At 46.0% G+C, this 60,948-nt stretch overlaps 3 protein-coding genes across 4 annotated transcripts in view; 2 read left to right on the forward strand and 1 right to left on the reverse strand.

Moving 5' to 3' along the window:
• Positions 1-6,186, forward strand: part of ncaph2 (non-SMC condensin II complex, subunit H2) — an 11,172-nt gene extending 4,986 nt beyond the window's left edge. Inside the window, exons 10-21 of the mRNA XM_083902234.1 lie at positions 49-173; positions 260-337; positions 743-806; positions 1,030-1,131; positions 1,239-1,283; positions 2,090-2,160; positions 3,326-3,443; positions 3,567-3,659; positions 3,792-3,838; positions 4,782-4,883; positions 4,967-5,116; positions 5,867-6,186. Of these exons, the coding sequence (XP_083758360.1) occupies positions 49-173; positions 260-337; positions 743-806; positions 1,030-1,131; positions 1,239-1,283; positions 2,090-2,160; positions 3,326-3,443; positions 3,567-3,659; positions 3,792-3,838; positions 4,782-4,883; positions 4,967-5,116; positions 5,867-6,010 (1,139 nt within the window). The 3' untranslated portion in view covers positions 6,011-6,186. The remainder of the gene's footprint in view (positions 1-48; positions 174-259; positions 338-742; positions 807-1,029; positions 1,132-1,238; positions 1,284-2,089; positions 2,161-3,325; positions 3,444-3,566; positions 3,660-3,791; positions 3,839-4,781; positions 4,884-4,966; positions 5,117-5,866) is intronic.
• Positions 6,187-7,619: 1,433 nt separating this feature from the next.
• On the reverse strand, positions 7,620-9,374 carry sco2 (synthesis of cytochrome C oxidase 2). The gene is made up of 2 exons (XM_083902138.1): positions 9,189-9,374; positions 7,620-8,938 (listed from the first exon to the last, which is right to left on the reverse strand). Exon 2 carries the CDS (start codon positions 8,921-8,923, stop codon positions 8,123-8,125), a length of 801 nt encoding a protein of 266 aa, XP_083758264.1. The 5' UTR covers positions 8,924-8,938; positions 9,189-9,374; the 3' UTR covers positions 7,620-8,122.
• Positions 9,375-23,421: 14,047 nt separating this feature from the next.
• On the forward strand, positions 23,422-55,847 carry LOC310938083 (filamin-C-like). Of its 2 annotated transcripts, XM_083902503.1 has the most exons (49): positions 23,422-24,245; positions 31,468-31,716; positions 31,815-31,912; positions 32,004-32,154; positions 32,391-32,509; positions 32,584-32,661; positions 32,736-32,898; positions 32,996-33,196; positions 34,473-34,595; positions 35,027-35,164; positions 35,252-35,378; positions 35,460-35,596; positions 36,669-36,862; positions 36,951-37,064; positions 37,150-37,293; positions 38,293-38,416; positions 38,506-38,666; positions 38,752-38,842; positions 39,374-39,546; positions 39,626-39,743; positions 39,823-40,085; positions 40,171-40,768; positions 40,905-41,078; positions 42,157-42,319; positions 42,402-42,562; positions 42,645-42,812; positions 42,902-43,025; positions 43,115-43,271; positions 44,313-44,502; positions 44,575-44,598; positions 44,685-44,932; positions 45,999-46,091; positions 46,449-46,548; positions 47,306-47,446; positions 47,555-47,683; positions 48,267-48,440; positions 48,527-48,688; positions 48,772-48,975; positions 49,058-49,210; positions 49,298-49,420; positions 49,504-49,782; positions 51,134-51,403; positions 51,490-51,627; positions 52,140-52,255; positions 52,942-53,074; positions 53,230-53,406; positions 53,487-53,705; positions 54,404-54,610; positions 54,710-55,847. In XM_083902503.1, exons 1-49 carry the CDS (start codon positions 23,867-23,869, stop codon positions 54,895-54,897), a joined length of 8,358 nt encoding a protein of 2,785 aa, XP_083758629.1. In that variant the 5' UTR covers positions 23,422-23,866; the 3' UTR covers positions 54,898-55,847. The 2 variants fall into 2 exon arrangements, with proteins under 2 accessions (XP_083758629.1, XP_083758628.1); XM_083902502.1 differs by lacking the exon at positions 45,999-46,091 and having other exon boundaries at positions 23,423-24,245.
• Positions 55,848-60,948: the final 5,101 nt, after the last annotated feature.

The raw sequence follows: 60,948 nt of genomic DNA on the forward strand, positions 1-60,948 counted from the left end.
ACTTCTTCCTCCTTTTCTCGTCCTATTTATTTTTTATTTTTTTTTAAGTCTTGGCTCCGCCCCCAGGAGACGACGCCGGAGACGGCGGACACAACAACGACGACGACTTTGTCCCCTTAAACGACGTCATGGACGTGGAGCAGGAAGCCGAGGAACACGTGGAGCGACACCAGGTCTCTCCTCATAATCCAGATTTTCAATAATCTGATCGATTAGAACGTTTGTTTGATTGATAGGTGAAATGTTATTTTTGTCTCAGGTTCAAAGTGACGGACGAATGATCCGAGAAAGACGACAAGTACAGACGGACAAACGGACAGAAGAGACGCCGCCTGCCGTACGTCACATCAAACCCGATCAATAACACTTTATCAATACTGATCAGAACTGTTTTTTTTTACATTTTTAACTGTCAAAATGTTGCAATAATAGGATTTAATTTTATTTCTTTATTTCGTTATTTTATTTTGAAAATATTGTGACTTCATTTAATTCCTGCTGTCAATGTTTCTAATATTATATTTTTATAATTTAAAATGTTGAACTCTTTTTTTTAACTATAAGAAATACCAATTTAATACTAAGAGTATTCTCTGTACCTTTATTTTGAAATTTTATTTTGAAAGTTTTTTCCCTGAAAACAAAATTATATTTTTTATTATTATTTATTACGTTGATTGTGTTAATATATATTAATACACCTTATATTTACGTATCCATGTTTTTTTTCTCTGTGTTTCAGGTGAACGTTTGGGCGTTTCACGACCCGTACGTTTACTTCGGGGAGGAGAAACCGTTAAAAACAGGTCCGCCTGAAAATGACCGATTCTTTTATTGATCAATATGAACTTATTCAGTCGTTTGGTTCATAAAATGTCGAGAAAAATATTGAAAATCTTTCCAAAAACCAAAATGATTCCGTTTTAATCCATGTTTTTTTTAGTCATATGTAGCAAAGAAACTAGCATAAAATTCTGAAATCGTGTTTTCATCGTCGCTGCCGACACTGAGTTTTTGTTTCTTCTTCAGGAAAATCTTACAAAGTTCCCGACGGCCTGGACGACAAAGGGAAGAGGAAAAGGAAACGAGGGTCCACGCTGCAGGACTTCAGGACCTGGTTCACAGGAACATGTAAGAACAGAAGTGGTTCTGGATCTGGATCTGGATCTGGATCTGGATCTGATTGCGTCTGAACCACGTTTACATTTTATCGATGTCTGTGTTTTTCTGTTTTCCAGTTGATCCTCCAGAACACAAACTGAGACATGGACCCGCGTTCACAGGTTCGTTAGCGGTCCAACTGTTAGCGTACATTTACACGCAAAAGACGGAGACGGGGCGGAGCTTTTCGTCCGTATGCGACTCTCACGTATACGACCAATAAGCAACTTTTGGAAAACGATAAGCCCCGCCTCTTGCTCTTCTCTGTATTCGCCATCTCCGTCATTTTGTGTTTGGAGTTCGTACACAGTATGCTAGCTATGTGCGCGTACTCCGCCTCTTCTACAGTGCCACACACAGGCCTGGCATATGCACTGCAGCGAGGAAAAGGGAAAACTGTGCTTAAGCTAACCTTTAGCTGCCATTTGTTTTACCTTCTGCTAAATTTTAGCTAACATTTTGACTATTTGGCTAAGATTTAGCTAACTTTAGTAGCCAGTAGTAGTTTAATTTAACCTTTAGCTTTTTAGTCTGTGAGTTTAAGCTAAGCTTTAGCCGTCTTCTGTTTGAATTCCAGCTAAGGTTTTGCTAACTTAAAGTTAGCTTTTGACCTTTTTAAGCTATTTTTTCAGCTAAGTTTACGTTAACCTTTAGCTGCCATTCATTCGTCCACAAATAATTTGCTTAAACAGTTGCTTCACTGAGGAATTTTGTTGAAATACACATTTTTACCGATTGCTTCTAATACTTTGATTTCTTTTTTATTAAAATGTACATGTTTATATGAAGAAAATGTCGCCAGAATTAGAATTTCAAATGTTCAACTGAATCAAAAGTGTAATTTCAATGATTCTGAATATGTTTTGTGTGTTTATATATGAATATATTGTTATTATTTATGTGTAAATGAAGTTTCCTGGTGTTTCAGACCTGAACTACATATTTCTGAACACGATGAAAGAGAAGCTGAAGAGTCAGAGGAGGATCTTCAGGAGAGCAGTAAGAGTTCCTTCTTTTCCTCTTTAAGGTTCATTCATAGAATAATTATAAAAAGAAGAAGAAAAGCGTCTTTACTTTCTTTACTCTGAACCTTTATTAACCTTAAAAACACACTCAGAGGCTGTTGAATGCACTGATTCCTGGAAGTCAGCTGACGTGTTTCCTTCTCGCTCAACGACCGAATGTGCGTCAGCAGAAAGTGACCGAGGTCACATGACGCGTCAGACTCTGTAATTATTTTCACATGCTCACAGTTAACAACAACAACAAGCAACACTTTTATTTTGAAATTTCTCAATAAAAGTCGGAAAAACTTTTTCAAAATAAAGTAACGTAAGGATTCCTACATTTAATCAACGATTAAAAGACGTGAATGTCATGCTCCGCCCCCTAACGTTGACGCATTAGTGAGACTGTTTTATTTCTGTGGACGCTGGAACGCAGTGTCCTCAACCCACCAGCAGGGGGCAAGCTGTTCTGTTTAATCCAATGAAATCTTCCACATTATCACATTGTGATGTCATTGGGGGTGTGGTTTATGGCGTGTGATGTCACTGGGGGTGTGGTTAATGGTTTGCGATGTCATTAGAGGTGTGGTTAATGGCGTGCGATGTCTTTGGGGGTGTGGTTGATGTCACTGTGGGTGTGGTTAATGGCATGTGATGTCACTGTGGGTGTGGTTAATGTTGTGATGTCATCGGGGGTGATTAATGGCGTGTGATGTCATTGGGGGTGTGGTTAATGGCTTGTTATGTCACTGGAGGTGTGGTTAATGTTGTGTGATGTCACTGGGGGTGTGGTTAATGTTGTGTGATGTCACTGGGGGTGTGGTTAATGGCGTGCTATGTCACTGGGGGTGTGGTTAATGGCGTGCAATGTCGTTGGGGGTGTGGTTAATGGCGTGCAATGTCGTTGGGGGTGTGGTTAATGGCGTGCAATGTCGTTGGGGGTGTGGTTAATGGCGTGCAATGTCGTTGGGGGTGTGGTTAATGGCGTGCAATGTCGTTGGGGGTGAGGTTAATGGCGTATAATGTCGTTGGGGGTGTGGTTAATGGCGTGTGTTGTCATTGGGGGTGTGGTTAATGGCGTGTGATGTCATTGGGGGTGTGGTTAATGGCGTGTGATGTCACTGGGGGTGTGGTTAATGGCGTGTGATGTCACTCAGGGCGTCATGGTCTCCGATGAGGAGCTAAAGAAGACTTTGCTGCAGCCCGAGGAGGAGGGGCCACATCGGCAGGGGGAGGAGCCTGTGGATGAATTCAGACACGCCGACGTTTTGTTGGGTAAAAAACAAAAAAAACAAACACTATATTTCCCACAGACTGAAGTGACACTGAACGTCTCGCTGCTGCGACACCTGAACAGGTGATTTGGAGTTTGAATGTTTTCAAAACTTTATTTAAAAGGCGGAGGCGACGACGACAACTCGGACTGCGAACAGGACGCGTTTCCTGACGACTTCCCGGCGGAGTTTGGAGGAGGAGACCACATCTCGCCAGGTAAACTCACCTGAAAGTGACACCACAGGTGTTTTATATACAATTACTGAGCCGAGCTTTAGCGTTCACTGACACGCTGTTAAATCAAGACATTTTGTTTGAATTAAAGTGTGTGTGTGTGTGTGTGTGTAGGAGCTCACGACGACCTGAGTTATGAAGACCTGGTGCGGCTACGTATCGTAAGTCCATGAATCTTTATAATAAAGTTTCTCTGCACTGAATGTGAAATAAACATCTTCATTTTCTGTTATTTCTACATCAAATGTGTTTTTAATAAACTGTTTTTTACTGACGTCACAGACTCGGAGACAAAAATCTTGGGAAATATCTAATTTTGGTTTAATTTTCAACTAACTTTAAGCTATTTTTTAAGTTTTTTATTAAGTTTAAGCTTACCTTTAGCTTTTTGAATTCCAGCTAAGATTTAGTTAGCTTTAATTCAGCTTCTTATCTTTGTAAACTATCATTTAGATATGTTTAAGTTAACCTTTAGCTGCCATCTGTTTAACTTTCAGCTAGATTTTAGCTCACTTTTGCCCCTTTTTAATCTGTAAGAGCTAAAGCTAAGCTTTAGTGGTCTTCTGTTTGCATTCCAGCTGCGGTTTAACTAACTTAAAGTTAGCTTTTAAGCTATTTTTAAGCTAAGTTTAAGTGTCAACTAGATTTTGGCTCATTTTTAACTTCTTGAAGTTATTCTTCAGCTATGTTTAAGCTAACATTTAGCTGCCATTTGTTTTACTTTCAGCTATTTTTGATTTAGATTTGAGCTAACTTTCGACCCTTTGTAATCTGTAAGAGCTAAAGCTAAGTTAATTAACTTTCAACTAGATTTTGGCTAATTCTTGACCTTTTTAAGATATTGTACAGATAACTTTAAGCTAACCTTTAGATGTCTTTTGTTTTGGCTAATGTTCAGCCAACCTTTAGCTGTCTTTATGCTAACTTGTTGTCTGTTTCCGTTCTAGAGAACTAGAAAAACCTTAATTTTGTCCCAAACAAAACCTGGGGACAGATGGTTTGCCATGATGTGTTTAAATGTATTTGAAAATGTAAAGTTTGTGAGGTTATTTATGAGTTATCGATGACCTGTGTGCGAATAATTATTGTTTATTCGTCGTTCAGGAGGAGCTGGTGGTGAACTGTCAGGGTTACACCCGGGAGACGGACCTGTCCCGCCGAGTCAGAGAATGGGAGGACGTGATCCGTCCTGAGCTGGCTATGCAGGTCCAACACTGTCCACGTACTGTCCTCACACAGCGCCTCCTGCTGTCAGACCCTGACATACGTCCTCTCTCTGTGTGTTTTAGGAGGAACGTCCAATTTTTGACATCCATGATTACGGAGACAGGATCGTGGCGGCGCTGGGCGGCGTGGGAAGTCGCCGAGACTTCTCGTCCATCGTTCACGGGCTGGACAACTTCGAGGCCTGTAAATACATGCTGGCTTCACTGCAGCTGGTGAGTCTCACACACACACACACACACACACACACACACACACACACACGACATTTATGCGGAGCATATAGCGTTCGCACCGTTCCGTCCGGACTAAAATGAATACCTTCCTGTGCGCGTACGTCCTTCACATTTTGCAGGATTGTTTAGTGGGTGAATATCTCCAGGCGTTTTTTTCGTTTCGTCCAAAAACCTTTTTTTTTTTGAATTTTTCCTGAATTTTTACGCATCTTTTTTGCTTGCAAATGTGAGAAATGTGTAAAACGGCACTTTACGAGCTTGTCAACACGATAACTTGACAAATATTCGACATATTGATGTCAAACTGGCACTGTCCATGCCTCTTACAAGTATCTTGGACAAGTTCGAAGATGGGTGACCTTGACCTACTTTTCAAGGTCACAGCTGCACTTGTAACTTGAAAAATAGCCAAAAACCGGCACTTTTCAACCTTGTCAACGCCGTAACTTGACAAATATTTATTGTATTGCTGCCAAACTGGCACTGTCCATGCCTCTTACAAGTATCTTGAACAAGTTCGAAGATCGGTGACCTCGACCTATTTCCAAGGTCACCGCTGCACACCACATGTCCAAAGTGGCCTTCATTGCCTATGCAAATTTTGCTTTAAAATTGGCATAAAAATGTGGGCGCATGGACTCAGCGCGGAGCATTAGTAGTAGTCGTGGACTATCACCACTCTATTTTTTCTTGTCCTCTCTCACCAACGTCTTTCCCGCGTCGTCTCAGGCCAACGACTACACGGTGGACGTGGACAGCGCCGAGGGTCTGGAGGACAGCGTGGACTCCATGGGACTGACGCTGCTCAGTCTGCACAGAGCGGCCGACAGATTCAACCAGGACGAGTTTGGCGTGACGACGACGACGGCGTGAGTGATGAGGGTCGTGGGGGGGGGCACGCGGTCCCCTCTTCATCACCGACACGTGGACACAAAACGACGCCTTCGACCATGTTTGTCCCCGTGTGATATGTTGACGTTTGTTTTAAATTTATAGAGACGCAAAGCGTTCGACCTCTGACCTCCCTCTTAATTCTCACTTTTACCTACAGCAGCTACTGTCGTCCGTTTCCGAAATTTCCCAGCCGTGTTTTATTTCACCCAACGTGGCGGACGTAAGTTGTGTTGGTCCAAAAAATGTCTGAAAATGTTGATCCGTGTTTCCCAAACTTTTCCCAAAGAATTCAAGCTAACATTTAGCTAGCTTTAACTCAGCTTTTGAACTTTTTAAACTATCGAATAAGTTTAAGTTGTTTTACCATTAGCTGTCATTTGTTTAACTTTCAGCTAGATTTAAGCTAAGCTTTAGCCGTCTTCTGTTTGAATTCCAGTTATGGTTTAGCGATCTTTAAGTTAGCTTTTAACCTTTTTAAGCTATTTTCCCCCCCAGTTCATTGTAACAGAAACGGATGACAAAAAGTTAGCATAAAGACAGCTAAAAGTTGTCTGCACATTAGCCAAAACACTGAAGTTTATCAGAAGACATCTAAATGTTAGCTTAAACTCATCTGTACACTAGCTTAAAGAGGTTTGTAAAAATTAGCTTAAATATAGTTGAAAGTTAAATAGATGGCAACTAAACTTAGCTTGAAAATAGCTTAAAAACATCAAAAGCTAACTTTAAGTTAGCTCAACCTTAGCTGGAATTCAAAAAGAAGATGGCTAAAGTTAAGCTAAAACACAGATTAAAAAGGGTCAAAAGTGAGCTCAAATCTAGCTGTAAGTTAATCAGAAGACATCTAAAGGTTAGCTTAAATTTATCTGCACAATAGCTTAAAAATGTCAAACGCTAACTTTAAAGTTAGCTAAACCTTAGCTGGAATTCAAACAGGAGACGGCTAAATCTTAGCTTAATCTTACAGATAAAAAAAATTTAAAAAATGAGCCAAAATCTAGTTGAACGTTAAATAGCTTAGCTTTAGCTCTTACAGATTAAAAAGGGTCCACAAACCAACTATAATAAATAAAGAAATATTCACGTTTAAGAAGCTAGAAAGTCAGAGAAACTTAATCTGTTCAACTTAATCCCTTAATCTCATGAATAATCATGTTCAGTGTAAATGTACCTTTGATTTCAGAGTCTTTATCAGTCTGTATCGATGATCGTCGCTTAAGTGGGTTTGAGTTTGTGTTTTAAAAGTTAATTTCCCCTGGTTTCTTTGCTCCACATAACAAAATAAATCATTCAATTATTAATTTTGGTTCGCGGACAAAACGAGGCGTCAATAAATCAGACTTTTTATGGTTTAGAAAACACCGATCAACCTTTTTTTTGGACGTTTTTGGGACCAAACAATTACCAAAAAAACATCCAATAATGAGAAAAATGACTCGGCAGTAATGTTTTAATACCTTTTTTTTATTAAATCTTTTTCACATAAACTCTGCTCTTTTACTTTTCTTATTTTCCACACAGCTGACGTAGCTTTGCGAAGAATTTACGAGATTTGGAGGTTTTTCCGAGTTATTTTTCCATCGTTGTCCTTCGTAGTTTCTGTCCTGAATCTTTTTTTAATGTTTTAATCCCAGCGAAAGCACAGACGAGACCAGGGTTTTCTCAATCCTTGGAGGCGGACCGTTAGCATCGTAAATACGCAAGATTCTGTTCATGCCCGTACTGGCTGTTCAGTCATATTTAGCTAACTTTGCTTCATACTTAACCATTTGACATCGGGAAGACTCCGACGCCTGCGATGAATGTCTGTTAATCCCACGCACTACGGGTTAATCTGGCCTGATAATCTGTTAAAACCGGCCTAACATCGGAAGACACCCACGATTGTCGGAAAGGGCCAGATCGGGACCAAATTTTCGACCAACCAGTTGCGACAAACTCCTGCTGTGAAGCCTCCAGAATCGCAACTTCGCCGCGATCTTGTAACTCCTCGGGAAAATGTTTATCGCCCCCTAGTGGTTATTCAATATATTCTCATTTCCTGGTCGGCCTCGGAACAGCGAATCATTCTCTGAGGTCTTGGACGACGTCTCAGTGCATCTTCTCCAGCGGGACGTACGTCCTCATGTGTTTGCGGACGCTCTCGGCGATCTGGTCCTCGTCTTTGGTTCGGTTGTAGTAGTCCAGGAAAAGCCCGTCGGGACTGACGAGGTAGATCAGGATGGTGTGGTCCACGATGTAGTCGCCGTCCTCGTCTTTGGGCCCGGCGCTGGCGTACACGCGGTAGTCCTGCCCCGCCTCTTTCACCTCCTCCGGCGTGCCCGTCAGCCCCAGGAGGCGCGGGTGGAAGTCCTGGACGTAGCGCGCCACCGCCGCCACGTCGTCCCTCTCCGGGTCCACGGTGACGAAGAGCGGCTGCAGCCGCGGCAGCGACGCGTCCCCGTCCAGCGCCGTCACCACCGCGCTCAGCTTCTCCAGCTCCTCGGGGCAGATGTCGGGGCAGTGGGTGAAGCCGAAGTACAGCAGCACCCAGCGGCCCTGGAAGTCCCGCTTTGTCCTGCGCTGCCCCCTGTGGTCCAGGAGGCTGAAGTTCCCCCGGCCCAGCGCCACCTGCTGCAGCTGCTCCACGCGCTGCCGCCGCAGCTTCTGCTGCTTCTCCCCGTACACGTACCAGCACGCGGCCAGGGCGCCGCCGCCGAACAGCAGCGCCACCGCCACGCGAGACCCGATCGCCAGCTTCTTCGCAGAGGAGTCGCCGCCACGACCGCGAGACAGGAAACGCCGCTGAAGACGTCCGCACGGTCTGAGGTGAGTCGCTGACGTCGCAGCAGGTGGCGTCTTCGGGACGAGAGGGAGACGCAGGCGTCCCACAATGCACCGCAGCAGCGACATGGCAGACGGGATGTCCTGTAACACAGAGGCGTCACAGGAAATCAGATTTTCAAAGTAAAAGTTTTTAAAATTTTCAAAATACAAGTATCAAAGGATGAGTTTTTCAAATGTCAAAATAAGAATTTCAAAGTGAAAGTATCACATGTGGTCAAGAATCAAAAGTTTCAAAGTAAAAGCCCTTTGTTAATTCCTATTGAGGTGGATTAAGTCACTATAGTAATAATTTTACGTATTACAGTTTAATCTAAGAGTAAATCACTCTCACCTGTCTTCAGGTGCGTTCACGGTCCGTCATTCAGCGATTCACACGCGTGTCCCGGAACAAACGAAGCCCCAAACAAACGCGGCGTGGTTTTGGCTAAACACCGGAAACACTCACAGAGGCTAACCCCTGTTAGTTACCGGTTTTTATTACGTGGTATTTCCCGTTCGTTCGTTATTTAAAACTGCGTAAAACGGTGAAATGACCGCAGCGTCCGCTCCACACCTCCTCGCCTCTGTGACCGTGGGACTGCCGGTTCCGGAGAATCACGTGACGGAATTCGAGCGTTTTACTGGTGGAGTTTGACGTCAGCTGAATTTGACAGACCGGAAATGACCACGCACTGTTTCCGGAACGTCCCTCGCCGGTCTGTTTTTTTATCTGAAATCGATATATTTGATATCGATGATCGCTAAAAATAGACATAGTTAACGCAGTTTTATTTAAACGCCACCGAATTAGTTCACGTTTACGGCTGTGAGGCTGAGAGCAGCCGACAGAGGGCGTCATATTACTGCTGTTTAAATTCAAATAACTTTATTGACACTAACAAATACGTTGTTTGTGTTTTTAAAATGACATTTTACATATAAATAACCGCGTCACGTGTTATTTTTGCATGCCGAATCCAAGTATTGTTTTGAAAGTTCACGTCACGCGGTAGTTTAGTTGTTTTTTTTAATGCTGTTTGACACCGTTTCCCAATCACTCTGCCACCAAAGTCCATTGAGAAAATCGCTACAGGAGCTGCTGGTCTGCTGCTGCCTCTTGTGGTCACTTTGCGTCACTGAGGTAAATCTGGACAAAGGAATTCAAATGCCGAAGTCACATAAATAAATAATTTGATCTTAATAATGGAGGCGGCAGTGGATCAACAGCTCCTGTGTGCTGTGGTGTTAAAATCTATGATTTATTTGTATGGACTTTGGTGTGGGAGGGTCTTTAAAAATCCTCAATTATTACATACAGTAATTGTATATTTATTAATTCTATTGCTTTATTATTACATTGCTGTGTACCTGTAAATAACATGTGATGATATTATTATTTTTATTGAATGAAATCACACAGGTTCATTATGCATTCATGCCGTGGTGTCTGTTTCCGTGGTGACGTCTCTTTTGCGTCACAGAGCCGAGCTGACACTGAGGAGGAAATATAGGACAACAGGAGGAAGACGAGGAAGAGGAGGAGGAGGAAGAGGAGGAGGAAGTCTGCGGTGAACACACACAGAGAGAGAGAGAGAGACGACAACAGAGGAATCAGATTCATCTCAGCATCAGGTAATCACTCACTCATCTGTTCATGCATCCACCCATTCACTCACTGTGTGTGTGTGTGTGTTTATGATGAAGGTGCACAGGAGTGATGAAGGTCGTTCACAGACGCAGCAGCTTAAAGGGACAGTCCCACACAGCTGTTAGCATCACACTAACAGCTGGGAGGGAAACTTAAAAACAACAAGACAACAACTTTCTCTACGAGATTCTGAATTCACGTCTGCAGATTCTGGTTTTTACGTGGATGTCATCGGAGAACTACGGGTTACGGTGTGACATCACAGCAGCCGAAATTCACCGTCATCACTTCCTGTTTTCAGATAATTGGGCTCACACAGATTACTGTCACTGCGTCGCTGTGACACTGAAGGGAAACTTAAAAATGACAGTTTTCTCTATGAGGTTCTTAATTTACATCTGCAGCCGTTGTTTTTAAATGGATCAGAGATGATGATGATGATGTAACCATGAGCTACAGTGTGACATCACAGCAGCCGAATTCACCGCCATCACTTCCTGTTTCCAAATAATGTATCATTAAGCAGATTATTGTCACTGCGTCACTGTGACACTGAAGGGAAACTTAAAAATGACAGTTTTCTCTATGGGATTCTGAATGGTGCTCTGCAGCTTCTGGTTTGGACACATTTATCAGTAAAGCGTGGTGTTTTTGTTTATTATATGATGACTTTTACACATCGTCATCATCAGTATGGATCTGTGATTTGATGTCACGCTCTCTGACACCCCCCCCCCCTCTCTCCCTCCTCATCCTCCTCATCCTCCTCTTCCTCTGTGTCTCTCAGCTCCATGATGATGAAGGAGCTGCAGCGTCTCCCTCTGCCCGGAGCGTGAGGAGACTTCCTGGTTTTCCATCTGCGTGCTCGTCCTCAGCCTCCTTTACCTCCGCCTCACCCTCTCTCTCAGTGTGTGTGTGTGTGTGTCTGATCTTCATCCCTCCTCCTCCTCCTCCTCCTCCCCCCCCCTCGCTCGTGTCTCTGCAGCAGCAGCAGCAGCAGCAGCTGACATCATGGACGGATTCCGGCTGCCGCCGCTCATAGAGGAGGTGCTCGACCCGTCCGGTCAGTGTTTACCTTTTTTATTACGTTCATGCTGATGATGTCATCAGATCAATTTAGCTGATTGACGGACAGGTGATTATTGATTATTGACAGCTGTGATTGTTGTGTAAACAAACGGTCACAGCGGGAGCAAGATTTAAACTGTTTCATCCTGATTTCCCTGTTTAAGAAAATGATTTGTTTATTTGTTTCCTTTGCGCTCCTGTTAGCTATAACCTGCACGTCCTGTTTCTTTCACAATAAAAGCCCTTGCGATTTTTTTCTCCTGTACAGAAATGTGTGTGTGTGTGTGTGTGTGTTGACAGAGAATGTGAAGCTGTGAAAACCTAAAACCTGAACCTCATTCAGGACTCTGTGTGTAGACCTGGTCTACAGATGTGGTCCCTGAGTGTTGGCTTTTATTGTGAAAGAAACAGGAAGTGCGTGAATCTGGTTGGTCCCATGGGATCAGATTATTTATTCATGAAGGTTCCTGCAGATAAATCAATGACTTTACTGTCTGCTCTCTCATAGAGTATACAGTACTCTGTGTACTGAGGTGTGTAGTACTCTGTGTACTAAGATGTGTAGTTCATTCTGTACCCGGAACTATTTAACTGTGGTTCTGTGTTTATCCAGTTGTGCAGTGCTTTGTAATCAGTGCTTTGTAATCAAAGTACTGTGTGTACTTAGGTGTAGTACTGTGAGTATTCAGGCCTAGTACTTACTGTGTACTCACTGCGTCTCGGGTGCAGTACTCCGTGTATAACCGTATGTACTCGGGTGTATACATAGGTTGTAGTACTGTGTGTATAACTACAGTATGTGTACTCAGGTGTGTTAGTACTGCTAAATACGTAGTACTGAGTGTATTACTGCATATGCTCAGGGGTAATACATTGAGAATAACTGTGTATTCATGTGTAATACTTTGTGTACTTTGTGTTATGTAGTACTGTGTGTTTTCAGGTGTAGTATTGTGTGTATAATTGTGTTTTCAGGTAAAATACTTTGTGTACACATTCAGGTTAATTATGGGTATGTATTACTGTTAATTATGTAGTACAGTGTGTACTCGGGTATGTAGTACTGTTAATTATGTAGTACAGTGTGTACTCAGGTATGTAGTACTTGTGTACTGGGGTATGCAGAACTGTGTGTACACGGGTATGTAGTACTGTTATTTATGTAGTACTGTGTGTTCTCTGGTATGTAGTACTGTTAATTATGTAGTACTGTGTGTACTCAGGTATGCAGTACTGTGTGTACTCGTGTGTAGTACTGTCTGTACTCGGGTATGCAGTACTGTGTGTACTCGGGTATGTAGTACTGTGTGTACTCGGGTTTGTAGTACTGTGTGTACACGGGTATGTAGTACTGTTATTTATGTAGTACTGTGTGTATAAGCTGACCTCAGAAGTGTGTTATTCCCTCCGTGACCAGCAGGTGGAGCCACAGCTCAGTTGTCACAGTGATCAGTGTGTTCACCTGTCTCTGTTTTCTTGTCGTTTCAGACGAGCTGAGTGAGCTGAAGGACAAAGAGGAGGACGACGAGACGCTGAGAGACGGAGAGAAAGGACAGCAGGAGGAAGAGAAGGAGGTGAAGGAGGAGAAGGAGGAGGAACAAGGAGGAGGAGGAGAAGGAGTCGAGGATGAGGAGCTGGAGGTGGAGGAGCTGAGATCTCAGGTGCTGCAGCTGCTGATGGAGCTGGAGGAGACGAGGGAAGTGTCTCAGAGACATGAGGACAGTTTCACTGAGATGCAGGGTCAGTGTCTCCTCTCTGCTTTTAAATAAAGTTATTATTATATTATTATATTATCCATTGATCTGAATGTCTGTTTTTGTCGTAGGTTTGTTGGAGGACGAGCGTCTGGCGAGCGCTCACCAGGCCGAGACTTTCACCAGACAAATCCAGAGACTGCAAGGTATAATCTGTCACTTCACTTCACTCAGATTAAACTCAGGCTGCTGATTGGTCAAATGCTTGGTTCCTAAAAATGTTCCCATACAACAAAAATGTCCTGTTGTTCCCAAAAATGTCCTTATGTCCGCTAAATTGACTTTGTTCCCAAGAGTCCTTAGTTCCAACAAAGTGTCTCTAATTTCCCGAAAGTGTTGTTAGCTCCCAAAAGTTTTCTTAATTCCCAAAACACTTGTTAGTCCTCAAGTGTTCCCAGGTCACAAAAATGTACTTTGTTCCCAAAAGTGTCCCAAGTCTCCTTAGTTCCCAAAAGTGTCTTTAGTTCCCAAAATTTGTCTTAATTCACAAAAGTGTCATTAGTTCCCAAAAGTGTCCGTAGTTCCCAAACGTTGTCTTAGTTCCCAAAAGTTGTCTTGGTTCCCAAAAATGTCCTTAGTTCCCAAAAGTGTCCCAAGTCTCCTTAGTTCCCAAAAGTGTATTTAGTTCCCAAAAGTGTCCGTAGTTCCCAAACGTTGTCTTAGTTCCCAAAAGTTGTCTTGGTTCCCAAAAATGTCCTTAGTTCCCAAAAGTGTCCTGAGTTCCCAAAAATGTCCTTAGTTCCCAAAAATGTCCTTAGTTCCCAAAAATGTCTTTAGTTCCCAAAAGTGTCCCTAGTTCCAAAAAGTTGTCTTAGTTCCCAACATTGTCCTTGGTTCCCAAAAGTGTCTTTAGTTCCCAAAAAACTTCTTATTCCTCAAAAATGTACTTTGTTCCTAAAAGTGTCTCAAGTGGCCTTAGTTCCTAAAAGTGTCTTTAGTTCCCAAAAAACGTCTTAGTCCTCAAGTGTCCCCAGTTTGCAAAAATGTTTGTAGTTCCTAAAACTGTCATTAATCTCTAAAATGTCCTCCATAATTCAAACCTCCCAAAAGAGCGCCTGCACATCCCTTTGACCTGTGACCCCGCCCACTTCTGACTTGTGACCCCACCCACTCCTCTTTGTCCTATAGCACAGTTGCGGTCGATCCAGGAGGAGATGGACAGTCTGGAGGAGGAGAAGGACCGGGAGCTGGACGAGGTGCAGGAGGAGCTGCGCTCCACTCAGGAGGAGGTGCTGCTGCTGCAGCAGGCGGCCGAGGAGACGGGAGCCGAGCGGGAGAACGACATCGCCTCCCTGCAGGAGGAGCTGTGCCGGCTCAGGGCGGAGCTACAGCGCCTCCACGCCACGGCGCAGGAGTACGAGCTGGAGATCACGACGCTGCGAGCTGAAATCACCATGAAGAGACAGAACACGGAGTCGCGTCCGCACGGTGAGGACCCTGGTCATTAGCATAGCTTAGCTTAGCTTGAAACTGCTAGCCTGCCTTAAGCCTTGTGACGAATGTGTTGTGTTTTCAGGCGAGATGACGCAGCTGGTACCTTTGTAGGCCTTTGCTCAATAAAGCTGTTGTGCCATTTTTTTATTCTTATCCGAGTATGAGGACAAAGGTCGGACTCGTTTGATACCAAATCCTGAACGTTTAGTCCTAACCTGGGACCTGGGTATGCTCTATTTTCTGACCTGGTACCTGACCTCCCTAAAGTGTCCGTAGTTCCCAAAAGTGTCTTGAGTTCCCAAAAGTGTCTTTAGTTCCCAAAAGTTGTCTTAGTTCCCAAAAGTGTCTTTAGTTCCCAAAAGTGTCTTTAGTTCCCAAAAGTTGTCTTAGTTCCCAAAAGTGTCCTTAGTTCCCAAAAGTGTCTTTAGTTCCCAAAAGTGTCTAGTTCCCAAACGTGTCCTTAGTTCCCAAAAGTATCTAGTTCCCAAAAGTGTCTAGTTCCCAAAAGTGTCCTTAGTTCCCAAAAGTGTCTTTAGTTCCCAAAATGTGTCTTAATTCCCAAAAGTGTCTTTAGTTCCCAAAAGTGTCTAGTTCCCAAACGTGTCCTTAGTTCCCAAAAGTATCTAGTTCCCAAAAGTGTCTAATTCCCAAAAGTGTCCTTAGTTCCCAAAAGTGTCTTTAGTTCCCAAAATTTGTCTTAATTCCCAAAAATGTCATTAGTTCCCAAAAGTGTCTTTAGTTCCCAAAAGAGACAGAACACGGAGACTCTGGTCAACAGCCATTAGCTTAGCTTAGCTTGAAACTGCTAGCCTGCCTTTAGCCTTGTGACGAATGTGTTGTGTTTTCAGGCGAGATGACGCAGCTGAAGGAGCAGCTGGACGTCCTGACGGACGAGCGTCAGACGCTGAGCGACGACAACGAGCAGCTGAGCGACAAAGTCGACCGACTGCAGCAGCAGCAGCAGCGAGACACGTGAGTGGACATTCAAACGTCCTCCGATCAGTCTCACAAAGACGTTCATGTGTTGTGTCGTCCCGACGAGCAGGTCTGAGGATGTGTACCTGGCTGTCAGAGCGCAGGACGACCAGGTGAGGGCGCACTCCTACATCACCGTGTCTCAGACTCCGGTGGCAGGCGACGGAGAGGACGGTGTCTCTGAGCTCCAGGTCCTCACGGTCCAGCTGAGAGACGCCGAGGAGATGGTTCAGAGGGCTCAGAAGCAGGTAGAAACATGGATACGTCTACTCCCCCCGGTGGCAGAGCGGTTTAACTACAGTATTGCTCTCTCTCTCTCTCAGTGTGAGGGTCTGAAGGGCGAGCTTGCCGAGCTGCAGCAGCGCTACGACCGCAGCCAACGGGAACGAGCGGCGCTGGAGCAGGAGCTGCAGCGCTACAGGGCGGAGCTACAGAAGCTGGGCGGGAAGACGCAGGTGAGACGTCGAAAGGTCGCGGTAACGCTGCGACCCCACGGGGACGGTTCCCCGGACACGTCCTCGCGGCGTGCATCTGTGCATGCGGGGTCTGGACGCTTCTTCGCGCCATTTTGCTACCCATGTTCGCCAGTGTCGGCCATTTTGTTGTGAGCTTGCGCCGAGCAGTTTGTTCATCGTCTGCTTGTTTGTCCGTAAACAAAACGGCAGTGAGGTACTGAGCCGAGTTCTGGATTTTGTGAGGGGGACGGACCGGTCCGACCTCGCTGGTCTCCACATGGGAGGGATTTTGGGACTCTTGGTTCTTCGGACTACCCCCCCCCCCCACACCACACCGCTGAGTCTGGTGCCGCACTGACCTGGATCTCAGGTCTCAGACTTCACAGTAGAACTTTTCACTAGACCTGAGTATGAGGACAAAGTCGGACTTGTTTGATACCGAATCCTGAACGTTCAGTCCTGACCTGGGACCTCGGTATGCTCTAATTTCTGACCTGGTACCTGATGACACTCCTGATTTTGTACTTGAGGGTTCAAATTTGGGACGAGATGAGGTGGTCGAGACAATAAATTTGGACTAGTCCATCTTGATATACGAGTTCATTTTAAGTTGAAAAGTGTTGAAAAGTAACTTGAAAGTCCCTTGTCGTGACCTTAGATTTGAGACTTAAGACCTGGACTTTGTTTTTAAACTTTTCTTGCGAGACTTTACTTGATGCTTGACAGGAAGTTTGACATGAATTGGTACTGGATCGGTCTTGAGAAGTGGACCTAATACCTGGAAATGACTTGTCTTGCACTTAATTTGAGACTCCAGTGGCGGAAATCTAAACATAGACCCTTGGACTTACTTGTTTTGACTTTTTGGGATGTCTTTCTTTCCAGGACCCTCCAGACTTGTCTCCAAAGACCTTTGACCTTTGAGCTTTGGCGTCTTCATCGCTCCTCTTCATCACATTCCCGACTCATCGATCATCCTCAGGTGTCACGTCTGCTGAGTTGTCGTGTACTTGGTGGTTTTGCGTCGTCGTCGTCTCAGAGTCTACAAAAATGTTTTGTTTGGCCACCGCCCTCTTGGCTCAAACCATCTGTCCGTGTCACCCGTCTTGCTCCTCTTCATTGTTTTACGTTTTAAATCTTCGTTGCTGACCTTGATCAAATTCTCTGTAAATTTGATGCTTTTTATTGATCATTTCTTTGCACGCTCGCCGTTGCCCCGCCCACCCTCTGACCTCATAATTGTTATGATTATTTTATGGTTTTATCCTCCCACCCTTCCCCTCCCCTCCCCCCTCCGTATGTCTTCTTCCCAGACCCGCCCTCGTCCATCTGAGCACCCCGTTCTCTCCGCCCCCTTCATAGGATTGGTTGTTATATTGGCCTTGATTTGGTGCTGGTTGGAGGAGCTGGCATCCTAGAGGGGACCAGGTATGGCCACGCCCCTTCTCTCTTTACCCGACACTCTGGCTGCTTTAGCGTCGGAGTGTGGCGTCTCCCGACAAAAGCGCATCAAACGCTGAAGTGCTAGCTTATAAACTCTGCCCCCCTGGTGGCCGACTGCGGTATAGTTATAATGCTGTGTTCCATTTACATCGGAAGCGGTTGCTGGGATTGTCCGAGTTCACCCAGTTCGGGGAGAAAAATCTTGGAACGCAAACAAGTCCCTAGCTAGCCATAGGAAACGTGTAGACAGGGGGCGCTCCCGTTGAAGGAAGGCCTCAGATTTCTTACTCAGAAACTCATACCAACCTCGTGTACCCTGAGTTAGGATTCCAAAATCCAAGTTTGGGGGTATTCCAATTGAAGGAAGGACCCGTGTCTTTGGAGAATTCCAAATTCTGACTACAAATGGAATGAAGCATTAAAACACCGCCCTCTGATGGCTGACTGCGGTATAGTCATAATGCTACATTCCATTTACTTTGGGAGTGGGAGCTGAGATTGTCCGAGTTCACCAAGTTCCAGAAAAAAACCATGGATGCAAACATGTCCCTAGCTAGCCATAGTTAGCAATGCCGTTTGATTGTGGCGCGTACAAACTGCGTAGACAGGAGGCGCTCTCGTTGAAGGAAGGGCCCAACTCGGAAACTCGTACCAACCTCGCATACCCCGAGTTAGCATTCCAAGATCCGATTTCGGGTGCGTTCCCATTGAAGGAAGAACCCGTGACCTCGGAAATTCCAAGTTCCGACTACAAATGGAATGCAGCATTAAAAAACGCCACCCCCTTGTGGCTGGAGGCAGTAACGGTGATTGGCATTATATGGACCAATCGATGCTTCCGATCAGTTTTTAAGTGATTTTCTTTGAAAAATCAGGCTGTGACGTCATGATTGACAGCTCACACCATTCGTGTTTTCATTTGGGACGGTTTAAAAACAGACTTCCCCCAGAGACGTGTGTGTGTGTGTGTGTGTGTGTGTGTGTGTGTGTGTGTGTGTGTGTGTGTGTGTGTGTGTGCGTGTGTGGACAGATCTGTTTACAGGGTGCACTTCTACAGCGTCATCACCACATTTAGAGTGTTTACGTGCGTATGGGAGCTTGTTAGGGACAAAAATACAGTGGATAAATGTGAGAGGTCTGTCATGGTGCAGGTTTCTGCAGACCACTACCGTTATAAATCCACTTCTAAATCGGGCTTTTCGTCAGGTCCCATTTTTAGCCGCGTGGCTTTTAAAGTCCGAAATAAAATTCAAACGTGTCGTCGTGTTTATCTTATCGTCGAATCGCAAAGATTTATCAATTTTTTTTTTTTAAATCACAGTTTTGTCTTTTTTAATAACTGAATATTCACCTGTTTTTTTGGAGGGAAATAAAGTGGGAGGGGCCTTATTTCTTTCCACCATGTCTGTCCGTTGATTGGCTTTCGCAACATTCACGCAAACGCGGGACGTCTTTTTTGCCGTGACCGTTTATTTTCACGTATTCAATAATTGAACCCCCGATGACGCCGCTCGCTCTGTCTCAGCAGAACGACTCCGAAGGCTGGAACGTGGCGGTGGCGGCGGTCGCCGTGGCGGCCATCTTGGCTCTGGTCATCCCCAGCTTCACGAGGGCCTGAGGAACTCTGGGATACGCGTCACCCGACTCACGCCGCCTTCACACACACGTCGCTCTCCTGATGTCTGACTCCGCCTCGTGGGGGGCGGGGCTAACCACAGCGGGGCCATCGCGAACGCCACAAATGTCAGCGAGAGCGCGAAGGGAAATGCAGTAAGCTCGTTTAATTCACACTTGTCCAGTTAGGAACGCTTCGGTCGTTAAATAGCGACCGAGTTAATTCTTCATTAAAACCGTTATTTTGTTGTTGTTGTTGTTTTTTTTTTTTAAACGTAAACTTGTTCAAAACTGATTTGCGTCGAATTGGAAGCGGGCCGAGTACGTAGCCCTGTGGAACGCCTTCACTGACGGAGTTTGTTTCTCACAATAACGGCTTAAAAACATACGATTAGAGGTTGTTCAATACTAAATAATTTACTTTACGGGAAGTTATACGTTTTATTTCGTTACAAATAAACTCTAAAAAAATAATCCTATTTTTTCAAACGGGATTAACGGACGAGTTTTACTCACTTTTACGAACTCTTTAACTTGTGTTTGTCAAAGTGATCGCTGACGTTTTCCTGGTTTCACTGTGACAGTTTTGCACAAATCAGTTAGAACAGTTTGTCTTTTTGAATATTGTTTACGTCATGAACGTGAAATAGGCGACGACTAAATATGTCATTTTTTAAATATTAGTTGTAGAGAATATGGCGGGAAAGTGGACAGATTTATTAAAAAATACTTACCTCTTCTTCTATAATTTATCAATTAACAATTTATCACCTTACGAAAAATGTTTTTTTTTTTACGTTTCTGATTTGTGTTTATAATAATTCAGTGAAAAATTTAGTTTGTTAGTTTGTTAAATGTTCATTTAAAAATTTTTTTTTGAACGTACACCTGTTTAAAGCTGATGTAAATAGTAAACAGGAAGCGGCCCCAGTACGTAGCCCTGTGGGACGCCTTCGCCAACGATGTCTTTATGAACAAACTTAAAGATTAAACATTAGCAACTTTGACTGTAGCCGCGAAACAAATTCAAACCACAAAAACAAACTGAGCACTTTTTCGTTACGTTTGATTTGTTTGACGTTTCTTATTCGTTTCTTATTCGTAGCATTGAAATCTTATTATCGGAGTTGATCTCGTTTCTTTTGCACACACGAAAGTTCCAGTGTTTACATTTTAGTGGCGACCAAATAATAATAACAACGTTAATGTTGAATATAATCGTATAAACTTGAGCAGATGTTTTAATGGCTGTGATCGTATTTGTGATGATAGAGATGACGACCTTTTACAAAAGTAATACACAAAAGTATCAGTGACATTCCGTAATAATTATCGTACGTTTTTAAAATCATAACACGTTTAAATATCAAAGACTGTTGTGAATAAAACGACTGAGCTGTGTTTGAAGTGGCATTAATGTGATGAAGCAATCAATTATTATTATTATTATTATTATTCACGTATTTGGTCATCTATACGTTCACAACATAACTGATAATAACTAATAACCAGCATGTTGTTATGGAGACTTTTGTATAACTTTTAGCATGAGAACGTTTACATAAACGGAAAAACAAGTGAGTTTTCTTCAGCTAAAAATTTTCTTTGTTCGCAAAAATTTGCAACAACAAAGAAAGATGTCAAAACAATAATAATCACAATAAACGTTTTAATTTCTACGGAAGGCAAAATCTATGGGAGCAGAAAATAAAACAAAAAAAAATTGCGTCAAATTTGTGTGAATCCCGACTCATATTCACATACAAATCTAAATAAAACATTTTTTGATTATTTTTTTATTTAATTATTTATTTTATTTTTAAAATAACCTTTGTTGTTTTTTGTCTTTACCTCAATATTAAATAATATAAAATCTAATATACGCTAACAATTTATATTTCATTTGTAACCTGCAGGACTCGATGTCGTGAAATATAACTGTGATGTTGATACCAAATGTGAGAAATTTAGTTTTACAAAGATATTTTATTGTGCACGTAAAAAAAATAAATAACCTAAACTCTTCCACGATTCCAAGAGCATGCAGATATTATTCAATAGAAATGCTGCATTTATGTATTTTTATTTAATCTTTTTATCGTTAATACTGTAAAATTGTGTTGAAGTTACTTTTTAGTTTTTAGCTAAAAACTAAAACTAAAAGTGTTAGCAAACATGTAGCAGTGAAACGTTCTCTCGTAAATAACAACAACCTTTTATGGATCATATTATGACTTTGTGTGTTAATGTTGTTTGTTATTGATCATATTGATTATTTTAATCTGAGAATGTTACTGGATTACTGAGCATTACCTCACAAATGTTAGCATCTGTAGCCATGTCGCATGTTAGCATTAGAGACGTAGCAGTGACTCTGCATGAAAATATATACGTACAGATTTATGTTTATGAACGTAACGGTGGAAACAACCAACTTTTTTGTTGTTGTATTATTAACGGAAACCGATCACGTTTCAGATCACTTTACCTGTTTGTTCACGAGGTGTTAGCTTAGCTTAGCTGAAAATATAGCTGTAACAACTTAGAAAATGTAGTTAATGCTGTGTCGTACATTTATAGCCTTGTATTATTATGGTATAGAAGCTACAGGTAGAGTGTCACAATTGTTTTCTAGATGGCTAACTAGCTAGCTTAGAAAGTTGCGGTTTAAAAATTATATTCAAGCTAAAAAACAAAAAGACGCTAAAACCATAAGGTAAATATCCAATGCTTAAACGTAGCTGGTTTAATTAATTGACTTGTGATAATTTTAGCTTGGCAAATATTGTGCTAGCTTTTCGTACAGTAGTTACATGTTGCAGCTAGCATGTCGTGTGTGTAACCAATGTAATAATTGTAGACTTAGACTAAATAACTTAGCATAAAAACTGGAAGATAGGCGACCTGTTAGCCCCAGTGAATAAATAAGAGTGTCTGATGTTGTATCATGTTTGTTTGAAATGTGTTAAAATATATAAAAGCTTAATATTATATCAGCTATTTTATTTCTAAGTGCATGCTAGGCTAGCAGTTCGCTGTTTTCAGTCTTTTGGCTAAACTAGGCTAACATGTCCCGGACCAATGTTAGTGCGAAGCTAGGCTAACTCATCCCGCACCAATGTTTGTGCTAAGACAGGCTAGGTCATCTTGGACCAATGTTCGTGCTAAGCTAGGCTAACTCATCCAGCACCAATGTTTGTGCTAAGATAGACTTGGTCATCCTGGACCAATGTTAGTGCGAAGCTAGGCTAACTCATCCCGCTCCAATGTTTGTGCTCAAATAGGCTAGGTCATCCTGGACCAATGTTCGTGCTAAGCTAGGCTAACTCGTCCTGGTCACGGGTTAAACTGATGTGAAACGTGCGTCTCTGACGTGGACGTTTGATGAGTCCAAACTGTGACTGTTTTGAACTTCCTGTGTTTCTGTACGACGTCCGTTAGCTTTAGCGTTAGCGGAGTCACCTGACCGATGAAATTCTGATTCTGATTGTTATTGTTATCGTTACTTCATGTTTCTGCACTTTAAGTCTGTTTGTATGTGAACACTTTGTTAAATTAAGTCTGTACATTTTGTAAATGAACAAATAAAAGTAGTTTATCCCGATTGTTAGTATTTTGTTAGTATATTTTTCTGCATTTTTAAATGTGTTTTGTCAGGAATTATTGATGTTATTCAAAATATAATCTTATATTGGAACATATGTTGTCACAAATTATTATATTTTGACATTTTTATTTTGACTGTTTTTACGGACACGTGGCACTAATCCTCTGCCATAGTTTTCATTATAAATATGTTTTGTGTGACGTCATTCGGTGTAAACGGTTAAACTTGACCGACTTTTTTTTTTTTTCTTTTACTTTTATTTTTAATTCTTATTCATTTCCCTTTCTGTGATGTGATTGGCTGTCTGCCGATGACGTCACGGGCTCGGACCGGGTTTACGAGCAGCTTCTTCACGGGGGGCCCCCCGGGCTCTCTCTCTAAAAATACCCGGAGGTGTCACCGTTGCTCCGGAGCTGCGGCGCCCGGTGGAGGGTCGAGGAGTGTGTGTGTGTGTGTGTGTGTGTGTGGAGGGGGGGGGTGGGGGGTGTCCTTTATGGCCACGCCCCCCCCTCTCCCCCACCGGCCAATGAGCGTTGGCCTGTGTGTGTGTGTGTATATGGTCATGGCAGGGACATTCCACAGAGAGCAGCTCAGTGACGCCGAGCTTTTTAAACCTCACTCTCGTCTCCGCTGCGGCACCGACACCAAAGTCTCCGCTCCTTCTTCTCCTCCTTCTTCTCCTCCTTCTTCTTCTTCTTCTTCTTCTTCTACTCCTTCTTCTTCTCCTTTTTCTTATTTCCGCTTCTTCTTGAAACTTCCCTGGAGTTCATGGCTCAGCCCGGACTGGATCAGTGACCGGAGCGCGCACGTTTTACGCGTCTTTTACGCACGCATCCTCTCCTCCTCCTCTCCTCTTCTCCTCCTCCCTTGTTTCTTCACCTCCTCTTGAGCCTCTCCTGGAGCTCATGAACTGGATTAACTGACTCTGGATCAGTCACTGGAACGCACGCTTTACGCGTCTTTACGCACGCTCCCCTGCGCCTCCTCCTCCTCCTCCCTCCGTCTCTCCCTTTCTCTTCCTTCTCCGCCGCGATGATGAGCAGCGGCAGTTTCCTGGAGCCGCCGCAGTTCTACCAGGGCTGCGCGGACCTTGGCGGCGGCGAGGAGGAGGAGGAGGAGATGCCCGCCACGGAGAAGGACCTGGCGGAGGACGCGCCGTGGAAGAAGATCCAGCAGAACACGTTCACCCGGTGGTGCAACGAGCACCTGAAGGCGCTCAACAAGCGCATCCACGACCTGCAGAAGGACCTGAGCGACGGCCTGAAGCTCATCGGGCTGCTGGAGGTGCTGAGCCAGAAGAAGATGTACCGGAAGTACCACAGCAGACCCAACTTCCGTCAGATGAAGCTGGAGAACGTCTCTGTGGCGCTGGAGTTCCTGGAGAGGGAGCACATCAGGCTGGTGTCTATAGGTATGAACACACACACACACACAGACACACACACACACACACACACACACACACACACACACACACACACACACACACACACACAGACACACATACACACATACACACACACACACACCTGCAGAAGTTTCTCACGTGCAGCATCACCAAAACTCAGGGGGCGGGGCCAACATCACTATACATTAAAGCACTGAAGTAAATTCATCATCAATCTCGTCATTTTACCCATAAATACAAAATAAAATCCCTTTAATATGATATATATATATTATGTGTATATATACATTATATATAATAATAATATAGCATGGCTGCCCCGCCCCCCCCGACCCCCATAGACCTGGTCCTGGTCCTGGGACCACATCACGTGGAGCGTGGACGTGTTCAAGGAAACAGGAAGTGAAAGTTTGACGCTCGATGCCAAAACGGAAAAAAACGATCCGGTTTCCTCCGATCCGGTTTCACCTCGTCCATCATCTGGACCGACGTGAGCGTCATCGTGAGACACAGACTGGGTCTGGACCGGGTTTGGGCTTCTGGACTCGTGGGTCTGAGAGGCCTTGAGTGTCTGGGGTGTGGGGGGGGGAGGAGGGGGGAGGGGTTGTAGTATTTGGTGATTGATGACAGGACAGCTGAGCTCTGCTCTCCGTCCACCGACAGCTGCCGAAAATAGACCTGAGACCCGAGAAACAGCCGAGGTCCAACAGGCGGACGTCAGAGTGGAGATCGACGTTCTAATCACCCGTTCCACCTTAAATCACCTGGTTCGATCACTTATTCCACCTTAAATTGACACGATAATCACCTCCTGATGCTAGTTTCAATGTTCTAATCACCCGTTCCACCTTAAATCACCTGGTTCGATCACTTATTCCACCTTAAATTGACACGATAATCACCTCCTGATGCTAGTTTCAATGTTCTAATCACCCGTTCCACCTTAAATCACCTGGTTCGATCACTTATTCCACCTTAAATTGACACGATAATCACCTCCTGATGCTAGTTTCAATGTTCTAATCACCCGTTCCACCTTAAATCACCTGGTTCGATCACTTATTCCACCTTAAATTGACACGATAATCACCTCCTGATGCTACTTTCAATGTTCTAATCACCCGTTCCACCTTAAATCACCTGGTTCGATCACTTATTCCACCTTAAATTGACACGATAATCACCTCCTAATGCTAATTTCAATGTTCTGATCACCCGTTCCACCTTAAATCACCTGGTTCGATCACTTATTCCACCTTAAATTGACACGATAATCGCATCCTGATGCTAATTACAATGTTCTAATCACCCGTTCCACCTTAAATCACCTGGTTCGATCACTTATTCCACCTTAAATTGACACGATAATCGCCTCCTAATGCTAATTTCAATGCTCTAATCACCCGTTCCACCTTAAATCACCTGGTTCGATCACTTATTCCACCTTAAATTGACACGATAATCGCCTCCTAATGCTAGTTTCAACGTTCTGATCAACTGTTCCACCATAAATCAGTGCTCGAATCACACTGTCCTCCTTAAATGTGACGTATCGCTCAGATAAGTTAGCCAAAAGTTAGCATAAACTTTTCCAAATGTTATCGGATTTCATTCATGTTAACGATGAATGAAAGTTGGCTGAAAGAAACGTTAAAATGTTAAAAAGTGGGAAAAGTCAATAAAAGTAAAAGTTTGCTAAATATACAAAAGTTAGCAAAAAAGATACGTAAAAGTTGAGTGAACTGAAGGTTAGCTGAAAACTACCTCAAAATTGGACTGAAGTTAGCTAAACAATAGTAAAAAAAATAAACTTCCCAAATACAGCCTTACGTTAACTAAAAACTAGCTTTAAAAAAATAGTCAAAACTTAGCTACAATTAGCTAGAAGATAAGTAAGTAAAAGTTAGCTTAATTTAGTGAAGAAATATGCAAAAGTTAGCAAAACGCTACAAAAGTTATCTCAAAGAAACGGTCTAAAGATAGCCATACGTTAGCCATAAACTAGCTAAAAAAATAGGCAAAACTTAGCTACAATTAGCTAGAAGATAAGTAAGTAAAAGTTAGCTTGAGTTAGTCAAGAAATATGCAAGAGTTAGCAAAAAGCTACTTAAAAGTTATCTCAAGAAACGGTCTGAAGATAGCCATACGTTAGCTGAAAACGATGTCAAAATTAGCGATAAAATAGTCTTAACTTCACTAAAATTAGTTAGAAGATAAGTAAAAGTTAACGAAAAGTTAGTAAAGAAATATACAAAGTTAGCAAAGGATTCTTCCAAAAGAAAGACAGCGATATGTTAGCTAAAATGTAGCACAAAATTAGCTTAAAACGAGTCAAAACGTGGCTATAATTAGCTAGAAGATGAGTAAAAGTTGGAGAATAAATATTTAAAAGTAAAATGTGCTGAATGTTAGTTTTCAGATATTTTAACTTAAATGTGTTAATGAAGCTGAAAAGTGAAGAGTCACTGATAAATCACATGATCTCAAATCACTGTTTAGTCTGGTTTACACTAAACCTGGTTCTGTACTCGTTTATAGTGGTTCCGGTTCTGTACTGGTCTGGACTGGTTTATGGGGGTTCTGGTTGTGTCAGTGTGTGTGTGTGTGTGTGTGTGTGTCAGTGTGAACTTTCTCTCTAATGTTTCCCATGTGTGTGTGAGTTTGTCATCACACAGGAATGTTTCACTGAGGCCAGGACAGCCCTGACACACACACACACACACACATACACACACACACACACACAGACACACACACAGACACACACAGTGCCTCGCGTTAGGCTCCGCCTCCTCCACAGTCGGATTCTTGGATGTTTTGAAAAGAGATAAAAACTCACTTTGAAACTGAATTCCAGTAAAAAAAAAAAACACGTTTCCTGAACAGGTTTCATGCAGCGTTAGCATTAGTGTTAGCGTTAGCCTTGCACCACGTCCAGCTGAGGCTCTGTTGCTAGGCAACAACACAGTGACGTAGCAGGGAAATCCTCTGGAGACGATCGTCTAACACGGTCTGGACTAAACCAAACCTGTGTATTAGAAAATAGGAAAAATAACTTTATTATTTTAGAAGATTTCTTTGTCCAGTGAGAGAATTTGAAAGAAAAGGAGAGGCTGAAAAATATACTGCCAACTAGTGTTCGGAGGCTGAACTACAACATAATACCACTGTTATTATGATAATATAGGGAAAAAGTCCCTTAAGAATTCAGCCTTTTTTCCCTTACGAATTCAGACTTTTTCCCCTTAAGAATTCAGACTTTTTCCCTTTAGAATTCAGACTTTTTTCTCTTATGAATTCAGACTTTTTTCCCTTTAGAATTCAGACTTTTTTCCCTTAAGAATTCAGACTTTTTCCCTTTAGAATTCAGACTTTTTTCCCTTAAGAATTCAGACTTTTTTCCCTTAAGAATTCAAACTTTTTCCCTTTAGAATTCAAACTTTTTCCCTTTAGAATTCAGACTTTTTTCCCTTAAGAATTCAGACTTTTTTCCCTTAAGATTTCTGACTTTTTTCCCTTTAGAATTCTGACTTTTCCCTTTAGAATTCAGACTTTTTCCCTTTAGAATTCAGACTTTTTCCCTTAAGAATTCAGACTTTTTTCCCTTTAGAATTCTGACTTTTCCCTTTAGAATTCTGACTTTTCCCTTTAGAATTCAGACTTTTTTCCCTTTATGAATTCAGACTTTTTCCCTTACGAATTCAGACTTTTTCCCTTTAGAATTCAGACTTTTTTCCCTTACGAATTCAGACTTTTTCCCTTAAGAATTCTGACTTTTTTCCCTTATGAATTCAGACTTTTTCCCTTTAGAATTCAGACTTGTTTCTCTTATGAATTCAGACTTTTTTCCCTTATGAATTCAGACTTTTTCTCTTATGAATTCAGACTTTTTCCCCTTATGAATTCAGACTTTTTCTCTTACGAATTCAGACTTTTTCCCCTTTAGAATTCAGACTTTTTCCCCTTTAGAATTCAGACTTTTTTCCCCTTAAGAATTCAGACTTTTTTCCCTTATGAATTCAGACTTTTTTCCCTTATGAATTCAGACTTTTTTCCATTATGAATTCTGACTTTTTTCCCTTAAGAATTCAGACATTCCCTTTAAACCGTGACACATTAGTGCTGACTCATCTCAGGCTCTTTCAATCACGTCGTTCTCTGTGTTACTCATGTTCCTCAACATGACTCGGCTAAAACGCTGATGCTGATTTCTGAATGGTATCTTCCGTCGTCGTCGTCGTCCGTCGTCATGACGACCGCGTTGAGCTGATAGCGACTGTGACTTCCTGCTGATCCTCATGGTTTTTTATCAGAGGTCAGAGGTCGCGTCGTCTTCGTGCTCAGCGTGTGTGTGTGCGTGTGTGTGTGTGTGTGTGTGTGTGTGTGTGTGTGTGTGTGTGTGTGTGTGTGTGTGTGTATCTGCTGACTGTCACTGTTTCCTCATCAGTAAAGTTTTCAGTTTGACTCTGAACAACAAACGTTCTCTTATCCACCCCCCCCCACGGACTGGAAGAGATCACATGACGCGTTGGGGGGGGGTGATGAATGCTGCCTGTGTGTGGGAGTCAGTGTGTGTGTGTGTGTGTGTGTGTGTGTGTGTGTTTGTGTCAGCTGTCGTCACAGTTGCTCTGAGGCATCTGAAGCAACAACTGGAGCTTCGATCTCTCTCTCACACACACACACACACACACACACACACACACACACACACAGGTTTGTGCAGCTGTCCTCGTGAGGACACTGCATTGAAAACCTCGGCCTCTCAGACTCCGAGTGTCTAGACAATAAAAAACAGCTGTTCACTCATATATCGCAATATTTGATGGAATTTCAAAATAAAAGTTTTCATAGAATAAAGTCATTCTAACGCTATAGTGGAGGAGCCGTATTCTTGTATTTGTCGCCTCTTTAGGACACGAAAACCTGTGTGTGTGCGTGCGTGTGTGTGTGTGTGTGCGTGCGTGTGTGTGTGCGTGTGCGCGCCACTGTCCGTCACATCACAAGGTTCTCAGGCCTCCAGCTGTTGGCTGGAAATCTAGAAATGCACACTTTAGTCTTTTATAGGTAACAGGTGTGTGTGTGTGTGTGTGTGTGTGTGTGTGTGTTTGTGTGTGTCTCTTTAAATAGCTCCGCTTTCAGGGTTTTTCCAAGACAAACAAAAACACACGTTTCTACAGCTGCTGTCCACCTGCTCACTGTGTGTGTGTGAGTGTGTGCGCGTGTGCGTGTGTGTGTATGTGTGTGTGTGTGTGGGACACACGTCTCCTCAGCGTCTTCTTCTTCTTCAGGACGTCGCCGTCGGCAGTTTTCCCGACCGATGATCACGGTGCGAGGAGGAAGTGATTAGACACTGGTTGAATAAGCCCCGCCCCTTTGTGTTGTCACCTGTCAGCTGTCCGTCAAACGTGCAGCAAGACGTCTCTACTGTCAGATGTCACAGAGACGCGGACATTTAAACCACTTTAAAACAACGACGTCAACATTTCTGATCGATATGCTAACGTTAGCTTAAAAGCTATGCTAACGTTAGCTTAAAAAAAACCAGAGTTTCCCCGTAGAGACGACTGACTTGAGGAGTTAGTAAAGTAAGACGAATTCAACTGCTGTAAAAACCTGGTCGCTCTGCAGTTGCTCTGCTGCTGTATACACACAAACGCTCCCTCGGTCAGGTCTGATAGTTTTGCCTGACGGCGAAGGCGGCAAACAACAAACACGCTTTCTGTTCACGGCAAACAAAAAGAGGCCCGATTTCGTGACAATAACAACAACAACAACAACAAAGATGGAGGAAAACTTACAAAGCGCAGCTTTAATCCCGCAGGGATTATTTGTTTGTTTGTTTGTTTGGGTTTTTATTCGTTTAAATCCCCTCGGCTCGTCTTCACCAGACTCTCCGTCTTCTTCGTAAAGTCTTAAATGTCACGTTACACAGTTTCTGTGTGTGTGTTTGTGTGTGTGTGTGTGTGTGTATCAACTCCATTGTTTCTCCTCAGCTGTTTGTTTGGTAACCGCTGGCAACCAGAGCCGGTGACCACCGCGAGAGCGAGAGAGCGATCAAAGCGCCTGTGGTCTATAAACATGTGTTGCATTTATAAATGATTGTGTACATACTCGGTGTGTGTGTGTGTATATATATGTAAAACATGTGTACTGACCCCCCCCCCCCCATGTCCCCCATGAAACATGTCCTTTGAGTCACTGTAGTTGACGCGAGGTGACACAGCTGTGCTTGGTTAGACTGCGGTGCTGGTTTCTTTTAACCATATAGTCCTCATGGAGACCAAAACCTGGTCTGGTTCTATTGATGGTTTGAGTGTAGGACTAAGATTTGCTCGTGGTTAAGGTTTTTCGTGTGTGGACACACTGCAGCGGCTCCTGTTTCCTGGGGAAAGATTACCGTGATGCTCCGTCACAACACTTCCTCCACTTCCTCTGTGTGTGTGTGTGTGTGTGTGTGTGTGTGTGTGTGTGTGTGTGTGTAAGAGTGTGTACTTGTTTGTATGCGTTTGTGAGGACATTTTGTCGCGTCCTCACAGCGTTAAAGGTCCTTTTAATGGGTTAAGACCTGGTTTTAGGTTAAGGGTCAGGGATAAGGGTCTAAGAAATGCATGATGTCTTTAAGTGTCCTCACTAAGGCAGATGTGTAGGAATGTGTGTGTGTGTGTGTGTGTGTGTGGGGAATAACAGACATCTGAGAACGGAGAAGGAAAATATGATTTCATGATCGTGAACACATTTTCACACACACACACACACACACACACACACACACACACACACACACACACACACACACACACACACACACACACACAGGCGGAAACTTCACATTAGTTTCTGTCAGTCAGCATATGTGTGTGTGTGTGTGTGTGTGTGTGTGTGTGTGTGTCCATGTTTTTCCCATTTAAACTGACCTCATTCTTCAGTCCAGGCCTGAATGAAATCATCTGACCTCCTCACACACACACACTCACACACACACACACACACACACACACACACACACACACACACACACACACACACACACACACACACACACACACACACACACACACACACACACACACACACACACACAGACCAGCTGCCGCTCCCCGATTGGCTGCTGCGGCTTTGACAAAATGCTAACCCGCTGCTATCCGTGATAGCGCGTCATAACCAGGTGTTGCCACGGTAACAAAGACATTCCACCCCCTCCCCCCTCTGTCTTTCTGTCCCTCAGACTCCAAAGCCATCGTGGACGGGAACCTGAAGCTGATCCTGGGTCTGATCTGGACCCTGATCCTCCACTACTCCATCTCCATGCCCATGTGGGAGGACGAGGACGACGAGGACGCCAAGAAGCTCACGCCCAAGCAGCGTCTGCTCGGCTGGATCCAGAACAAGGTGCCGCAGCTGCCCATCACCAACTTCCACCGCGACTGGAGGGACGGGAAGGCCCTGGGGGCGCTGGTGGACAACTGTGCCCCTGGTAAACAAAGGATTCAGAATCGATGGCGGTTTGAAGCCGATTAAACGTATTTTTGGTTCACGACAAACGACCGCCTTGTCTTCCTGTGCTGCCTTCAGGTTTGTGTCCCGACTGGGAAATGTGGGATCCCAGTCAGCCGGTGGAGAACGCCAGAGAAGCCATGCAGCAGGCCGACGACTGGCTCGGAGTCCCGCAGGTGAAGAAGCGAAAAATAATCAAAACATCGCCTGTTTTTACTTTAACGTCCTCCTTTAACGTTAGCTTCCCGCGTCGTCGCTCTCTTTCAGGTGATCGCTCCGGAGGAGATCGTCGACCCCAACGTGGACGAGCACTCGGTGATGACCTACCTGTCCCAGTTCCCCAAGTCCAAGCTGAAGCCCGGCGCCCCCCTGAGGGCAAAGACCCTGCACCCGAAGATGGCCAAGGCCTATGGACCGGGTGAGACCACACACCGGACGCCAAGCAATTTACAAAAACTAGTACCTGTGGAGTCCCTCAGGGTTGTTCCCGGTCTCGGGTTAAGACCTGGTTTTAGGTTAAGGTCAGGGATAAGGGTCTAAGAAATGCATGATGTCTTTAAGTGTCCTCACTAGGTTGGACATTTCGTCCAATTTCGTCCAACCTTTGGGTTACGCCCCTCGGTGACACCTTCGTCATCCTTGTCTGTCCCTCAGGTATCGAACGTCTGGGCAACATTGTTCTGAAACCAGCCGAGTTCCTGGTGGAGACGGTGGAGGCCGGACTGGGTGAGGTTCTGGTCTACGTGGAAGATCCAGAAGGACACACTGAAGAGGTGAGGGTCACTCGAGCTGATTCAGGTCAAATGTTGGCAAACATCTCACTGTGTTTGGGTTTGTCTGCCGTCAGGCCCGAGTGATTCCAAACAACGACAAGAACAGGACCTACTCTGTGGTCTACATGCCCAAAGTGGAAGGCCTTCATAAAGTAAGTTACACCCTTCAGGTTAAAATGGTCTGAATCTTCAGAGTCTGGATCTGGATCTTCTCGTCTTTGTCCAGGTCAAGGTGTTGTTTGCCGGACAGGACATCGACAGGAGTCCGTTTGTCGTCAGCGTCTCCAAGGCGTTGGGTGACCCCACCAAAGTCCAGGCCCGTGGACCGGGTCTGCAGCAGACGGGGAACGTGGCCAACAAGCCGACGTACTTTGACATCTACACGGCAGGTACTGAGTCCGTCTGTGCCCGAAAACCAGTGAAATCCTGACGAGCAGCATCCGTCCCTGTTTTTACAGTCGGTCTGTCTGTTTGTGTGTCCTCCAGGGGCAGGAGCTGGAGACGTGGGCGTCATCATTGTGGATTCAAACGGCCGCAGGGACACAGTGGAGATTGTCCTGGAAAACAAAGGGGACAGTATCTTCCGCTGCACCTATGTCCCCGTCCTGGAGGGACCTCACACCGTCTACGTGACCTTTGCCGGGCAGCAGATTCCCCCGAGTCCTTTCACAGTCCACATCTCCGAGGGTGGGTTTTTATTTCTGTTCGCACACAAAGAACGCGTTCAGTTCTGACTTCATTTGTATAAAGATTAGTTTCTTTGTTTACTTGTGAAAGATGGTTTAACCTCCTGATCTTTAGGGAACATGGTCTGATGGGACAATCAGGTCTTACTCCTCAGTACCTGTGGTAAACTCACGGTGTTGGACCTCATCTCCTTGGTGCTCGACTGTTTTGTGGACAGTTAAATGGGTTTGACTTGTCTTTATGAAAGGGTCTTTGGACTTGGACTCTGGTTTTCTTGCCTTGCCTTGGTATTTGTCTCTCTGTGCCATGGGGACATCCAGTTGTAACTTGAGACAGGACTTGGCTTCAGTCCTCTGTGTCCTAATTATAGGCTCTTGTCTCCGAGGACTTGGCTTTGGACTTGTCTCTGACTTGCCTTGGCATTTGGTCTTTTGGTCACTGGGGTCATCTGCCCTTATCCTACATTTGGGACCTGAATCTGGACTGATCTGTGATGACGTGGTCTCTCGTTGACTCAGGACATCCAGCATTGACTTAAGCTAAAAACATGGAAACTGGACTTTTTGTTTTGACTTGATATGGGATTCGACTCAGGCAACATTTGCATTCCTAGACTCGACCATTGGCTGAAATTATGACGTTGTGGATTTGAATCTTCAGAGGTTGGGATTTGAACCCAAATGGTTGGACTCCCTGAAGCCAACATGGTTTCACCGCTGCCTCGAGTAGTCTGCTGGTTTTGAGGTCTGATGGTCAGGTGGTCCACATGTCAGGTGGTCTGCTGGTCAAAATGTTAGGTGGTCTGCTGGTCCACATGTCAGGTGGTCTGCTGGTCAGGTGGTCTACTGGTCCACATGTCTGGTGGTCTGCTGGTCCACATGTCAGGTGGTCCACATGTCAGGTGGTCTGCTGGTCCACATGTCTGGTGGTCTGCTGGTCCACATGTCTGGTGGTCTGCTGGTCCACATGTCAGGTGGTCTGCTGGTCCACATGTCAGGTGGTCCACATGTCAGGTGGTCTGCTGGTCCACATGTCAGGTGGTCTGCTGGTCCACATGTCTGGTGGTCTGCTGGTCCACATGTCAGGTGGTCTGCTGGTCCACATGTCAGGTGGTCTGCCGGTCAGGTGGTCCACATGTCTGATGGTCTGCCGGTCAGGTGGTCTGCTGGTCCACATGTCTGGTGGTCAGGTGGTCCACATGTCAGGTGGTCTGCTGGTCCACATGTCAGGTGGTCTGCTGGTCTGTCTCTCTCATCACTGTTGTTCCCTCCTGCAGTTTCACAGAGTTTCCCACCTCCGGGGTCTCCGGTGCAGATGGTGCCTCAGGCCACTCACACCCCGCCATCAGACAAGACACGGCGAGCCCCGCCTCCGACTCCGCCCAAACCCAGGCGACCAAGTTAGTACAGGCCATGGGGGGCGGGGCTTGACCGGGGGCCTGTGCTGCGCTCGCCTGGTTTCCTTCCACCTGAACTCAAACCATCGCTGCCTCCACCTCTCTGCGTTGGGGGTCAAGTCCTCGCATGTGCAGCTGCTGCTTCGTTCTGAACAGCTTCTTCTTCTTCAGGCTCTAAACTCTGACGCTGCTCATTAAACTGTATCATAATAATATTAATAACTGTTATTTTTTGATAATATTAACCGACGCTGTTCCTGAACCTGCAGCTCCTCCTCTGGACCTCCGCTGCTTTTCTCTTTCAGCCTCGGCTTCTGTCAGTGTCGACTCTGTCGCTCACTAACAACACTGTGTTGTTTTATCATCACACCAGGACTCAGTTTTTTAGCGTCAGTCACAGTCTAACCAGCGTCTCCCTCTGATTGGTCCTTCAGCCTCGAACCCGAACGCCTGCCGAGCCTCGGGCCGAGGTCTGCAGCCCAAAGGCCTGAGGGTGAAGGAAGTGGCCGATTTCAAAGTTTACACCAAAGGAGGCGGCAGCGGAGAGCTGAAGGTCAACGTGAAGGGACCAAGTAGGACGCACAATCCATTTATTCATTTAATATTTAATTAGTCTGTGTTTGTCGCTGACTCTGTGCCATGTTTTGTTTTGACACTAGAGGGCCTTGACGAGCCGGTGAAGATCCTCGAGATGGAAAACGGCGTGTTCGAGTGCAACTACTACCCGATCGCGACGGGAAATTACATCGTGATAATCACGTGGGGGGGACACGGCATTCCACGCAGGTGAGACGCTCGGTTTATCACCGGACGAATTCTGCTCAGGTGGAGGGAAACAATGATGTGCGTTTGTGTGGTTGTTTTCAGTCCGTTTGAAGTGTACGTGAGCGAGGAGGCGGGGCCTCAGAAGGTCCGCGCCTGGGGTCCGGGTCTGGAGACCGGCATGGTGGGAAAAAGTGCCGACTTTGTGGTCGAGGCCATCGGGACAGAGGTGGGAACGCTCGGTACGTAAAGCCACGATGATGCTTGAGCATCAAGGTAAAATGTTGTGTGGAAAAAATATTACGTGAAAGAGTTGAAATATTACGTGAAAAAGTAGAAAAATTTTACGTGAAAAAGTTGAAATATTACGTGAAAAAGTAGAAAAATTTTACGTGAAAAAGTTGAAATATTACGTGAAAAAGTAGAAAAATTTTACGTGAAAGAGTTGAAATATTACGTGAAAAAGTAGAAAAATTTTACGTGAAAAAGTTGAAATATCACGTGAAAAAGTTGAAATATTGCGTGAAAAAGGTTGAAATTTTGCGTGAAAAAAGTCATAATATTCCGTGAAAGAGTCAAAATGTTACGTGAAAAAGTTGAAATATTACGTGAAAAAAGTTGAAACATTACAAGAAATATTTTGTAATATTACAAGAACATTTTTGGAATATTGCGTGAAAAAAGTTGAAATATTACGTGAAAAAAGTCATATTACGTGAAAAGGTTGAAATATCACGTGAAAAAGTAGAAATACTACGTAAAAAAAGTTGAAATATTACGTGAAAAAGTTGAAATATAACGCGAAAAAGTTGAAATATTACGTGAAAAAGTTGAAATATTACGTGAAAAAAGTTGAAATATTGCGTGAAAAAAGTTGAAATATTACAAGAAAAATGGTGCAATATTACGTGAAAAAGTTGAAATATTACGTGAAAAAAGTTGGAATATTGCGTGAAAGAAGTTGAAATATTACGTGAAAAAAGTCATATTACGTGAAAAGGTTGAAATATCACGTGAAAAAGTAGAAATACTACGTAAAAAAGTTGAAATATTACGTGAAAAAGTTTAAATATAACGCGAAAAAGTTGAAATATTACATGAAAAAGTTGAAATATTACGTGAAAAAGTTTAAATATTACGTGAAAAAGTTTAAATATTACGTGAAAAAGTTTAAATCAACAGCAGTGAGTCGTCGGCGTATCGTGTAATAATGTAATATAGAGAATGTGTTTCAACTGTAAAAGAATCGTATATTTGAAAACTTCTCCTTTTCTCTGGAGACATTTAACCCACGATGTGTTTCGTTGGCGGCAGGTTTCTCCATCGAGGGTCCGTCCCAAGCGAGGATCGAGTGCGACGACAAAGGCGACGGGTCGTGTGACGTCCGGTACTGGCCGACCGAGCCCGGCAACTACGCCGTCCACGTCATCTGTGACGACGAGGACATCAAGGACAGTCCTTTCATGGCTCACATCCTCCCTGCGGCCAGCGGCGTCTTCCCAGAAAAAGTTAGCTAGATCAAATTCTCGTGTTTTAGAATGGGTTAGCTATTTACGCTATGTTGTTGTATGATTTTAACGTCGTCGCCGCCCTCAGGTGAAGTGTTACGGTCCCGGTCTGGAGCCCGTGGGCTGCATCGTCAACAAACCCGCCGACTTCACCATCGACACCCGCGGAGCCGGCGGCGGCGAGCTGAAGCTCTACGCTCAGGTGACAAATCAAACGCCCCCCCCGACGATTGCAATTTCAATGACTAACGCTAACGAGACGCTAACGTCCGGCGGTGTTTCCTAAGGACGCTGAGGGCTTTCCCATCGACATCCAGCTCACGGACAACGGAGACAGCACCTACTTCTGCGTTTACATTCCCACGAAACCCATCAAGCACACCGTCCTCATCACCTGGGGCGAAGTCAACGTCCCCAACAGTCCCTTCAGGGTAAAAACTGTGTTTACAGAGAATTATAGAGGGCCCAGGATAAAACCCTGAGGTTCTCCACGGCCTCAGATTTGACTGAAAACAATGACGTTAAGTGTTGTTTTTGTATGCTTGTTGAAAAATTGTGTTCATGTAATAGTATTGCAGTATAGTAAAGGATTTAGTAAATAATACTACTACTGCTAAAGTGTTTATGTTTATGACGCCACTACATGCAAGTTAGCGCAGTGAACGTAGCGAACGTGCTAACCTACGTCACATGTTGACAATTCTACCGGTGGAGCGTGCTACTGTTTTCATTCAGGGAAAAATGCCGGCGGATCCAGCTTGTTTGTTTTTTTCCGTCAACGCTAGTTTTTCGCGAATGTGATTGAAATCTAATAATATTCCCGGGTTACCCAGATGTAGCAGAGCTAGCTAGCTGCTGTTTGCCGGGTGCTTCGAGAGCGTTTGCCCGTCATGCAGCTCTGCGTGGCGGCCGTGCTCTCTCGGGGCGCTCGCTAGCTAGCCGCTCGCTAGCTAGTTAGCTTATTTATTATTTTCTGCCATTAGTGTTCAAAGCTCAGCGGTCCTTTGGATGTATATCAAACCAACATATTCCAACACAATGCGACATTGTAACGTGCTTATGTGGCCGCCATCTTGGTTGAAACATATCAGCCGGCTCGCTGAATTCGCAAAGCATCATGGGTAATTTCATCTTCCACTTCTTTTTAAGCCCGCACCAGAGCTCACTACGTTTTGAGGGTTGATTATAGAGAGAAAATCGCATTTCACCTAGCTCCTAGCTACACGTGAACGCGCAAAATGTAGGGTCAGGGGGAAAATGTAGGGCTAGGGTAGGTATTGGGACAGGGCCTTGGAAAGAGAAACAAACTTCCATTAATTAATAGTTGCAAAAAAGTTCATGTAAATGGCAATATACATGTGGTAGATATAATTTATGCATGTATAAAACTGTAAAAACACGTTTTTCTGTTGTTTATTGATGTTTATCAGGTGATAATCGGTGAAGGCAGCCACCCGGAGAACGTGAAGGTTTATGGTCCAGGTGTAGAGAAGACGGGGCTGAAGGCCAACGAGCCGACGTACTTCACCGTGGACTGCAGCGAGGCCGGACAGGGTCGGCCATGTTTGAGTTTGATTTATTTATCTTATTTATTCATATTTTATTTACAGTTTATTGACAGTTTTTTTGTTTTAACCCTGCAGGTGACGTTAGCATCGGGATCAAATGCGCCCCGGGTGTGGTCGGACCAGCCGAGGCCGACATCGACTTTGACATCATCAAGAACGACAACGACACGTTCACGGTGAAGTACATGCCGCCGGGGTCCGGCCAGTACACCATCATGGTTCTGTTCGCTGACCAGGTGAGAGCGGAGAACTCTGAAAACCACACACACACACACACACACAGACGGTCAACTGAGCGCTAACCTTTCGCGTTAAAAACAGGAAATCCCCATCAGCCCCTTCAGAATAAAAGTGGATCCGTCTCACGATGCAGCGAAAGTCCGCGCGGAAGGACCCGGACTCAACAAGTCAGGTGAGTCAGGTGTTTCTTTTACGCCGTAGCGAACAAGAACCGTTGAAAATATCACGTGAAAAAAGTTGAAATATTGCGAGAAAAAGTCATTATATTGCGTGAAAAAGTTGAAATATCACGTGAAAAAAGTCATAATATTCCGTGAAAGAATCAAAATGTTTACGTAAAAAAGTTGTAATATTACGTGAAAAAGTTGAAATATTACGTGAAAAAAGTTGTAATATAACAAGAAAATTTAATACTCCGAGAACATTTTTGAAAATATTACGAGAACATTTTTGGAATATTATGTGAAAAAAGTCAAAATATTGCGTGAAAAAAGTCATAATATTACGTGAAAAAGTTGAATTATCACGTGAAAAAGTTGAATTATCACGTGAAAAAAGTTGAATTATCACGTGAAAAAAAGTTGAAATATTGCGTGAAAAAAGTTGAAATATTACGTGAAAAAAGTCTAATTATTGCATGAAAAAAGTCATAGTTCACGTTCCTTTGGCGCTCATCATCACCCGACTCCTCTCACCGGCTCAGGCGTGGAAGTGGGCAAACCCACTCACTTCACCATCTACACCAAGGGAGCGGGGAAGGCCACGCCCGAGGTCGACTTCACCGCCGTGTCGGGAAAAGGCGAAACCGTGAGAGACTTTGAGATCATCGACAACCACGATTACTCGTACACCGTCCGTTACACGGCTGTGCAGCAGGTACGACTCCGCTCCTGGTTTTATTAGTGTCCTCGTCGTGTGTAACGTTGAGTTAACTGTCCACTGTCTGTCTCCTCAGGGGAACCTGTCCATCGCCATCTGTCACGGAGGAGACGCCATTCCCAGAAGTCCTTTCACCATCGGCGTAGCTCCGCCTCTCGACCTCAACAAGGTCAAAGTTCAGGGGATGAACAGCAGTAAGTTCTCGTTACGCCGATCGTCGTGATTGATTACGATTTAAGTACGTTTCTGACCCCGTCCGTTAAAAAACCACAGAGGTGGATGTGGGCAAGGATCAGGAGTTCACCATCTGCACGCAAGGAGCCGGAGGTCAGGGCAAATTGGAGGTCAGGATCGCCTCGCCGTCGCGTCGACCGATCCCCTGCAAGGTGGAGTCGGGAACAGCCAACGAACTCCACACGGTGAAGTACATCCCCCCCGAGGAGGGGCCGTACCGCGTGGACATCAGCTACGACGGAAACCCCATCCCAGGAAGTCCGTTCACTGTGGAGGGCGTCATGCCCCCGGACCCTTCCAAGGTGAGTCGCTGCCCCCCTGGAGGTTGCTCGCGTCTTTGTGAATCCTCTACAGCCTGACGGATGTTGTCATGTCTTGATGTTTCAGGTGCGGGCTTACGGTCCAGGTCTTCAGGGAGGTGTTGTGGGTAAACCGGCACCGTTCGCCATCGACACAAAGGGCGCCGGCACCGGTGGTCTGGGCTTGACGGTGGAGGGTCCGTGCGAGGCCAAGATCGAATGCCAGGACAACGGCGACGGCTCCTGCTCAGTCTCCTACCTGCCCACCGAGCCCGGCGAGTACACCATCAACATCCTGTTCGCGGAACAGCACATACCCGGCTCCCCGTTCAAGGCCGTGGTCCAGTCCACGCTCGACCCCTCCAAGGTGACGGTAAGCGGCCCGGGCCTGGAGCGAGGGAAGGTCAATGAGGCGGGGTCCTTCACGGTGGACTCGTCCAAAGCCGGCGACGCGGAGCTCACCATTGAGATCATCTCGGACTCCGGGGCCAAAGTGGAGGTTCGCGTCCAGAACAACGGCGACGGGACGTACTCCATCACTTACATCCCGAAGTTTCACGGCATGTACACCATCACCATCAAGTACGGAGGACAAGCGGTGCCAAAGTTTCCCACCCGCCTGCAGGTGGACCCGGCTGTGGACACGAGCGGCGTGAAGGTCTACGGACCAGGAATTGAACCCAGAGGTAAGCGGCCAAAGATCTAGTCTCGAGTCCACTATGAGTCCACTCTCCAGTCTGGTCCAGATGTATAAAGTTCATGTGTTTGTTTAATCTGCCGAGTCACTAGCTTGAGATCTCTGATTTGTCGCTCGTCTCTCAGGTGTCCTGCGGGAAGTGACCACGCATTTCACTGTGGAAGCTCGGTCGCTCTACAAGAGCGGCAGGAGCCAAATCAAAAGCCACATCTCGAACCCTTCAGGCGCCAACACTGACGCTTACATCACCGACAAGGGCGACGGCACCTACAGAGTGGAGTACACGCCGTATGAGGACGGTGAGGATCTGGACGCAGCGTTCTGCGTTTGTCTGTTTGGGGGGTGGAGCTTCCTGGAAGCTGCCGCGTGGTTTATTACGGCAAACTGAGCAAAAAGAGATGGAAACGGTCTAGTCCAGACTCCAATCTGAAGTCCCCTCTAGTTTCCAGTCTAGAGTCTACTCCAGAATCTAGTCCAAAGTCCCCTCTAGTTTCCAGTCTAGAGTCTACTCCAGAATCCAGTCCAAAGTCCACTCTAGTTTCCAGTCGGGTCTAGTCCAGACCCCAATCTAAAGTCCCCTCTAGTTTCCATTCCAGAGTCTAGTCCAGAATCCAGTCCAAAGTCCCCTCTAGTTTCCAATCCAGAGTCTAGTCCAGAATCCAGTCCAAAGTCCCCTCTAGTTTCCAGTGTAGAGTCTAGTCCAGACTCCGATCTAAAGTCAACTATAGATTCCAGTCTAGGGTCTAGTCCAGACTCCAATCCAAAGTCCCCCCTAGTTTCCAGTCCAGAATCCAGTCCAAAGTCCCCTCTAGTTTCCAGTCTAAAGTCTAGTCCAGACTCCGGTCTAACGTCCACTCTAGATTCCCGTCTAGAGTCTAGTCCAGAATCCAGTCCAAAGTCCCTTCTAGTTTCCAGTCCAAAGTCCAGCCAAGACTCCAGTTTTAAATCCCCTTTAGTTTCCAGTCCAGACTCCAGTCCTTAGTCCAAACTGAGCAAAAAGAGATGGAAACGAGCTCGATATTTACGTCCAGAACCAGAAAAATTCCTTGGCGTTTACGACCGTTACCGTGGAGACACTCGTGACAGCGAATGAATGGGTCGACTGTGTCTCTGAGCAGAGCGGGGAGTTATGAACTTGGGTAAAAATAGCCGCAGTCTGATGGTTTTCCACTGATAGTAATGTGTGACATGTTGGAGTCCAGAGCCTTGAGGGACAGGAGTGCTCAGCCTGATGTGTTTGCAGGAAGCTCTCTGGTTCTAATGCTAAAGGCCTTTGGGGACAACAATAAGCGGAATGACAGTTTAAATAACTTGACAAGACTAGTCAAGTTGACGGTGTACCGTGGTCAAAGTCTTTGTGTCTCTCTGTGGCCGCAGGTTTACATCTGATTGAAGTTCTCTTTGACGAAGTCTCCGTGCCCAAGAGCCCCTTCAGGGTGTCGGTGACCGAGGGTTGCGATCCCAGTCGAGTCCGAGCCTACGGTCCTGGTCTGGAGGAAGGACTCGTCAACAAACCGAACCGCTTCACCGTGGAGACCAGGTGAGTTTTTCGGGTCGAACCACATGTTCCATGTTCCTACGGTTTCTCGCTCTTCGCTCGCTCACCTCCTGCTCTTCTTCAGGGGTGCTGGCACCGGCGGTCTTGGCCTCGCTATCGAGGGTCCGTCTGAGGCAAAGATGTCGTGCAAGGACAACAAGGACGGCAGTTGCAGCGTGGAGTACATCCCGTTTACACCGGGAGACTATGACGTCAATATCACCTTTGGAGGTCTTCCTATCCCAGGTGAGGAGGCCACCTCGTGAAACCCCAGGACATCGAGTCTAGGAACCTCCACTGAGATGTTACCTAACTCTTTGTGTTGCAGGAAGTCCATTCAGGGTCCCGGTGCGAGAGCTTGTGGACCCCAGTAAGGTGAAGTGTTCAGGTCCAGGACTGGGAAGTGGCGTCCGAGCTCACGTTCCTCAGACTTTCACCGTGGACAGCAGTAAAGCTGGAGTTGCTCCGCTGGAGGTCCAGCTCTACGGACCAACCGGTAAGACCGCGTTCGTCCCCCCCGTGGTGCGTTTACTGACTTCCCTGTTGGAAGAAGCGAATTGCAAAACTACTCTGGGATTTCTGCAGGTGTTGCCGAACCGATAAGCATCACTGACAACGGCGACGGGACCCACACGGTGAACTACACTCCCGCCAACGACGGCCCGTACACCGTGTGCGTGAAGTACGCCGACCAGGAGGTTCCTCGCAGGTCAGGATTGACAAGTTTGGCGTTTCCCGGAAGTCCCGATCCTCCAAGTAAAAGGTCTAAAACATCTCAAACCGTGTGTCACCCCTCAGTCCCTTTAAGATCAAGACGCTGCCGGCTCACGATGCCAGCAAAGTCAGAGCCAGCGGTCCAGGTCTGAACGCATCGGGGGTGCCCGCGAGTCTGCCCGTGGAGTTCACCATCGACGCCCGAGATGCTGGAGAGGGACTGCTCACGGTCCAGATTCTGGTGAGTCACAGAATCCTGAAGAACCTCGGGAATGAACAGTTTTTCAAGTTGCGTTTCTACTCTTTGAGTCAAGTGACACATGCATTTTTAAGGTAGTGCAAGGTAGTCGAGGTTCCTTGGGTGGAACTTCGACTACCAAAGAACGAGGTTGTTTGTGAGGTTGAAGTCTTGCATAAATCCTGTGACGCTTTAACCCTCATTCACACTCTCCATGTGTCTCCATGAGGGTGTGGGAGAGTCACATAGTAAAGAAAACCATCCCCTTCAGTATTCTGACCAGAGGCAGCGTAAGGCCACGCTCCTTCACCCCCCCCCCCTCCCCTTCACATCGCCTCACCCCCCCCTCCCTGATCCATCCAGTTTGTCTAACGCTCTAACGGACACCTGTGACTAGTTAGTTCTCCACTAACTGGAGTGCGACGTAAAAACATAAAAACTGCCATCATTCATCCTCCTCCCTCTGCTGCTTCCTGTAGTTTGACCCTGTGTGACGTTGTGAGTGCTGTGAACACCACTGGTCTCAATCCCGCAGCCGTACAGTCCACAATCCAGTCCAAAGTCCCCTCTATTTTCCAGTCCAGAGTCTAGTCCAGTCTCCGGTCTAAAGTCCCCTCAAGTTTCCAGTCTAGAGTCTTGTCCAGACTCCGGTCTAAAGTCAATGTCCAATTCAGTCCCTAATGTAGGCTCCAGTCCACTCTCTAGTCCTGTCTAGTCTAGTCCCAATTCTAGTCTGTAGTCTAATCTCAAAGCCATTCACCGATCTAGTCCAGTATTGGTCCACTCTCCAGTTTGGTCCAGATGTATAAAGTTCATGTGTTTGTTTAATGAGTTTTTAGCTCCATCTTTGGTCTCCTCCTCCTCCCCTCGAGCTCTGAGTCTGGTTCATGACCAGGTCGTAAAAACGATGTCCTCATCCTCTTGACATCGATGAGTCGTGTCGTCTCGTTCTAATTACTTCAGTTTGAGACCACTGATGGCCGCTAACATCACGTCACCGCGTTTTACGACGCGAACATGCCGCTAAAACAACGTATTCTCCAGGACCCCGAGGGAAAACCCAAGAAGGCGAACATCCGCGACAACCGGGACGGGACGTACACGGTGTCCTACGTGCCGGACATGGCGGGACGCTACACCATCACCATTAAATACGGAGGAGACGAGATCCCGTACTCGCCGTACCGAATCCACGCCATGCCCACCGGGGACGCTAGCAAGTGTTTGGTGACAGGTGAGACTCCTCCCACCACAGCCACGCCCCCAAATTTAATCACCTGAAACTGACTCTGTTGTTTTCCTACAGTGTCGATTGGTGGACATGGGTTGGGTAAGCTAGTATTTACATCTTCTTTTGATCAAATGTATAAAATGAATTCATGCTAACCTGTTCATCGCTCACGGTTCGTCCTCCAGGATCAGGGATTGGCCCGACCATCCAGATCGGCGAGGAGACCGTGATCACCGTGGACGCAAAGGCTGCTGGGAAAGGTAAAGTCACCTGCAAGGTGTCGACTCCGGACGGGGCGGAGCTCGACGTGGACGTGGTGGAGAACGCAGACGGAACATTCGATATTTACTACACGGCCCCCGAGCCGGGGAAATACGTCATCACCATCCGCTTTGGAGGGGAACATATTCCCAACAGCCCCTTCCATGTGGTGGTGAGTCGGGGACAGGGGGGACAGGGGGGACATGGGGGACAGCAGGGGACAGGGGGGACCACAACGTTTGATACCATTCATATTTGTATGCTAACATGCTTATGTTAGCCTGCATCTGCAGTGTTACCTTAATGTTATTAATGAATGTATTTTAGGAGGTAAATGGTTAAACACCGGTAGGCTTACTACGAGGCACTCGTTGCTCATAGTCACTCTTAGCATCAGTGCTAGCATGAGCATTCGATTTAGTGTTACAGTTTGCATCTGCGGTCGCATTAATGTTAGTGTCATAGTGTTAGCGTTTTAGCGTGAGTGTTTACATGTAATCGTTTCATTCTAGTGTTAGTGTTAGCATTACTGTTGCTATTCTAGTGTTTATGTTAGCGATAGTGTTCTAGTAGGTGTGCTTCCACGCTAGTTTTCTGATATCGTTAGCATCAGTGCTCGTGTTGTAATGTTTTTTTAGTGTAATTGTTTCATTATACTCTTAGTGTTAGCGTTACTGTTGCTATTCTAGTGTTTATGTTAGCTAGTGTTCTAGTAGGAGTGCTAGTGTTGGTCTTTAAGTGTCATTTTTTTCTGAGTTTGTAAGCATCAGTACCGGTGCTTTAGTGTTTATATTAGCAATGGTGTTCTAGTATTGCTACTACCACAAGCACATTAGCTTAGTTTTAGTGTAATTGTTACATTATAGTCATTACTAGTTTCCTAGTATGAGTGTTAGCATCACTGCTTGTGTTCTAGTGTTAGGGTTAGCATTAGTGTTAGAGTTCTAGGGTTTATGTTAGCAGTAGTGTTATAGCATTAGTGTTTTAGTGGTGTTCAGTGTTTGTATTCGAGTGTTAGCATTAGTGTTACATGTTTTGCTGTAAATATATAGTGTTAGCGCTAACGTTTTTATAGCTTCCAAAAAGGCATGTTCCATGTGAATATAAATCACTTTCGTGCTCGTGTGTGCAACAATTTTAATGTGTGCGTAACAGTGTGTCGTTGTGTGTGTATATATATATACATATATATAACAGTGTGCATAACTGTGTGTGTGTGTGTACTTGTTCCCTGTCAGGCGAGTGACAGCGTCCCTTTAATAGAGGAACCATGTGACCAGCTTCAGTTACAGCAGCACTTCACTCCCTATGTGGGCTTCACACCCCAATGGGTACACGGCATTACACTGGATTACTACTACTACTACTTCTACTACTGTATGTAAAAGTATTATATGTATGTATATACATATAATACTGTTCTTGGATCAGTGTCTGTCTCTGAAGTCAATAATAACCCACATTCCCTCATTGATTTTTACGCTGCATGTTCTCTGTATTTAATCTGATCACCTGATCAATAACACACCGACTAACGCACTTATATTATCATTTTAGACCTGGACCTCTCTGCCATCCTCCCGTACTTCCTCTTGACTTCCTGCCACCTCCTCTCTGGCTGATTTCCCAGAGTTCAGTGTGGTGCTAACGCTAACTAACACCCTCCTCCCTCCCTGTGTTTGGTTCAGGCCACCGACGACCCCATCAGCTCTGTGGACGGGATGGATCCCATACTCCGCCCCTTCAGTCTGGTCATACCATTCACTGTGCAGACGGGGGAAATAACGGGTGAGGATTCTGCATCGTTTACTACCAGACTGAACACATTTAACTTCGTTTAATGATACTATTCATCTCGTACAAGCTGTGTCGTCTTTACGATCATCATGTAATATAGTCTAAAGTCTAGTCCAGAATCCATTCCAAATCCCCCTCTAGTTTCCACTCCAGAATCCAGTCCAAAGTCCCCTCTAGTTTCCAGTCTATAGTCTAGTCCAGAGTCTAGTCCAGACTCCAGTTCAAAGTCCAGCCAAGACTCCAGTCTTAAATCTCTTCTAGTTTCCAGTCCAGACTCCAGTCCTTAGTCCAGACTCCAATCCAAAGTCCCCTCTAGTTTCCAGTCCCCAGTCTAGTCCAAAGTCCCCTCTAGTTTCTAGTCCAGACTCTAGTCCAAAGTCCAGCCAAGACTCCAGTCTTAAATCTCTTCTAGTTTCCAGTCCAGACTCCAGTCCTTAGTCCAGACTCCAATCCAAAGTCCCCTCTAGTTTCCAGTCTAGGGTCTAGTTCGGACTCCAGTCCTTAGTCCAGCTGAGACTGCACTCTCAAGTCCACTCTAGTTTCTTCAGTCCAAACTCCACTTCAGTATTCAGTCACTAATGTAGGCTCCAGTCCACTCTCTAGTCCTGTCTAGTCTAGTCCCAATTCTTGTCTGTAGTCTAATCTATGTATGTAATATACGTGTAAGTATAAAGATCATGGTTTTAAGCTACGTTGGTTCCCGGCACCACGATGACTCAAACATCTACCGTTTGCGACTTCCCTCCAGGCGAAGTGCGGATGCCGTCGGGTCGAACCTCGTGGCCTCACATCACCGACAACAAGGACGGCACCGTCACGGTGAAGTACTCCCCGACGGAGCGGGGTCTGCACGAGATGGACATCAAATACGAAGGAAACCACATCCCAGGTAACGACCCGAGAGAGAGACGTAACACATTCTGAAACACAGAGCGGAGTATCGTCCGCAAACAGGTTGACTTTGATCCTGAAACATTGTGTTCTCCTTCTCCTGCAGGAAGTCCTCTTCAGTTCTACGTCGACGCCATCAACAGTGGTCACGTGACCGCGTACGGACCCGGTCTGACCCACGGCACCGTGAACCGACCGGCGACGTTCACGATTGTGACCAAAGACGCCGGAGAAGGTAGCAGGGTTATTTCTGTTAGCCTGCATCTGCCGTGTCATTTTCTCCTGATATTGTTAGCATCAGTGCTGTGTTGTAGTGTTTATATTAGCAATGGTGTTCTAGTATTGGTACTACCAACTACAAGCACATTAGCGTTTTAGTGTAATTGTTGCATCATAGTGTTAGCATCATTACTAGTTTCAGGGTATTCGTGTTAACATTACTGCTTGTGTTCTAGTGTTAGGGTTAGCATTAGTGTTGCTATTATAGTGTTTACGTTAGCGATGGTGTTCTAGTAGGAGTTCTACCACGCTTGTGTTACTGTTTTAGTGTCATTTTCTCCTGATATTGTTAGCATCAGTGCTGTGTTGTAGTGTTTATATTAGCAATGGTTGTTCTAGTATTGGTACAACTACAAGCACATTAGTGTTTTTAGTGTCATTGTTGCATTATAGTGTTAGCATCATTACTAGTTTCCTGGTATATGGAAAGTCTGTTGCCCAATGAGCTCAATCTGGAGACCTTGTTGTACCATTTTACTCTGTTCCCCCGAGGGAAGGATCTTCAGGCTTAAGAACATCTTCTGCTTGTCTGGTCCCAGGTGGTCTCTCTCTGGCCGTCGAAGGTCCGTCCAAGGCTGAGATCAGCTGTAAGGACAACAAAGACGGCACCTGCACCGTGTCCTACCTGCCCACCGTGCCTGGAGACTACAACATCATCGTCAAGTTCGACGACAAGCACATCCCGGGCAGTCCCTTCACGGCCAAGATCACCGGTACCTCAATCTCTTGCTCAGCTGCTCGGTTTTTTTCCTCATCCTCCAAAGACATTTTTGACGAGCTGTCGTTCGCTTGTCAACAGGCGACGAATCCACGAGGACGTCGCAGCTCAACGTCGGCACGGCGACGGACGTTTCCCTGAAGATCATGGAGACGGACCTGAGCAGCCTGACGGCCGCCATCAGGGCACCATCCGGGAACGAGGAGCCGTGTCTGCTGAAGCGGCTTCCCAACCGACACATCGGTGAGTCGCGCGGTAGGTCAACGGCGAGCTAACGTTCGGTACGCGCTAAAGCTAAGTCGCGGGGCGTTTTTTTTCCCTTGCAGGAATCTCGTTCACGCCGAAGGAAGTGGGCGAGCACGTGGTCAGCGTGAAGAAGAGCGGGAAACACGTTACCAACAGCCCCTTCAAGATCATGGTGGGTCAGTCGGAGATCGGAGACGCCAGCAAGGTCAAAGTTTACGGTCAGGGTCTGGTGGAGGGGCACACGTTCGAGGTGGCGGAGTTCATCGTGGACACGAGGAGCGCAGGTTAATGACGACGATTAACTGGTTATCAAGCTCACGAAGAACCTTAAATCTTGTATTAAATTCAGGTTATTTTTGTTGTCAGGTTACGGCGGCCTGGGTCTGTCCATCGAGGGTCCGAGTAAAGTGGACATTAACTGCGAGGACGTGGAGGACGGGACCTGCAAAGTCACGTACTGTCCCACTGAACCCGGGAACTACATCATCAACATCAAGTTCGCTGACCAACACGTACCAGGTACGAACCACCGGGGGGACGCAACCATGGCGACGGACGGTGCTGAGGAAATTTTGATCTGACATCCGAACGATTGTGTCCAAACAGGAAGTCCTTTCACGGTGAAGGTGTTCGGCGAGGGCAGGATGAAGGAGAGCATCACCAGGAAGCGCCAGGCGCCGTCCATCGCCACCGTGGGCAGCACGTGCGACCTCAACCTCAAAATACCAGGTGAGCTGACACTTCACTGTCGCTCTGTCCCGCCGTTGCTTCCTCCTCCTCTTCACCGTTCCTCCTCGTTCCTCGACCCGCAGGAAACTGGTTTCAGATGGTGTCCAATCAGGAGCGCCTCACGCAGACGTTCACCCGCAGCAGCCACACCTACACCCGCACCGAGAGGACGGAGATCAGCAAGACCCGCGGGGGCGAGACCAAGAGGGAGGTGCGCGTTGAGGAGAGCACGCGGGTCGGCGGCGGCGGCGGTGGTGTCGGTGGTGGCGACCGCGACCCCTTCAGGGAAGTGTTCGGAGACTTCCTGGGCCGGGAGAGCATGAGCGGGTTCAGCGGCAGCCGGCCGCCTCTGCAGGACACTGGTGTGTGGAAAACATCTCATTTAACCTCTTCTTCACGGTCGCCCCCCGCCACCGGGGGGCGCAGCGACAAAAGCGTCATAAAACCTAAAGTGTCTAACTTTAACAAACACAGACATGCTGCATACCCACAGAAAGGTCAGAAGCTCAGCTAAAAGCTCATATAAACCAAAAGTGGAAACAAAACCACTTCTAATGAAGAACTACACTTCCCAGCATGCTTTGGGGACCAATCCCGGTCTGATTGATCATTACAGAGCAACATTAGATCGTTCTGATTAGAGAAGGGCGAATGTCCGCACAAATGCGTCGCATGCATTTATGTCCTTTTGACTCGCTAATGAAGTGATTCACATACATTTGGAGACCGGGGTCTGATTCTACCGGTTTAGAGGTTTAAAACGAGCTGTCAATCACCCAAATTGACCAAGCTAAGCCAAAGCTATGGTGCTGCATAACTGAAGACGCTGCAGAGTCACAGAGTCACAGAGTTGTTATTACGCACCACACAGGGAGCATCGATTTACAGCCAGTTATCATACTTTTTTTTTTCAAAACTAGTTCTTTTAAGACCAATAGTGACATGTAAATAAAATTAAATGGGTTTTTAATAATAATTTGGTACCTAAGAAATCTCAAATGGCACAGATGGTGCCAAACTGTGCCAAAAGTGAGAACGCCTAGACATCTCTTTACTAAAACCTCTGTAATTTCACTCTGCTTCACTTCAACAGCATCAGACTTTGCACAGCTCATGTCCACGTTGTTACATGACCTCCATGTGTTTTAAGCATGTTTTTAAGCTCCTACTACATATTTTAAAGGTGATATTTGCTTTAAAATGCAATATTTTTGTTAGGCGAGGGAAAGAAAAAAAATCCTTCAGTTATGCTGTGTTCTATGTACATTTACTCTGACACAGTGGCATCTACAGGGAAACTTACACCCCTGGTGGAATCTCACAAGTGTTTATCTTCATTTTGATACCAAGATAATAAGATTTTTTCATTTTCGAGCAGGACTAAACCTTACTAAACAAGGCAACAGTAGAGCAGAAACTCCCGAGTTCCCCCCGCGAGCTACAAACAAAACAATTTGTGTTGGCTCGGCGTCGACATCTGTTTCTACTTCGACTCGTTTCTTTCGTCCTGGAGCGTCCTGGATGCAGGTGTGAGTCCAACAACAACCAACAAGTCTGTTTCTGCTCGGGGGGGAAATAAACGTTCGCAGATGCTCTGAGACTCTGCGGAATCCTTCGCATCGACGAGATATTAACCAGCGTGTGATTTCTGTTTCTCGGACGTTCAGAGAAAACATCTGATTCCACTTTCCCCCTCCCCCCCCCCCCTCTCAGGCGAGGCAGGTAACCAGGAGATGACGGCTCAGGTGACGAGTCCGGGAGGGAAGACGGAGGACGCCGAGATCATCAAAGGAGACGACAGCACCTACAGCGTCCGCTTCGTCCCCCAGGAAATGGGCGCGCACACCGTTAACGTCAAGTTCCGGGGCCAGCACGTTCCGGGGAGTCCGTTCCAGTTCACCGTGGGGCCGCTGGGCGAGGGAGGGGCCCACAAAGTGAGAGCCGGGGGAACCGGACTGGATCGCGGAATGGCAGGGATCCCAGGTGAGCTGGATACGGCATCTTCTTTTTCCTGTTTCGTCGCCGTTATCTGAAGATGATAACTGTTTTTTTCCCCCCCGGTGCTTCAGCCGAGTTCAGCATCTGGACCCGCGAGGCCGGAGCCGGAGGACTCTCCATTGCCGTAGAAGGACCCAGCAAGGCCGAGATCACCTTCGAGGACAGGAAGGATGGATCCTGTGGGGTCGCTTATGTGGTTCAGGAGCCCGGTGAGACTCTTTTAAACGGGTTCTAGCTCAGGTTTCCATATTAACCGCTATGCAGACGACACTCAACTGTGTACAACACTTGATGCTGATGATTTAAACCTTATTGACAAGGTCTTTGTCCACCAGGCCAAACAATCAACTGATTGCAATGTTTAGAGCTGAAACGATTAATCGATGAATCGATTACTACTAAAGACGCCATATGTAAGAATGTGGCCAAAAACGGTTACTACACTCAAATTCAAAAACACCGAGGTCTTTTAGGTTTCGTTTTTCTGACGTAACTGGCGACCCGTGGTTGCTCGGCAGCTGAGACTCTACTGACTGCAATGACTGGTAGACGGAGGTAGGTGGCGCCACCTGACGCCAAAACATGATTTCAAAACGTAAACATGATTTGCAGTCTGCAAAAAAAAAAAACAGTTTTGTGGACAAACAAAGACGTTCGAGAACATTACGAAAATAATGGTGAGTTGCCGCTCTAATGATGTTCTCTTCTTGCTTCTCTCTAGGTGATTATGAGGTTTCTATCAAATTTAACGACGAGCACATCCCAGACTCTCCGTTCATCGTCCCCGTCGCCACGCTGTCCGACGACGCTCGCCGCCTCACCATCACCAGCCTGCAGGTGAAACTCACACCAAGGCCCACTTTACATTACGCTTTTCGGGACAGCGGCCAAATTGGTTTCGAAATTGGCGGCACTTGGTTTCGGAGGTGCACCACGTACTCCAGCGTCCAGCGCCCTCCCTCCTTCACCCCCGCCATTTTTTTTTTGGGTACAAAAGTCCCGCGGTATATGCTAATTAGCGTACGGTATATGCTAAGTAGCGCGCGGTCTATGCTAATTAGTGCGCGATATATGCTAATTAGCGCGGTCTATGCGAATTAGTGCGCGGTACATGCTAATTAGCGCGCAGTATATGCTAATTAGCGCACAGTATATGCTAATTAGCGCGCGGTCTATGCGCATTAGTGCGCGGTACATGCTAATTAGCGTGCGGTATATGCTAATTAGCGCGCGGTATATGCTAATCGCCTAAATCCTGACCTCCCGCTGTCGCGAGCCCGGCACGTTCTCTTTATGTGCACTTTGAAGTTGTCGGGGGACTCCCGCTGAGTTGTCGGGGGCGACCACTTCGTAGTTGTCGGGATAAAATTTGAAGACGGCGGGACTACGACAGCGGGAATTCTCTTTACGCGGGGTTTCCGCTGTCGCCAGTCCCTAAAGTTGGCCTAAAGTCTTCGCACGGAGGCTGTTGAGGTCGTTCAACCTCGCCTCGATTAACCTGTACCTCGTCCTTCCTGCTTCAGGAGATGGGTCTGAAAGTAGGTCAGGAGGCGTCCTTCACCGTTCAGCTGAACGGAGCCAGAGGTTTGATCGACGCCAAGATCCACACGCCGTCGGGAGCCACCGAGGAGTGTTTCATCACTGAGGTGGACAGCGGTAAGTTCCAGATCACATGTGGATGTCTGACTTCCACAGGGTTCAGGCCTGGGGTCCACTCCTGGGTCTTTGGAGCTGCTGAAGTTTGTCGTTACGCCGATGACACGCCGCTCTTTGTTACCGTACGGCAGAACAGATCTTCTTTGTTTCTGCAGATCAACACGCCGTCAGGTTTGTCCCGAGGGAAAACGGAATCCACTCCATCGACGTTCGCTTCAACAGCAGCCACGTCCCGGGAAGCCCCTTCAAGATCCGAGTGGGGGAACCCGGGCAGGTTGGAGATCCTGGGATGGTTTCTGCCTTTGGACCAGGACTGGAGGGGGGAACCACCGGTAAAACCTTATAAATTCCTTTATTTTAAATCCATTATATTAGGGAATATTTTATGGATTTTTATCTTCCCCCCGCTCAGGAGTGGCGTCAGAGTTTGTCGTAAACACCTGTAACGCCGGAGCGGGAGCGCTGTCCGTCACCATCGACGGACCGTCTAAAGTCAAAATGGACTGTCAGGAATGTCCGGACGGCTACAAGGTCTCCTACACACCTATGGCTCCTGGAAACTACCTGATCTCCATCAAGTATGGAGGACCACAGCACATCGTGGGAAGCCCCTTTAAGGCCAAAGTCTCAGGTGGACTTCAAGACCAACACCACGAACCCTAACCCTAAACCTGGATTTAGGCCCTGTCCCAATACCTCCCCCCCTAACCCTACATTTCCCCCCTAACCCTACATTTCCCCCCAACCCTACATTTTGCACATTCACGTGTAGGCCGGAGCAAGGGGAAATGTGATTTTCCCCCTTATAATCAACCCTGAAAATGTAGTGAGCTCTGATGCGGGCTTAAAAACAAGTGGAAGATGAAATTACCCATGATGCTTTGCGAATTCAGCGAGCCACATCTGCCGAAGAACATTTTCGTTGTGATATATCTTCGCAAATTAGCACGTTTGTGATTGAATATGTTGGTTTGATACACGTCCAACGGACCGTTGAGCTTTGAAATTATGCTTTTGATTTATGAAAGCAGCTAGCTAACTAGCTAGCGAGCGGCTACCCGCCGAGCGCCCGGAGAGAGCACGCCCGCCGGAGTAGCACGCTCCACGGTTAGAATTGTCAATATGTGATGTAGGTTAGCACGTTCGTTACGTTCACTACGCTAATTTGCATGTAGCGGTGTCCCAATACCACTTCCCTCAACGAGGGGAATTTACGGTTGCGGGCGCTCAAAACCAAGGGGACATTTTAAGGGGGAGGTTATTGGGGCGGAGCCTAAGTCTCTGAGCTTCCGGATCTTCCGTTGTAAACATCTCCGAATGTCTCCGCAGGTCCTCGTCTTTCCGGCGGTCACAGTCTGCACGAGACGTCGTCCGTCCTCGTGGAAACCGTCACCAAGACGTCGGCGATGGGCGGGGCCTTCGCCTCTTTGCCCAAGTTCTCCTCGGACGGCAGTAAAGTCGTGTCCAGGGGCGCCGGACTGTCCAAGGCTTTCATCGGTCAGAAGAACGCGTTCACGGTCGACTGCGGCAAAGCAGGTGAGGACGGGAAGTCGAGGAAGTCGAGGACGCGAGGACGCGGACGCTGTCCGTCACTCACGTTTCTGTGATTTTCTCTTGTCCTTGCGTCTCCAACAGGCACCAACATGTTGATGGTGGGCGTCCACGGGCCGAAGACGCCCTGCGAGGAGGTCTACGTGAAGCACATGGGCAACCGGGTGTACAACGTGACGTACACGGTGAAGGAGCAGGGCAGCTACATCCTCATCGTCAAGTGGGGGGACGAGAACGTCCCCGGCAGCCCCTTCCACGTCACCGTCCCCTGAGCGTCCGCCGTCGTCCGTCTGAAGACGTCCTCCGTTTCAACACCTTTTTTTCCCCCGCTGTTCATCGCATGCGACAGTAAACGCACCGCGCACTCGTGCTGCCTTCAGGTGTTGTCGTGTTGACCTGGTTCACCAGCAGAGTCTGACTGAACGCCCCCCCTCCCCCTCCCCCTCCCCCTCCTGTGGTGTCCACAACCTCTGACCTCTGAAAACTCTTGAGTTCATTTCCTGCTTTTCATTTCCTGGCTAGCTGTTGGCTAGCTAGCTACACTGATGCGCCGTGTTCCATTTACATCGGACGTCGGAACGTTCGATTGAAGTTGCCCGCCAGTTCACCGGCGGAGAAGTCAGAAAAGCCGCCGTTAGCGAGCCGATAACGGCGCTTATCGGTGGATTCGCGCGAACAGACGGCGTAGCCACGCGATAAGATACGATAAAAAAGTTTCAACCGTACGACTTATTTACTGTGAAATAAATACGAGACAAGTGCGATTAACGGTAAACGTAGGTTTGTACCGACTACGACCGGAACGGGGCGTTAGCCTCTGTGGCTAACGTTAGCATCCAGTGACGGCGGGAAACGCGGCGAGTGTTGTTGTGAGTTCTCTCTTTGTTTTGTTTTTTTTCACTTTTTTTTTTTCGGTTTTCAGAGCGTTTGTTTTTTTTCCCCGTCAGAACAGGAAGTGAAACAGGAAGTGACGCAGGAAGTGAAGCAGCTTGTGTGAAGACGACGGAGCTTTTTTTGCGACTTTATTTATTGTCTTGATTTTCTTTGACAGAAAACGTCTTATTGTTGACGAGCAGTTTTTTTTTTGTTTTTTTTACCACAGGAGGAGGAGCATGATGATGATGATGATGATGATGATGATGATGATGATGAAGATCAGTATTGCCTTGACATTTTCTAGTGATTTTTGTATGAATGAAAAAAATTTAAATAAATATGTTGACTGTAATTAAAGTGTTGCTGTCCTGGAAAAAACACACCATTTATTATGAAATAACCTAATTATGCTTTTAAATAATGTACATTTTAAGCTAATTTACCTTGAGTTAATCTGCATATTCAAATTTTTGGTCTGTGAAAATGTTTAAAAATGTGGATTTTTGTCTTGTTTTGTCCACAAACCAAAAAAAAAAAATCAGTTTTAATGATTATTTTTTGTTCATTTGAAGCAAATATATAGAAAATATTCACATTTAAGAGGCAGAAAATTCAGAAAACTTGTTTTAATTATTAAAATAATCACACAAAATAGTTATAATAGTCATTTTCTATAACGCAAGATGATTATTTACGTATAAAAAGACGTTTTACTGTTGAATATGACGTGTTTTCTACTTGAATCCCTCTCCTGCAGACGCTCTTCAATGACGCACAGTCACCATCAGGGGGCAGCAGACTGTCATTAAAGTGACGGCGCTCAGTTATTATAGGGTCAGAAGAACGGGATGATGATGATGATGATGATGATGAAGATGGTGACAAAGGTAATGACTTTAATGATGAATTTGATGATGATGATGATGAGGAGGACGTCCCCTCTTCCTCCTCTTCCTCCTGCAGCAGTGATTATTATTCTGGTCTGTAATTAATGAGAGGAAGAGGAAGAGGAGGAAGAAGATGGAGAGCTAAATTTACTCCGTCCTAATTTAAGCAGACGGATCTCTAATCTGGGAAATGACGGCCTCCTCCTCCTCCTCCTCCTCCTCCTCTTCGTCACAGTGACTTCCTGAACGCAGCGTCCAATCAGAGCTCAGGAAAAAACTCATGAACAACTTTAAACTGAGAGAAACTGTTTTATTTATCAGTGAAAAACAAAGAGAAATGAGATGAATCCAGATTCTGCTCTTAAAGCTGCAGTATGTAACTGCTCTAAAGTAACAACATTATTATCACTAACCTTAACCATCACTAGTTACTGTCTAAACTTAACTTAACTTAACTTAACCACAATTCAGTGTTTATAACGACACACACTTACAGAGACTCACACACACACACACACACAGACTCACTCACACACACACTCACACATACACTCACATAGACACACAGACACACACACACTCACATAGACACACACACTCACACAGACACACACTCACATAGACACATACACTCACACAGACACACACACCCCGACACACACACTCACATAGACACATACACACACACACACACACACAGACACACACACACACACACACACACACACACTCACATAGACACATACACTCACATAGACACATACACACACTCACATAGACACACACACTCACATAGACACATACACACACACACTCACATAGACACACACACTCAGATAGACACATACACACACACACTCACATAGACACATACACTCACATAGACGCACACACACACACACACACACACACACACACACACACACACACACACACACACACACACACACACACACACACACACACACACACACACACACACACACACACACACACACACACACACACACACACACACACACACACAGGTAATTGGTTTCCATTAGACCTGAGCTGTTCTTTATTTCCCATCATGCCGTGCAGGAGGGGGCGTGCCCTCAATTCCCCGCTGCTCTTCACTGAGGTCAGAGAGCGATGATGAAGAGCGATGAAGAGTGTCCATCGTAACGAGGACATCATCATGTCCCGCCCTGTGTGTGTGTGTGAGTGTGTGTGTGTGTGTGTGTGTGTGCGTGTGTGTGTGTGAGTCTATGTGTGTGAGTCTGTGTGTGTGTGTGTGTCCTCATCCCTCACACCTTTATTAGATGTTTGTCAGATTATAATCTGATCATCGTTATTGATTTCACCTTCAGCCTCGGACGTGTTTGACCTTTGTGTTTTCATCTTCTGAGTCTGGACACATCTGGACCATGAGGACACATCTGGACCAGGAGGACACATCTGGACCATGAGGACACATCTGGACCAGGAGGACACATCTGGACCAGGAGGACACATCTGGACCAGGAGGACACATCTGGGGGAGGACACATCTGCACCAGGAGGACACATCTGGACCATGAGGACTCATCCGGACCAGGAGGACACATCTGGACCAGGAGGACACATCTGGACCAGGAGGACACATCTGGACCAGGAGGACACATCTGGACCAGGAGGACACGTCTGGACCATGAGGACACATCTGGACCAGGAAGACACAACTGGACGAGGAGGACACAACTGGACCAGGAGGACACATCTGGACGAAGAGGACACATCTGGACCATGAGGACTCATCCGGACCAGGAGGACACGTCTGGACGAAGAGGACACATCTGGACCAGGAGGACACATCTAGACGAGGAGGGCACATCTGCACCAGGAGGACACATCTGGACCATGAGGACACATCTGGACCAGGAGGACACATCTGCACCAGGAGGTCACATCTGGAAGAGGACACATCTGGACCAGGAGGACACATCTGGACCAGGAGGACACGTCTGGACGAAGAGGACACATCTGCACCAGGAGGACACATCTGGACCATGAGGACACATCTGGACCAGGAGGACACATCTGCACCAGGAGGTCACATCTGGAAGAGGACACATCTGGACCAGGAGGACACATCTGGACCAGGAGGACACATCTGGACCAGGAGGACACATCTAGACGAGGAGGGCACATCTGCACCAGGAGGACACATCTGGACCATGAGGACACATCTGGACCAGGAGGACACATCTGCACCAGGAGGTCACATCTGGAAGAGGACACATCTGGACCAGGAGGACACATCTGGACCAGGAGGACACATCTGGACCAGGAGGACACATCTGGACCAGGAGGACACATCTAGACGAGGAGGGCACATCTGCACCAGGAGGACACGTCCGGACGCGGAGGACACATCTGGACCAGGAGGACACATCTGGACCAGGCAGAGGACGATGTCCCCGGTGAGTCACATGACCACAGTACACAAATGTGTCATCAGCGTAACAAGAGATCTCAACTGTGAGACGTTTTTACAGAACGACAGATAAAAGCGTCTTTGACGTCTTCACGTTATCCACCAGGTGAACACAAAGTGTCCAACACTTCCTGGTTGTCCACACACACACACACACACACACACACACACACACACACACACACACACACACACACACAGACACACACACTGACACACAAACATAGCATGCAGAACAAGAGCTGGAGTTTAAGATCTCTGTCAGCATTTGATGGATTTAGTGTCGATGGGAGAAGAAAGGCTTCACACACACACACACACACACACACACACACACACACACACACACACACACACACACACACACACACACACACACACACACACACACACACACACACACACACTGTCAAAGTCTTGTTCACATGAAAACGTCCACGTTTACATGAGTCTTAATGACTTTTTCTTCTTCTTCTCTTGTTGTTGTCGTCGTCGTTTCGTCACATGACCAGATAACGAAGACGATCACGTGACGTCTTCGCGACTGATTATGCGACAGAACTTGAAGTCATTAATCTGCTGATGTCACTTCCTGCTGATTTCAGTTGTATCTTCGTCCTCCTTACACGCACACACACACACACACGCACACACACACACACACTCAGCTGAAGATTTATTCATTTTCTCACCACTCGCTCACAAAATCATCATTTCTCTGCGCCTGTCGTTGCCGTGACAACCTGAGGTAATAAATGACTCCTAGTTTCATTCTGAGGAAGAGGAGGAAGAGGAGGAAGAGGAGGAGGAGGAAGAGGAGAGGGAGGAGGAGGAAGAGGAGGAGGAGGAAGAGGAGAGGGAGGAGTAGGAGGAAGAGGAGGAGGAGGAGGAAGAGGAGAGGGAGGAGGAGGAGGAGGAAGAGGAGAGGTAGGAGGAAGAGGAGGAGGAGGAGGAAGAGGAGAGGGAGGAGGAGGAGGAAGAGGAGGAGGAGGAGGAAGAGGAGGAGGAAGAGGAGAGGGAGGAGGAGGAGGAGGAAGAGGAGGAGGAGGAGGAGTTGAGGCGTGAAATGAGTGTTGGAGCTCTATGTTAACCTTCAGTCTGGACACATTAAAGACACATCTGTCAAACACCTGCAGGAGAACAGCCAATCAGAGAGCTCCGCCTCTCTCATCAGTCTCCAATCACGGCTGAGTTTGTCTTCATTTGAAAAGTCTCAAAATTCTCAGTCTCGTGACGCTGACGCATGTCTTTAACTTTAGTATTAACTTCAGAAAACATGGTTTTAATCTCAGGATTTTAGACGTTTAAGGGAACATTGACGCTGAGATGATAATCTTCTCCTCTCATCACATGATGATGATCACATGATGATGATCACATGATGATGATCACATGATCACATGATCACATGATGGCTCACGCTTCAGAGCTTCTTTATTTACACACACAATAAGAATAGAGGCTGTTTCTATACATAGAGCCTGTATCTGCAGCCTGAGGCGTCTGTGGACACAGATCTGAGGAAGTGATGGAGGTTTAAGGACAAGTTTAATGAAGCAAGAAGAAGAAGAAACAAGGAAAAGTCCTGTTTAACAATCATTCTTTATTATTATTGTTATTATTATTATTATTATCATGATTATCATGATAGAAACAACGTCACAGGAAGAGAATCATCACACACGTTCAGTATTTATGTCCAGGTTTGACACTTCCCGGTGTCCAGATTTGGGACTTGTCAGTGTCCAGATTTGGGACTTGTCAGTGTCCAGATTGGGGACTTGTTGGTGTCCAAATTTTGGACTTGTCGGTGTCCAGATTGGGGACTTATTAATGTCCAGATTGGGGACTTATTAATGTCCAGATTTGGGACTTGTTGGTGTCCACATTTGGGACTTGTTGGTGTCCACATTTGGGACTTGTCAGTGTCCACATTTGGGACTTATTAATGTCCAGATTGGGGACTTGTTGGTGTCCAAATTTTGGACTTGTCGGTGTCCAGATTGGGGACTTATTAATGTCCAGATTGGGGACTTGTTGGTGTCCACATTTGGGACTTGTTGGTGTCCACATTTGGGACATGTCAGTGTCCACATTTGGGA

Source organism: Microchirus variegatus, assembly GCF_963457635.1.
Source record: "Microchirus variegatus genome assembly, chromosome: 16".
Lineage (NCBI taxonomy): Eukaryota > Metazoa > Chordata > Actinopteri > Pleuronectiformes > Soleidae > Microchirus > Microchirus variegatus.

What these genes read in the sequence shown, in the direction of transcription:
- LOC310938083 (XM_083902503.1), top strand. Translation starts at nt 23,867, where the DNA reads ATGATGAGCAGCGGCAGTTTCCTGGAGCCGCCGCAGTTCTACCAGGGC. An exon ending in CTGCAGCGAGGCCGGACAGG is followed by an intron (nt 38,417 to 38,505) that starts GTCGGCCATGTT and finishes TTAACCCTGCAG; the next exon opens with GTGACGTTAGCATCGGGATC. An exon ending in ACAGCCCCTTCCATGTGGTG is followed by an intron (nt 44,933 to 45,998) that starts GTGAGTCGGGGA and finishes GTTCCCTGTCAG; the next exon opens with GCGAGTGACAGCGTCCCTTT.
- sco2 (XM_083902138.1), bottom strand. Translation starts at nt 8,923, where the DNA reads ATGTCGCTGCTGCGGTGCATTGTGGGACGCCTGCGTCTCCCTCTCGTC.